The sequence below is a fragment of the Humulus lupulus genome, chromosome 2, assembly GCF_963169125.1.
Source record: "Humulus lupulus chromosome 2, drHumLupu1.1, whole genome shotgun sequence".
Classification (NCBI taxonomy): domain Eukaryota; kingdom Viridiplantae; phylum Streptophyta; class Magnoliopsida; order Rosales; family Cannabaceae; genus Humulus; species Humulus lupulus.
The window spans coordinates 289,910,996-289,983,084 of record NC_084794.1 but is presented as its reverse complement, the minus strand read 5'-3'; the positions used below and the strand labels follow the sequence as shown (position 1 = coordinate 289,983,084).

Below are 72,089 nucleotides of genomic sequence, written 5' to 3'. Positions count from 1 at the left end.
ACCCTTTTGACTCCTCCACAACCTTGGCCTTGCGACTACGTTTCATCTTTGTAGGTGTACGAACTTTGGGCTTCCCTAACTTGAACACAATTTTAGACATCTTCTCAAGTACTTGGATCCCATTCAATGGCTCAGGAGCCTCTTCAAACTCTTGTTTACCATTGAATGCCTTCTTCCAAGTCCGAAGTTTATGCGTATTAGGTAAGAACTTCCTATGTCCCATATAATATATTTTCCGAGAGTGTTTCAAGTATTCAGAACATGTTTTTTCTTGACAAACGGGGCAAGCTTTATATCCTTTCACACTAAACCCAGATAAATTTCCATAAGCAGGAAAGTCATTAATTGTCCACAATAAGACCGCTCTAAGATTAAATTCTTCCTGCCTATACGCATCATAAACCTTAACCCCTTCACCCCACAAAGTTTTCAAGTCATCTATAAGAGGAGCTAGATAGACGTCAATATCATTACCAGGTTGTTTAGGTCCTGATATCAACAAGGTCAAAATCGTAAACTTTCTCTTCATACACAACCATGGGGGTAGATTGTAAATAACAAGCATAACAGACCAACAACTATACTTACTGCTAAGGGATGCGTGTGGATTAAACCCGTCAGTCGAAAGACCTAGACGAATATTACGAGATTCATTTCCAAAAGAAGGCCACTTCAAATCAACTCTCTTCCAAGCAAGGGTGTCAGCTGGATGTCTTAATTTACCATCCTTTATTCTTTCATTAGCATGCCACGACAAACTTTTAGCATGTTCGACATTTCTAAACAATCGGATGAAACGAGGAATGGGCGGAAGGTACCACAAAACTTTGGCAGGTACTCCTTCCTTGACATCGTCACCATTTCTTTTCTTTTGCCATCGTGACTCACCACAAGTAGGACACGATTTTGCGTCTGCAAAACTATTTCGATATAATATGCAACCATTAGGACATGCATGAATTTTTTCGTACTGCATGCCTAATGAGCATAACGTCTTCTTTGCCTCATCAAATGAAATTGGAATTTCATTAACTTCAGGCAATAACTCCTTCAAGAAACCAAATAACTCATTAATGCTTTTATCACTCCAGCCATGTTTAGCTTTTAGATTGTACAACCTATGAAGCGCAGATAATTTTGTAAATCTTGTACAACTAGGGTAAATTGGTTTCTCGGCATCATTAAGGAGTGTCTCGAACTTATTTGGGTCTACTCCTGATCCATAATGTGCGTCGTCAATCATTTCATCTAATGGATCCCAGTTCTCCTCCACTATATTCCTCCTCACTCCTTTTGGTCTACTTGGCAGAGTTGGAGCAATCGGAGCTATCTCCCCATGGTAATACCAAATTGTGTAACTCTTGTCGATCCCATTGAAATATAAGTGTTCTTTAATCTTTTTAAGATCCATCTTTTTAACATTTCCACAATTAAGACATGGACAATAAGTAAAATTTGGGTCTTTCACATTTTCCGAACAAAACCTTAAGAACAAATCGACCCCGTTCCTATATTCCGCAGATAACCTATTCGCTGACATCCATTGTTTATCCATATATTCTCCTATGTCTATGGAAAAGAAAAGAAACAACACTAAATAAGCACGTGATAAAGTTGTATGTCTATATAAAACTAATTTTTTATTATCCTAGATAAAATCGGGCAGCATTTCCCCTATAATAGTGACCTAACCATCTGCATGTGAATATCAAAACAAACAATTCAAACAACATACAATAAGTTTCTTCCTTATAGAATGTCTATATAAAACTAATTGTTTATTATCCTAGATAAAATCGGGCAGCATTTCCCCTATAATAGTGACCTAACCATCTGCATGTGAATAGCAAAACAAACAATTCAAACAACATACAATAAGTTTCTTCCTTATAGCTCCGCAGCACACAATCAAATTTATCAGAACCTACTTCACTAATACACACAAGTTCTCAACCTTCCGTTATCACCGCAGCACACAATTTTAATCTCAGAACCTACTTCACTACGGATGAATATTTAAGATATTCAAACTCCTCTAACATTTGTTTAATAATATTAAAAGTAGAAGTAAGAGAATATATATGTACCTCTTGCAATCTTTAATCCAAAAGCTAGCAAAGTTACTTCACTTAGTAATCAAATTCGCTATTAAATCCACAAACCAATAAAATTAAATTAATAAATAATAAATAAAACATCACTAAATATCTAGCAATATATAACGTATTATTGTAATTTTAGAAACTTAATTACCTCAAATGTGTAATTGATATTGGAATTTTGATGCAAAATACTCTCTAAAATTTCACCACAAAAATCACAACCTATGAAATTAAATTAATTAATATGTTAAACATTACTAAACAAATATCACTAAATATCTAATAATAGTAAATGATATTGGTAAACAAATAAAAAAAATCTCAATGTGCCGCTAATTATAACCTCAACAAAAAATCAATATAAAATTTCATAACCTAAAAACTTAATAATAAACAAAAACATAAAAATTTTCATATATTTATATTTTATAAATTTATTTTAACATAACTATATATATAACAAAATAGTTACAATTTAAAAAAAAAAATTCAAATATACAAAAATATATCTAAATTTCGAAATAAAAAATGATAAAAATTTAAAAGAATCATGAACATATATACTCTAATGAAATCTATACAATGTGGTAGGTTAAATTAAAAAAAAACTAAAAAATCATAAATCCCTAAAAACCTCCATGGAAAAACCACAAAAACATACAATGTATATAAAAAAATGCATAAAAATGTAAAACTAACACAAAATCATGTATATTACTCATCCTAATGCAAACCTATGATTTATTTGCAAAATAATTAACTAAAAATCAATAAAATAAAATAAAAACATACCTTAGAACCCTAAAAAAACGCAGCCCCAATTCTCTCCTCTGGTTTGCATGCTCTCGGGTTGGTGATATGTGAGGAAGACAAAGCAATTTGGTCATATATGAAGGGAGCACATCCAACGTCTCCCATTGGGAGACGTGGGACACGTGGCACGTCTCGGATGTGCATGGGAGCACATCCAACGTCTCCCACTGGGAGACGTGCCACGTGTCCCACGTCTCCCAATGGGAGACGTTGGATGTACCCATAAACACTACCCCAGCCTCTTTCCAACGTCTTCCACCATTTTCAATGTCTTCCAATTTTAGCCATTAATATACACTTTCAATGTCTTACCCCATCAGACATTTAAAACCCCTGATAAGTTTTAATGTCTTACACCAATGGTGTAAGACATTGGTAGGGAGTCATTGTATATCAAATTTGTTGTAGTGACTAGTTCCAAAACGAGCGCCTAAGGAGTCATTGTCACAAGAGGTGCAACAACCATCTCCATTGTCGCCTAAGTTAAGACAAGTAAATGAAATCGTCAATGATTGGCCTAAACATGATTATGTCATTGAAGTTTCCATTGACTTTGATGTGTTTGGCCATGCTTGTGAATACTTTTCTATATTTCAGGATGAAATACTTGAATTTTGTAGAAATGAGATGATTGGACAAGCATGTATTGTATTTTACATGGGTATGCTCTATATGAAGTTAATAATATTTATTGTAAGGATTTTCTTTCATCGACTATTTAGATTTCTTTTTAATTAATTATATTTGTTGGTAGAATTTTGTACCAGACACTATTATTAGACGAGGAAAAGAAAGGATCATTGTTGTTTATGAATCCGAATAAGGTTTCTACTTTCCTGACTCATGCAGATAGTCGTGCTCAAGCTTAATGTGATAGGATGTTATATTGAACGTCTAAAAAGCATGATTGGATAGTTATGCCTTATAACCATGGGTAAGTTTAATTATTATGCGTTTTATTGATACAAACAAATAGAATTTAAAGTTAACAACTTTGTAATACTTGTTCTTTCAACAGGGAGCATTGGATTTTTTTTTATTATATCCCAATTGGCATTATTGTTGTTTTCTCGATCCTCTCAATGCACCATTAGATAACAGGACAGCCATCAAGGAGACCATCCATGATGCATTTGAGATGTATTTCACAGAAAGAATGAAAGCACGTCGAAAGATCAACAAACGCTCATCGGGAGTAATGTATTTCCAACCTACGGTATGTTTCTATTTGTATAGTTTATGTATACGTAAAGATGTTTAATATATTTAATACTAAGAATTGTACATGTATTACCAATCTTTATATAGTGTCATAAACAACCAAACAATATCGACTGTGGATATTACGTTATGAGGATGATGAAGAATGTACTTATCAATGCCCTTCATATCAAACATTTCTTGTCGAAACAGGTAATAAACAATATACAACTACATAGTATTAATCTAGTATAATTTTTATATATGCTTTGAATTTATTACCACTAATATAATTCTAATTAAAGTTTTGTTTCCTTTTTTTTTTCAGTTCACCTCTGACAAACCATATACTACTCAAGAAATTGACGAAGTTTGAGAAGATGGCAATGTCATTTTTATAATTGGTCAGAGCAAAATGAATGATGTTATAGCTAGCCAACACTACAAGAAAAAATGCTTTTAATAACACCAAAAAAGTGTTGTCAAAACATACCATAACACTTTTTGATGTATTAAGACTGACTATGTTATCATAGGTCAAGGTACTTTACATAACACTTTATCATTGTTATACAGATGTGTTATTATACTGTCAACGATAACACACTTTCTGTGTTATTTTAATAAATAGATAAGTGTTTAATTATATTATTTATAGTCGATTATATAACACATTTCAATACTTATAAATTAGTGTTATACTACACTTTAGTATAACACAGTTTTTGTGTTATACTACACTTTAGTATAACACATTATTTGTGTTATATAATGAAGTCTGCATAACAAAATTCTTTACTTATAAAAAGTGTTATTGTAATAGATATTATAACACATTTTTCGTATTATTTAAATATTTAGATAAGTTTAAATTCTCATTATATATTCATTTATATAACAATAATTTATTCTATTATATTTTAATTTTTTTATATAATTAAAATTAGCTTTCTAATATATACTAGCATCATCAAATGAACATGATTTTCAAATAACAAATAGTAAAAACATTCAATATTATATTAACAATCCACAAATTAGTTTAAAACATTCAACACTGTCATCAACAACAAAATGTTCTTAAAGTATTCAAGTAGTCTTAAATATTCAACATATAAGCCTTGAATGATGATTTCGGTAAGTCCAGCACAGGGTAGTAAAGGAATGTAATGTGAGGATTATAGCAAGGACAAAACAAGATACTGAGAAGTAAAAGAATTCAGTGTAGACAACCAAGTGAGGAACCCCATCTTTCAATGTATGTCATTGATCATTTGTTGCCAAGTTGAATGCTGGTGAGAATAGAGAAAAGCAAACACCAGTAAAGAAACATATGGACAGTCCAATGAGAGTGCTTTTTCCAAACACCTGTAGCAAGAGTTATAATTATTAAATGTGATAGAGAATCTGAGATGTTTGGATTTGAATGTCAGGTGATGAACGTCCAAATATTGTTGTGTAGTATTTTTGCAACACAAGATTATCACTTTTCATCTAAATGTGAGAATTTTAATTGATTTTCCATACTAAAAATTATTGTCTTTTACAGTGCCATCTATAATGGTGCAACTAGTTTTCTGTTCATTCTCATTATCCTTAAGTGCACTATCAAACAAAACAATTAAGTAAAAATTGCATCACTCAACAAGCTCGATGATTTTATTTTTAAAAATGAATAAAGACAAGATAATTCTTTGATAACCTTAACATTTAATGAATGAAACATACCCCTCTTTAGATGAAAAACCTTCAAGTTTTTCTTTATTATCAGCTACATTAGATGAGTGGACAGTAGAAGCAAGGCAAACTGCAACCAAGAAGCAGCCAACGCCAGGGAAAAAGATCTCGGCTATATTAATTCTATTGTCTAAAAAGTAATTCGAGGTTGTTCCTGTCGCCATTAAAGATCGCAACAGAAGCAAAAAATTCAGTATCTATAAGAGCAACCCAGACAAACATCAACATTTAGAAATGGTCAGAGAGAGAGAGAGAGAGAGAGAGAGAATGAAAGAAAGGACCTATAATAACTGTTATGCTTGCAGTGATCACTTCTATGACTGATAAGCAAACAAAAGCCCAAGCATACTGAGTTGAGAGATTTCCAAGGCTAAGTACCACCCCTCCTGCCATTGCAAACATCACAGAAGGCCAATTATCCTGCACCAATCACCCTAACATGAATCGAAACCAAATACATACAATACAATACAACTCCATTATGGCAAACAAATGAAATTTTCATTATGTTGTTTTCCTTATCACTGGTCTCTCCAAATAGCACCACATTCATCAAAGAGAATAGAGAATGAATGAACTAAACTTTATCTAAATATATGCAAATGTTGAATATTTGTGATTCAACACTTGTAATGAGCTAAAAAATATAATCAATACTGAATTAATCATGAGAAGGAGCAGCCAAAATAATTATATAAAAAAAGAAGAGGAAAAACAAAAAAGAATGGATTCTAGACATGTCTCATAATAATTGGACCTTTTTATTAAACTTCATGGAGACAAGACTGTCACAATAAAATTGTCTAGCAATATTTTTATGGCAAACAGATGAAATTTTCATTATGCTGTGTTCCTGCAGAAGGTTGATGAGTGATGAGGCTATATTATCCCATATATTTTTTTTTCTTTCATTGTTATAGTTTAATCCCTCAAATGCTACCAACTTTTTTCATTATGTACTTGTATGTAATGACCCACTACTCTAGACTTTTGGACCATTAACGAAACTATACATACAAATCCTTAATAAAACTTACATTTTGCGAAAATACCATAACTTTATTAGAAACTTGTAGAAATAGGAGTTGCTTTCATAAAATATCAAGTAGGATATGTGATCCCATTGTCTTTAAAAACAAAACATAATTTAAAATAAAAGGAGTTACATAGCAAGTGCGGAAAAATACATGTAAAACCATAAAACAAGACTACATCCTCGAAAATCGAACTCTCGACTCCTTGACTCCATTCTCCACCGATACACATTCCCCAAGCATCCACGAATCTTACCGCCACTATAGCTATTTTCCTGCACATATAAACAAAAAGGAATGAGCCTAATGCCCAGCAAGGAAAATCTACCACATAGTTCATATACATAAATTTCATAAGAAACATAAAAACTTAACATAACACTTATATCATGCACATACTATAATGGCCATTATTACTTGGGGTCCCATAGACTAATCAAGTCATATGCCCATTAGATTAGTGGGGTCCTACTAGCTAAGTAGGTCATATGCCCATAATCTATTTGGGGCTTGTTAGTCAAATGGGTCATATGCCCAAGCCTACAAACATACATATTTCATAACATATTTTATAACATATTTCATAGCATAAAACATAAGATAACATAAGCATATAACATATAGATTCTATCCTATTTTCCTTACCAAAGTTACCGGGATGTGAGGACAGAGTTGGGACTTTTGGAACACTCCTAAAACCATATATAACAGGGTGAGTAGATTTGAAGAAAAAGAAATGAAAGGAATGGAAGGACTAAACCTTTGAGAAACATACTTACCAAAACCGTTTTGCTTAAGAACTTAGATTTCCTAACCAAAATAAAAATTAAGGTTAGAGGCTGAGTAGAAGACTATGAGAACTTAAAATAAAATAATACCAATGAACTAAGGTGTAGAAATGCCTTGAAGACTTGTAGACCAATCTAAACCTCGAACCGAAATACTATGAAACCTTACTTCCCCAAGTGTTTGATAAGCTTATGATGATCAAGCTTATGATTTCCCCACCCAAGTGTTTACACTATCACACTCACCTAGCAACTTGCAGCCTCTGAACTTAGAGTAAAAGGTGAATAATGGCTGGGTACTAGGTCCTATTTATAGAGTTTAGGAATGAAAGGATCTTAATTTAACTTGAATAAAAAATAATGGCTTTTTAGGTGAAAATAATTTGAATTGTTGTTCAGCAGAGGCCGAAGACTCGTTCAAAAAGGTGCTGGACTTATCAAGAGGTTGAATGGCTGAATGGAAAATGATTTCAAAACTTTTCAAAATATACTGAAGGAGGCGATATATCGCCCCCTGTAGGAGATATATCGCCTGGGCCAGTATGCCCGAGGCAGTCATGCATCGCTTCGTGTTTTCTGTATCTACGTGCTGCGATATATCGCCCCTATAGCTGCGATATATCGGCACACACTGATTATTTAAACACGAAATTACACATTTTTAGCTAAGTTTGAATGGAGTAAACAACCTTGACTAAACCCTTAAACATATTCAAAGCTGCTGACTGACCTTAGAGCATTCAAACTTTACCCTTATTAAATTTAATCCTCAAAATACTTAATCCTTAATCACCCATACATAACATGTGCTTAAAATCCTGTTGGTCCTTATCTAAACCTTATAGTATAATAAATATTATCCTTAATATCAGTCATATCAATCAAACCTTAGGTTAAAATTAATATTCTTAAACTATAGGTTAAAATTAGAAAATCTACAAGTACTACTATGAGTGTCCAAATAATTCCCGGTCTAAACCAAAAATCCACAGTCATAAAGATAATACTATAAATACTATAATACTACTATCTAACTAGCTAAGTAAAGTTCTTAGACTCTACATTGTACTAATCATATTTCTTGGAAGTATTTTGCTGAACATAAGCATCTTAATCTTTTAATTCATGATCAAAATCCTAATCAAATTATATTCCCATTTATAACACAGTCACAAGAAGAATATAAGAAAAGCACACCCACAAGTCAATGTGGAGCAAAGAAGTCAAAGGAACACAGTCACAAACACTTGATACTATATTGAGGATTAACACACAGACAAAAAGATTTGAATGCTTAGTTAATCATTTAATTGTAAACAAAGAAAAAAAAAAGACTTATTCCACAAACTATCATGTGTATAAGGAAAATTATTCAAGTGAAATCGAGAAACTCACCCAAATCATGAGATCATACATAAGCATACAAACAACAAAAATAAAACATAGAAAGATTTTTGAAACTAATTCATATTACTCCATACTACTACATTCCCTATAAATTACAAAATTATACAGTATAACCTTGCATAAATTTCCCACTGTCTCCTTTAGGATGGAGATCTTCTTGCAATGGTAGTGGATGGAGAGTTTCTAGCAGGTATTGCTGCAGAACCCAATGACTCTATAAAAAAAATCAGTGTATAAAAAGATTAGCGTATTTGATATTAGAAATAGAGTAAATGATAAACACCCATAAGGTCCTTGGACTAGGCCAAGTGAGCCTGTAGAGTCCAAGAACTTTACTTAGCTAATTGTTTAGTAGTATTATAGTATGTTTAGTGTTATCTTTGTTACTATGGATTTTTGGTTCAGACCGGGAATTATTTGAACACTCATAGTAGTACTTATAAATTTTCTAAGTTTAACCTATCGTTTAAGAATATTAAGTATAACCTAAGGTTTGATTAATGTGACTGATATTAAGGATTATATTTACTATATTATAAGGTTTAGACATCAACCAATAGGATTTTAAGCACATGTTATGAATGGTGATTAAGGATTAAAGATTTTTGAGGATTAAATATAATAAGGAGTAAAGTTTGAATGTTATAGGGTCAGTCAGCAGCTTTGAGTACGTTGAGGGCTTAGTCAAGGCTGTTTACTCCATTCAAACTTAGCTAAAAATGTGTAATTTCGTGTTTAAATATTCAGCGTGTGCCGATATATCGCAGCTATAGGGGCGATATATCGCAGCACGTAGATACGGAAAACACGAAGCGATGCATGACTGCCTCGGGCATACTGGCCCAGGCGATATATCTCCTACAGGGGGCGATATATCGCCTCCTTCAGCATGGATTCAAACTCTTTTGAATTCATTTCCTTTCAGCCATTCAAACTCCTTCAACAGTCCAGCATCTTTTGAACGAGTCTTCAGCCTCTGCTGAACGATTATTCAAATGATTTTCACCTAAAAAGCCATTATTTTTATTCAAGTAAAATCAAGATATTTTCATTCCCAAACTCTATAAATAGGACCTAGTACCCAGCCATTATTCACCATTTGCTCTAAGTTCAGAAGCTGCTAGTGTTAAGTGAGTGTGAGAGTGTAAACATCATAAGCTTATCAAACACTTTGGGAAGTGAGTTCTATAGTATTTTGGTGGAGGTTAGATTGATCTTGCAAATCTTTGAGGTAAACCCGAAACTCTACTTCATTCATTTCATGTTATTTCCTTTCTCAAAACCTTCTACTCAGTCCCCTAACCTCATTCTTATTTTGGTTAGGGAATCCAAGTTCTTAAGCATATAAGTCGGTAAGTATGTTTTTATGGTTTAGTCTTTCCATCCTTTTCATTTCTTCTTCTTCTTTCAACTCACTCTTGTTCATTATGGTTTTAGGAGTGTTCCAAAAAGTCCCAACTCAGTCCATTTTATCCCGGTAACTTTGGTAAGGAAAATAGGCTAGAATCTATATGTTTATGTTTATGTTATCTTATGTGTTATGTTGTGATATGATATGAGTATGTTATGAATATGTTGTGCATGTGTTTGTTGTAGGCTTGGGCTTATGCCCTATTTGACTAACAAGACCCCAAAAAGATTGTGGGCATATGCCTATTTAGCTGGTAGGACCCCACTAATCTCATGGGCATAAGCTTGTTTAGTCTATGGGACCCCAAGTAATAATGGCCATTATAATAAGTGAATTATGTGTTATGATATGTCTTTACGTTATTATGAAATTATGTTTATGTTTATGACTATGTGTTAGATTTTCCTTGCTGGGCATTAGGCTCATTCCTTTCTATTTATGTGCAGGAAATAAGCTTTAGAGGTGGTAAGATTCGTGACGCTTGGAGGATGTGTATCGATGGTGAATGGAGTCAAGGGGCCGAGCGTTGTTCGATTCGAGGATGTACTCTCATTTTATGTGTATTTTCCGCACCAAATATGTAATGTCTTTTATTTTTAAATCATCTTTTGTTTTAAAAACAATGGGATCCCATAATCCTTCTTAGTATTCTGTTTATTTGTAAATAACTCTTATTTTGCAAGTTACTCAATAAATTATGGTATTTTCGTAAAAATGTAAGATTTATGTATAGTTTCGTTAATGGTCCAAATAGTCTAGATTAGTGGGTCATTACAGAGCCAAACCTCCGACTCTAGATTATCCAGTAGCACTTTATTATGCATTGTTGTTGCTGCTGCGCTGCCTTTTCCAACATGGATGTTCCCTTGAAAATTGTAAACTGCACCTCTCTCATATACTTTGACAGCTGAAAAAATTTACAACCAAACCACATTACTCATTTTTTATTTGTAAGACCTAAAAACCAAACAAAATCTTTTAATGGTGTCATGAAATATATATACACTTAATCGATCATCACTCATCTTTGTGAATCCAAACTTGTTTGTCCAGATTGACTCTGCTTCCTCAGTAGCAGGAAGCACAATGTTTTCCACATTCAGGGAAACCAACAACTTCTCTATACATGAAAATAATACTTGGAAATAGCCCTATTATAACAAACCAAAATATACCAACTTAGTAGTTATTCTTCTTCTGCTTCTTAACATTAATGAAAAGAAAACTAAAATACTAAGAAGAAGAAAAAAAATCAAAGTTTCATTTGTTCCTACTTTCCCTTGGTGTTCTCTAGCTGTCACCACTATGGGAAGCTCGGCTACCTCACGACCAAATATCCTAAGAAGACCAGCTGATACAACAATTGAAAAGAGAATTAAGGAAAATCATACCTAAGAGAAAGAGAATCATGTACATTTGAAAAGAAACAAAAAAAAATCATTAATATAGAAAAAATAAATTGAAAAAAAGAAGTTAAGAAATATATAAAGGAAGATGGCTACTCATTGTTGGGTTTTCAAAGAAATAGATAGAAAGAACCACCACTCACTAGTCTTCTATTCGATCCAATAGAAAATGCAATTGATCCACCAAGTAACCCAGTTAAATAAATTAGACAGTTGGAGTGCAATACCAAAATGGAGTAATATATGCAAGGAACACTTATCAAAACAAAACAAGAGAGCCATGTTATGCACACCCCTAATTATATTAATGCACACTAATCAAGTTATAAATATTTAAATAACTCCTTACTGCCACTGGTACAAAAACAATACCACCACCACAACCATAACTAGGAACACATATAAGATCAAAAATTCATCTATACTTAAGCACCACAACTAATTAACAACTCTGTCGAGACCAACAACTTAAAAAACTATTTTGGTACAACTAACTTCTAGATTGAATTACTATTGGTTTGGATCAGAAGATCATATCCTACTTGCATAGAGTAAACAAATAAGGTTCTAACTTCAAAGATTTGGAAGTCTAATAACATAAAAGAGAGCATGCTATATCCAAAATGAGCAAAAGAATAATTTAGTTTTTATGTTTTCTTCACAATCAATGGACCATTAAGCTAATCAAACAGAGTATAAAAAGAGCATAGATTATTCAAATGGCAGAACATGACACACTAGACAATGTAAACATTCATCGATGAAGAATCAAGCTTTGCACTCTCTCTTCTTTCACTACTACAAAAAAGGCTTTTCTCTGCGGTTTTTTTACTCAATACACTGCGATTTTCGAGAGTATTGAAAAGCGCAGTGTATTCGACCGCATAGAAAAGTGTTACACAAACCGCAGAGAAAATAGCTTCTCATTAAAATAAAAAATTCAATTTCAGTTGATAACCCATCATTTTTAATCGAAAATTTTAATTTTCAATTTTAATTATATATAATTATTTTCAATAGTATAACTAATTTGTTAAATTGTTATATATACATTTCATATCTAATACAAAATAATTGGCTAGTAATGAATCAAAGATTTTAATCATTCTAACCAATATAAGTTAGCACTTTAATCTTACATACATACAAAAATTTAGATTTCATAAACAAATGGCATTAATCTAGCTAACCAATCACTTTTTAGTGGTAGTAGATCCTCTTTGACATTGAATTGCTTTTTGTCAAACCACTGAAAAATTGAAAAGTTAATATAGATTAGATAATTAAATACTATATCTAGTTTTTCTTAAGCAAAAAAGAGTTTAAAATATAACATACTTTCTTCTTGATAACTTCTGCTGGATTCGGTGCATTTACAAGATCATAATTGTATCTTAGTACATAATAAACACATTCATGACTTTCAGGGTGTTTTGGACAAGAACCTCTCACCAATTTTGTAAATGTGCCGATGTATTCATTTTCCAAACATTGTGCGTATGCTCTACAAAAATTAAAATTAATTAAATTCATATTATGCTCTCAACTTTTAAAAATTAATAATGCATACATTACAATTGAAGAACATACTTTTCCCATAACCTCTGTAATTATTGGTGGAGATTTATGATTTTTTAAAGGGTCCAAAATTATGGTCATCCCCCGCATCATCACGAGCACCAACATCTAATGTCGACTAAAATAATAATAAAATATGATTATTATAAAATTAAAATTCAACCATAGTAGTGATAGTGTTTAAGTATTTCGTTCTTACTCAACAATCCAAGGAATGAAATATATTTGGCCTCGTCTATCCATAGTCATCATCCATTTCGCTATAAGATCCACCGTATAGTTTTTACTTTCATCATTGCCAATAGAAAGATGTTCGGTGTCAAAAAATTTATATAATTGTCGTGAATTTTGGTGCATGCTTTCCCAAATGCATCTGTAGAGAATCAATCATTCATATTACATTTTCAATTAATAAATTAATATCGTCAAAAAAAAATTGCGCAGAGTTTCCTCTGTTTCTATAGCATATCCAAAATTATTAGAACCTATAAATGCAATTCAGTTAAAACATATAACAAACAACATGCATGTTCTCAACCATAAGCCACCACAGCACAAAAAATTCACAGAACCTACTTCACTAAGACACACATGTTCTCAACCTTTTGTTATCTCCGCAGTACACAATTTCATCTCAGAACTTACTTCACTACGGATGAATATCTAATATATTCAAACTCCTCTAATAGTTTGTAATGACATAACGGATTGATACATACCTCGTACCAAATAGCATAGCTGAGGATCCAATATTATCCATGGAGGCTGCTTGATAAATGTCTTCCGAAGTGATGAAGATAGCCTCCCATTCTCCTATAAACTCTGGGTCAACGGGAACTTGTACAACCCCATCTATTCCTTTATTGGAATAATACTCCTTCACTATAAATTTTAGACTCAGATCAATTTTGTCCCATTGGTTATCTGTTAACCAATTTGAAGGTTCTGGTTGAGTTATTTCAGTGGGGATGACTACGTGAGATCCAACTGATGATAAATGTGGGCTTGGTGATAGGGATTTGTGTTTAGATGAAGATGGACTCTACATAATAGCATTAAACATATCAATATAGTGTACCCATTTAAAAATAAAATTTAAATATCTAAGCAAATAATTTTATACCTGACAAGCCACAATTAAATTTTTTGGCCAAGGCAGGAATGTGTCTCATGCGTCCCCAACATATCGTACGTTACCAAAGGGAATAGGGATCTCAGCTTCTTCTTGTAAGACATCTATAAGCAAAACCCTCGCAACTGAATCATTAAGTACATTTCCATGGACGGTAATTTGGCTACCCATGTTTGGTACAATGATTACACCCTTAGCCACCACATTGTCAATATTATCAGAACACAAATAAACTTCATAGCTTAGTGGTGGCGGAGACTCATAAATTGATGATCCATCATCTTCATCAAAAGGATAGTCTTCGGTTTGATGAAAATGATCATCTGTGTTGGGGGCAGGTCGATAAACTTCATCACTTGTATTCTCATAATATTGTCCCTCATCAAATTGCCCTTCATCGTAGTATCCACACTCATCGTTTTCCTCCTTATATTCTTCATTTTGAGCTAATTCCTCTTCTGTCCTAAATTTATGTCTTTTTAGCTCTTCAATCTCAGCTTTTAGTCGAGCAATCTCCTCTCTTGCAGTCATTGTTTTATGTTTTTTCCAAACATTTTGGAAACGGTCGCAGTGAACCTACAAAAAAAATCAATAAAGTCCATCAATAAACCAATCTAAATAATTCTTAAAAGAAAAAACTATTATAAATTATCATACCCGCCAACTCGAACACGACCTGGGTGTTCTGGTGTCCCTAGTGCTTGAGTCAAGATGTCATCTCGACCCTGAGATGTAATTTCACCACGACTCAATTTTTCTTTGACGTCCTCCTACTCAAGATATTATTTGGTTAAATTAGTTTATATAAATAAAAATAATATATTGATTCTAAAACCTTAGAAAACTTACTATCTTTTTGGCAATCTGTCGGTCTAGCTCTGTCACAAGAACTTTATTTTTTTCACGTGATCTAAGCCAAACTTAATACCTCTCTGGATTTTGAATATTTTGTTCTTTTTTCTGCATTGTACAAGATAATTATAGTTATATGTTGCGATAATATCAACCATTATGTAAACTATAATATCAAATATACTTACCAAATCTTCTCTTATATTAGCCATTCCTCTACGAGAGGTTCAATGCCTTGACTTCATTAGTAATGCACGTTTTTTTTGTTCTTGATGCACTATTTGAAACTCTGGACTTAGACGACTAGTTACAAATTGTAACCATTCTCTCTCATCAATTATATCGCTATACCTCTTTGGGGGAAATTTGAGTTCTTCCATCATACCCATTTCAGCCAAAGGTTTGATGTACTCAGTAGTGAGTTCACTTTTAAAATCTCTCATTATTTGACCAGCTTTTTTCAAAATCTCACGTTTGAAGGTTTTAGGAATGTTGTGACCACCTTGAGAATATAATTAAGAAAAGTAATTATTAAATTTAGATATCACACATAAATAAATAAATATCATAATGATAATTTCTTACAATGATATCCTCCCATAGACCATCTTTCAAATCTTGTGGGACTTCCTCCAATCACCTGAGTTGATAGAAATCGTGGCTCGTACTCTAGATCCAAGATATGATATCATGTTTGTATACACATCACCTATTGGTTGTCCCAAATCGTTCCATTGAAGATTTTTCTTGATTCCTTTGGCTTTTTGTTGGGTCATGTAACTCATTCTTGTTTTACCATGACCTTGTTGTTTCTCTTTGTCATCTCTTTCATCCGCCATCTGCATCACACAAATTAATAATCACAAGTGTTAATGCATTATAAAAATAAATAATCACAAGTGTTAATGCATTATACAAATAAATAATCACAAGTATTAATGAATTATATAACTTACTAAACATGTTTTCTTCTTTTTCTTATTTTATTTCTGGTCGATTCACAATTGACCCATATTCCTTCTTTGATGTCGGTTCTAAGATAATCACGATCATCGCTATCGATATATAACATTCAACCATACTAGCTTCAGGACGATAATGATTACACACATAACTTTTCAACACCTTCATACTTCTTTCAAATGGATACATACATCTCGCCCAAACTGGTCTACACAACTTGGCTTCCCTTACTAGATGAACCATTAAATGAATCATAATGTCAAAGAAGGATGGTGGAAAAAACATTTCAAGGTTGCATAGAGTTTCCACTATCTTACAATGCAATGCATCCAATTTTTTCATTTCTAATTCTTTTCCGCATAAATGATTGAAGAATATGCAAACATTCGTTAAACAATCTCGAACTTTTTTTCGGTAATACTGACCGAATAGCAATCAGAAGTAATTGTTGCATCAACATATGACAGTCATGTGATTTCATACCCATCAGCCTCAAATCTCCCATGGATACCAAGTTTCGAATGTTGGATGAATAGCCATCAGGCACTTTCATCTCTGCAAATGATTTACATACAACTTTTTTCTCTTCTCTGGACAACGTGAAACAAGCAGGAGGTAAATATGTGCATTTACCTTTCTGTTCAGGTGCTAAATCAGTTCATATACCCATTTCAACAAGATCTAAACGACTAGTTAGACCATCCTTAGTTTTACCGGGAATATCAAGTAATGTACCTATAATACTTTCACACACATTTTTTTCTATATCCATGACATCCAAACAATGTCGAACAAGTAAATCTTTCCAGTAAGGGAGACGAAAATAAATTGATTTCCTTTGGAAACATCCACTTACTTTCTTATTTTTCTACATTTTTCCATACTTGAAATCAATTTTCTCTACTTCTTTAAGAATTTGTTGCCCTAAAAGTGGCAAAGGGGCAACACCTTGTTCTTTATCACCATCAAATGCTTTTTTTTTTGTCCCTATAATGATGATTTAGGGGCAAATATCGTCTATGACCCATATAACAAATTTTGTGCCCATTAGACAGACGAATAGCCTTTGTGTTAATGCAACATATTGGACATCCCTGGTAACCTTTTGTGCTTAACCCTGATAGATTACCATAAGGTGGGAAATAATTAATAGTCCACAAACAAAACAGCTTTTAAGTTAAAGACTTCTTTCTTAAAACCGTCATATGCCTTAGCACCATTTTCATACAAATCTTTCAAATCATCAATTAATGGTGCCAAATAAACATCTATATCGTGTCCCGGTTGTTTTGGACCTGAAATCATTAACGTGAGTATCAAAAACTTTCTTCTCATCACTAACCACGGAGGAAGATTGTACATAACAAGGAAGACAGGCCACGAACTATGCCTACTACTTAGAGATTTATGTGGATTTACACCATCAGTAGCTAGACCTAGACGAAGATGTCTTGCTTCAGTTTTAAATTCTGGATTTAAGTTATTAACTTTTTTTCCAAGCCTGCGAATCTGTAGGATGTCGAAGTTTACCATCTTTCACTCGCCTAGTCTCATGCCATATTAAGTTTTCAGAGTGTTCTGCACTTCGATATAATCGCTTAAGCCGCGGAATCAAAGGCAAGTACCACATCACTTTATGAGGAATAAGTTTCCTAATCTCCTTACTCTTGTTAGGTTTGTAGCGGGGTGAATCACATTCTGGGCAAGTGTCCATGTCTGTATACTCTTTACGATATAACACACAATCGTTCGGACATGCATGGATCTTCTCATACTTCAAGCCTATGCAATTTAAAGTTTTCTTCACTTCATACGTAGACTCAGGGAAGCAATTATCTGATGGAAAAATCTCTTTAAAAGCAGCTAAAAATTGACTAAAACATTTATCACTAATTCCATTTTCTGCTTTTATGTTGTAAAATTTTATCATCGTTAGTAATCTTTGTTTCAGACAACCATTGAATAATGGTTTATCTGCATCTCTAACCAATTTATCAAATTTTGAAGGATCATCAACAAACTCTTCTTGTGCTTCATCAAGCAATTCCATAGGATGATCGTCAAAATCACTATAACCCAAATCATCAACCCCTCGCCTCCCGAATGGATATGGATTATTATTTTTCAATGATTCCCCATGCCAATACCATGTACGATAACTTGTATCAAATCCCCGACAAAATACATGATTTTTTATCATGGTAATATTTCCTTTTGTTCCATTACCACAATCTATACATGGACAATGAATTCTTTCCGGATCACTACAATTTGTTTGGCAAAATTCTAAAAATTGGTTGAATCCGTCTTGAAATTGTTGTGTTTCTCTATCCTCAAGAATCCATGACTTATCCATAATGATAATATCTACCTAATTCCTAAGTTGATTAAGAAAAGAAAATTAGTATAGTAATACTCTAAAATTATGTTCAATTATTAAATTATAAAATGAAATGGACAGAGTTCCATTTATTTCTATAACATATCCAAAATTCATATGTATTTGAAATTTCAACAAAAACAAAAACATTATTATTATATATAGTAACTTATAAAACATGTTCAACTAATATCATAAAAAAAAAAAAATGGGCTGAGTTTCCTCTGCATTTATAGCATATCCCAAGTTATCTACCTATAAATTCACATCAAACAAAACATATAACAAACAACATGCATGTTCTCAACCATAAGTCACCGCAGCACACAGAAAATTCACAGATCCTACTTCACTAAGACACACATGTTCTCAACCTTCTGTTATCTCCGCAGCACACAATTTTATCTCAGAACCTACTTCACTATGGATGAATATCTAATATATTCAAAATCCTCTAACAATAGTTTGTAAATATAAAAAATAAAAATAAAAAATTAAGTAGTAATTACTACTTACCTTAAAAATTAATATTCAACAATTTCAACCTCACACTCAAACAAATATTTTCTACAATAAAAAGTTAAACATTAGTAAATATATGGTAATTGAATTGATCCTAAAATAATATAATTAACAAAAAGATACTTTTAAAAAATCATTACCTAAATAATATACAAAATTGTGCAAGCACTAATTTTTAATATAAAAAATTATGTAAACAACATTATTATAATTAAAATAATACAAAAATACCCTAAAACAGAAATATACATTAAAGAAATCAAGTTTTAGTGATCAATACACGTTTTAAACAATGAAAATGTCTTCCAATTCTATATAAAATTTCAAAAATATTAAAAAAAATAACCATATAAACATACATAGAAACCACCATTAAACCCACACAAAATTTCTTCATTTTTACCCTAAAACTTCAAAATAACTCAAGATTAAGTGTATATACATGATTTCAAGCTTTAATATGCAAGGAAATGGAAAAAAAAAAACAAAACAAAAAAATGGACAATGTGGGGCTTACCCGTGGATAGGGACGGTGGTGGGAGAGCTTCGACCGTGTCTCTGTGAAGGGGAAGGAGATGTGCAAATGAGAGGGAAAAATAGGTTTTTGTGCTTTAGTGGGTGGAGACCACTTTTCTCCGCGGTTATATACCCAAAACCGCAGAGAAAAGTGGACTTTTCTCTGTGGTTTTGGGTATAGAACCGCGGAGAAAAGTGGGGAAAAGTTCTACACTTTTCTCTGCGGTTTTAGACCCAAAACCGCGGAGAAAAGTGAGTCATTCAAAAATTTCACTGCGTTTTTTTTAAAAACCGCAATAAAATAGGGCGCGGACATTAAATATAATTTTTTGACTCTTCCAAACCTTTTCTCTGCGCTTTTTATTTATTGTTTAAAAAAAACCGCAGAGAAAGCCTATATTTGTTGTAGTGTTTATAGAGGCTACAAGCATAAACACGAACCAAGACATACCTACTCATAATGATCAACCCAAACCTTCAATTATATTGAAACATACTATACATGGCATTAATCAGTATTATTCATCGACAATTAAAATGACAACAATAACATATTAATTCTTATGAATGCTTTGAGCAACCTGTAGTGATCTAATCTCATCTAGTTGGAGAGCATTGATAATAAACAAATGTTGATAATTAAAGAATATCTAAAACTAAAGAATCAAAAACTTAAAAGTAAATAATAACACTAATCAATATACTTATAAGAATGTGAAATAGAATCTCACCTATAATGGTAGAACCTTTAAGGTGTCCCACACTCTAAAATTGCAACACCGTTTCTTTTACAAATTTAATCCAGCCCTGAAACCACATCAATTTGTCATAAAACAATAATAAATAAACTGAGAACTTTTGATTTTTAAAAAGACAAATAAAATTTTACAGCTTTACAAGACTTTCTGATCATTTCATGACAATCTGTTTTAATACTTATCTATATATATACGCATGTAAGACATGAATTATACTATGGGAAAAATAAAGATAAAGGTAATATTTAATTTTCTTTGAACACTCAGACAAGTATTTTTAATCCAACACAACAGAGAGTAGAAATATTCATTGGAAAGAGAAAGGGAATATACATGAGCATATGTGCTAATATGATATATTAGCATGTGTGACATGGGAATATGTAGGCCAAGACTTTTGGTGATGAGAACATACAACAAACATACCATTATGTTAACAAGCATTTATATTTAGACACATGATATATTACACACCTCACATCTCATCTCCTATACACATAAATGATTGTCTTTCTAATCTCCTCTGTTAATAATAATGAGTCCAATATGACACAATTAGCAATCTGTTTTTAATGCTTGTGTTTGGAGCATATATTAGCAAAACAAAAACAAGTATAATGTTTGCAATTTCAATAACTACAGTAATACAATTATAACAATAAAAAAAACCCTGAATCTATGCCATTGTGTTCGAAGTTGCAGTCCTTTGCTTACATATATACAAAGACATATTGATATATGTTAGGAACTGTGCAGTTGAAGTTCATAGCTATATACCTGTACAATAAAGCATAGATCCACTACAACAAAATAGAGGTTTTATGACTTTAATTGGGAGACATTGGAAGTCTACAATGTCTCCCACTTAGTGAGATGTTGTTGCTAGGGTCATTGTAGGTATATATCCCACGTCTCCCATTGGGAGACGTGGGAAGTGACTCACCTCTTCCAATGGGAGACGTGTGAAGTCCCTAGGAGACATCTCACGTCTCCCATTGGGAGAGGTGAGTCACTTCCTACGTCTCCCAATGGGAGAGGTGGGAAGTCTCCCACCTCTCCCAATGGGAGACATTGAAAGTCTCCCACATTTAAAAAAAAAAAATTAAATAAATTTATAATTAATATTATTTTAATTTTATTTAATAATTAATTAAATTGAAATAATATTAATTTAAATTGAAATTATTTTAATTTAAATTGAAATTATTTTAATCTAAATTTAAATTAATTTAATAATCAATTAAATTGAAATAATATTAATTTCGCAGATAATATTCCGCAGATAACCTATTCGCTGACATCCACTGTTTATCCATATATTCTCCTATGTCTATGGAAAAGAAAAGAAACAACACTAAATAAGCACGTGATAAAGTTGTATGTCTATATAAAACTAATTTTTTATTATCCTAGATATAATCGGGCAGTATTTCCCCTATAATAGTGACCTAACCATCTGCATGTGAATATCAAAACAAATAATTCAAACAACATACAATAAGTTTCTTCCTTATAGAATGTCTATATAAAACTAATTGTTTATTATCCTAGATAAAATCGGGCAGCATTTCCCCTATAATAGTGACCTAACCATCTGAATGTGAATAGCAAAACAAACAATTCAAACAACATACAATAAGTTTCTTCCTTATAGCTCCGCAGCACACAGTCAAATTTATCATAACCTACTTCACTAATACACACAAGTTCTCAACCTTCCGTTATCACCGCAGCACACAATTTTAATCTCAGAACCTACTTCACTATGGATGAATATTTAAGATATTCAAACTCCTCTAACATTTGTTTAATAATATTAAAAGTAGAAGTAAGAGAATATATATGTACCTCTTGCAATCTTTAATCCAAAAGCTAGCAAAGTTACTTCACTTAGTAATCAAATTCGCTATTAAATCCACAAACCAATAAAATTAAATTAATAAATAATATATAAAACATCACTAAATATCTAGCAATATATAACGTATTATTGTAATTTTAGAAACTTAATTACCTCAAATGTGTGATTGATATTGGAATTTTGATGCAAAATACTCTCTAAAATCTCACCACAAAAATCACAACCTATGAAATTAAATTAATTAATATGTTAAACATTACTAAAAAAAATATCACTAAATATCTAATAATAGTAAATGATATTGGTAAACAAATAAAAAAAATCCCAATGTGCCGCTAATTATAACCTCAACAAAAAATCAATATAAAATTTCATAACCTAAAAACTTAATAATAAACAAAAACATAAAAATTTTCATATATTTATATTTTATAAATGATTTAATAAATTTATTTTAACATAACTATATATATATAACAAAATAGTTACAATTTAAAAAAAAAATTCAAATATACAAAAATATATTTAAATTTCGAAATAAAAAATGATAAAATTTTTAAAAAATCATGAACATATATACTCTAATGAAATTTATACAATGTGATAGGTTAAATTAAAAAAAAACTAAAAAATCATAAATCCCTAAAAATTTCCATGGAAAAATCACAAAAACATACAATGTATATAAAAAAATGCATAAAAATGTAAAACTAACACAAAATCATGTATATTACTCATCCTAATGCAAAACCTATGATTTATTTACAAAATAATTAACTAAAAATCAATAAAATAAAATAAAAAAACATACCTTAGAACCCTAAAAAAACGCAGCCCCAATTCTCTCCTCTGGTTTGCATGCTCCCGGGTTGGTGATGATATGTGAGGAAGACAAGTATATTTGGTCATATATGAAGGGAGCACATCCAACGTCTCCCACTGGGAGACGTGGGAGACATGGCACGTCTCCCAGTGGGAGACATTGGATGTGCTCCCATGCACATCCAACATCTCCCATTGGGAGACATGGGACACGTGGCACGTCTCCCAATGGGAGACGTTGGATGTACCCATAAACACTACCCCAGCCTATTTCCAACGTCTTCCACCATTTTCAATGTCTTCCAATTGTAGCCATTAATATACACTTTCAATGTCTTACACCATTAGACATTTAAAACCCCTGATAAGTTTTAATGTCTTACACCAATGGTGTAAGACATTGTAGGGAGTCATTGTATATCAAATTTGTTGTAGTGATCAGATATAAATATATATGCCCATCTGATCTCCTCTATTTTTTATGACACAACCAGTTGTAATACTTATAATATGATTTATCTCTCTTTTAATATGATTTATTTATATACCATTGTGTATGTACGCAAAGTCAAATAATAGTAATTTTCTATACTTTGCTGTCTAATTATGCAAAAGCAGGTTTTCCTTTTTGACTTGATGAATAGTTTCTTAAAAGCAAAAACTTAACAGTAAAAAGGCTATTTTGATGTGGGAGTCAGTGCCTAAGACATACAAATACACACAAATTATGAGGAAGTATAAACCCATGAAACAGCAAGCAAAGTACGGAATTGGTAATGTACATAACACACTTTAGTTATAATACTCAACATACTACATATCTAATTTTGCATGGCACATCCCCACGTACTGATTTGCTGAATAATTTACAATGATAAAGCCTAGCTCGAAAACTTGGCTAGAAGATATCAGAGTGTGTTCATGAGTTAATGCTTGGGATGAAGTTATGTTATAAATTTCATAGCAATATCGAGAAGGAAGCATGCAGAGACAGAGTAATGTCAATATACTGATGATAAAGAACCCACAATCTCTTTCTATTGAACCCATTTACTTTCAAAGAGGAATAACTAAACAAGACATCTAAAGCTAATATGGAGTTAAAAATAAAGAAGTGCATTTAATTTATTTTATATAAATTACTTGTAAAATAATGTAAAAGCTTGGCAATTTATTATATAATAAGTATGAACTATGGTCAGAAATTTTTTCAGAACATCATAAATTAATTATATAAAAGTGATACTATGATGCTTCCTTGAAATCATTTAACTCACTGGTCCAATTTGAATCTGTAACTATTTCTTCAGAAATATTAGAAAAATTATGGAACAGAGCACATCCCACTATATATAACTAAAACTTACCTCATTCACACTCATAAAGCCATTTATATATGATTATACCAAAAACAAAGCAAGTTATAGACAAAATTATGGACTGTCCAATACGCAAAAATAGAACTTATATATATACATGAGACTGAAGGGTATTTGAAAATCATAAAAGATTGTAGCATATTCAACAGTTATAAATATTACCCTTTTATTAACTAGGGAGAATATATATATATATATGATCATGAGTATACTCTTTTACTTTATTTATAATAACTGTCTACTACTGACTCTTAATTTCTATCTGTCAAATGGAAACTCTGAATCATTTTCAGTCACTTTAAATAGCTTAGGGTGCTGACCTGAGCAGTACAGATTCCACATCTTGAAATACGCTCTTTCAAAATTTCTCACCTGAGTTTGACCATATATGTCATATTAATAATTTGCACAGGTAATATTATGACCCTGATATTCTCAACAATATTTTTCATCATATCATATCGTATAGAAAAATAAGAATATAATGGCAAACTCAACTCACCCAGCGTGTTGTGTCAAATAGAGGACAAGTCATGCGAGCCGCTTTGAGTCTATTGGTAAGGTCTTGGAGTTTTGGATGATTTAGAGCCAGCGATACTGCTCTTTCTTCGTACTCTTTCAAACTTTTCGACATTTTGGAAAAGGATAAGTCAGAAGAGAGAAAGTAGAAAGCCAAGAGTATATGCTAATTATATCAATTAAAATTTGACGGAGATTAACCCAGCCGCACAACCAAAGAGACCTTTCAAGTGATAATCTAGTTCATTTGGGGCATATTGGTATTCAAATTGAGTGAGTTACCACAATTATTTTTTACCAAATTGAGTGAGCTTATTTTAACCAAATTGTAAGTTTGTTTTAAGTCATTACTTGTTAACTATCATTTCCTTTCCTACACCAGTGGCTAGACACAGTGAACCAGCTACTCGCGTAGTCATTTTCTCAAGTGGAAGGGTCACCGTTGGAAGACCAGCCCATAGAACATCAGTGCCTGTGGTGTGCGCATTGCATAATGGCCTACTCGGACAAAAGCCATAACATCAAATGTCAAAATAAAGTTACATATTGTATTGTACTAAGATAAATACACTTTAATAATAAAAAAAATAGAAAAAACTATTAAACATGCTTACGTGTCCAAGAATAAATCTGTTAAAGCACTGCACTTAATATGTTCACCCTTCATGGCAACATCTGTGAAAATAATCTAATCTGGTTGTACACCTCTTTGAAGAGCATCTAGAACACCAATAGTTTATCAGTAACTAATTTATCTTTCCTTTGTAAGATAAATACCCATTACTACATTATGAAATATAAATAACAAAAAAGAATTCAAATATTATGCATGTAAATGATTTATCTTGAGAAATGGTAAAATGGCAGTACAATTGCAGAGTCTCGACTCGCCAGCAGCAGGAAATCTGAGAAGCCATCAGATTCTGAAACAAACTAAACTGACGCATCAAGAAAAAAAGAGCAAATTCATACTAAATCTTAATAACTATGTTTCAAGGTTCTTTGACCCAATGTCACTCGCTAACTCAAGCGATACTATACCTTAGTATAACCATTAAGATTGACAAGGATCTGTATTTTATCCTCGTAAATCATCCTGGCAATCATATCAGATGACATGGATGAGACATCTATAAAATGCTCCACTTCTGATTGGATACGCAGCCTCCATTCAGATCCATCATTTGCACTTCAAGCATAGCAAAAGACCTGCCAACAGATTTGTTTAAGTGCATGGTAGTTGAAGGAAATGGGAAAATTCATTAATCGTTGGAACAATCAACCAACCTCAACATTCTCTCTATCATGCATACCAAAGACAGAACCCATCAGATGAGACAGAGGATGGTTACCAAAGTTGCTGCTAACATACCTGAATTCGAATCCAGTAACAGCGAATGAAAACGGGCATAGGCAGTATGTACATACAAAGGAAGAGAGAATATATATCTCAAACTTACCCGACCCTTAGCCTTTTACTTCCACCTTCGCTCTTTATGGGCAAGGCTGCTAGATAATTGAATGAAGGAAGAGAATAACAAGATGCAATGACAGACCAGTGTGCAGCATATTTACGACTACAAGACCAAAAAGACAGTAAATAAAGTGAACAAACTACTACAAGACCAAAAAAGATAGTAAATAAAGGGAACAGACTAATGCAATATATAGGCAATAGAATACTTACCTTATCTCCAGTGCAAGCATTGGATCAATTGGATAGGCTATTGCATGGAAAGGTTGCACACTAGGAATAAGAGACATCTAAAAGAAAAGATTGAGTGATTTAGAGTGGAACCTGACTGGTAAAGTGGTAATTAGCATCAAATTAAACAACACAAAACATTTACCTTTATCTGTCTTCTTAGAATTCCTTCAACTTCAATAAACTTATTTTCACGATCATCCCAATCACAAACACATTGGAGAGTGGCACAAATGCAAATATCAGATTAGATAAACCAACGGCGAATAGTAATAAAATCCAGACAAAGTTTCACATAGAAATATAAGAGTGCAGCATGAAAACTATAGGCTAAGTCAATAATGTGTAAAAATGTACACTATTGAATTAAAAGTGCATTTTCCAAACAGCAAAAAGGAATGGTCGTTTCACCACACATTGCTTCAGGGAGAAAATGAAAACTCCGGTAAGTAAAACTGAAATTCCCCAACAAAAACATATAAATAAATTGGGAAAAATTTATGGGTATTGGACAGACTAATGCAATATACGGATATTCCCCAACAAAATTTATGGATAAATTGGTCGTTTTTTAACCGGCTGGAGCTAGCTGGTCTCACGCAGGGAAGAAGAAGGCTTGGCCGCAGACAGGGAAGAGGAGAAGAAGAGCTGGCCTCCGGTGTCGTCGTTCGCCTCTGGTGTTGTGTGAGGGCTTGGGCCCGTGTGGTCGAAGCTTCGACAGCCTCTGAAGATCCCTAGCTGGCGCGTGTAGGGGAAGGTAGTGGTCGGTCTCCACAAAGACAAAGGTGAGAGAGAGAAAGAGTAAAGGAGAGAGTTCTGGTGGGAGAAAGAGATCCGAGAGAGAGGAGAGAGAATGATGAGGAAAAAGGAGAAGGAATTGAAGGAAAGGAATTGGGTCACGGGTCTCACAAATGAAAAAAAATGGTAAGTGGCAGGATGGTGTAATTATTACCGCCCTTTTTTCATAAAGTGGCCCCAACATATTACTCTAGCATAATACTTTTTTATTAATATTATATTCATGTGTTATGGAAAGGGGTATTTGGTGTAGTGTAATTACAATACATGTTCAGAAATTTTAAATTTCTTTCGTAAAATTTTTTTGCCATTTTTTTAGTATTTTCTTTTCAAATTTCTTTTAATACATTTTCGACACTCAAAGGGATATATATTTTAAAATCAAAATGAAAATTGTAGCTGCATTTTTTTTTTAAAAAAAATTACTTTTAAGGGCATGCAAAGCGAGTCCTAAAAAATTATTTGAAGACACTCAACGGGATTTTTTAGGACTCGCTAAAAAATTACTTAAAGGCACTCAACCCATTTTTTTAGGACTAGCGTTGCGAGTCCTAAAAAATTAATTAAAGGCACTCAACCAGATTTTTTAGGACTCACAATGACATTCTTTTAGCGAGTCCTAAAAACTTAATTAAAGGCACTCAACCAGATTTTTTAGGACTCCCCTTGCGAGTCCTAAAAAACCTCAGTTTTTAAGGCTCTCAAATAGAGGACTTGCAATGCTATTCCTAAAAAACCTTTTTTGTAGTAGTGAAAGAACATCAGACATATAAACACTTCAAAAATCATTGCACTGGACATGAAGATTGGGAGAATGTCCTCTCTAAGACACTTGACCATTGCACTAAGGAGACATGGAAGGATATTTGTGAGTTGTTTTTTAGCAAAAGATTTTTGGCTCGCTCTGCTAAAAACCAAGCAAACAGAAAACAAATGAAGTATGCAATAACACAAGGCACAAAATCGTTGGCAGCTAAGTGTCACGAATATGTAAGTGAAGATGTTAATTTAATTTTATAAAATAACACATTCTAAAACATTTTGTTTACATTTGTATAGGAGAACCCAGATGCGCATGTTGTTGATACTTGGAGGGATGTTCATATGAAAAAATCGACAAAAACTTTTGTCAACGAGGCAGCTCAACAAGATTATGTAAGTGAATATTATTATTTTCTTGTTTCTAATGTTTCTAATTTAGGTTTATAATGTTTTCTTTATACAAGAAAAAATGGCGGCGGAGCTTCAAAGGTCACAGCTTGATAGGCAGTCTCAACAACAGAGTGAGGGGTCTGGTAATGTATCTGGCATCGATTCATCCCCGGTCGATCAATATGAGATACTAAGTAAAGTACTCAGGGAGATATCTGACTACCAAAGAGGAGTGGGTTATAGGGTGAAAGGGAAAGCGAGAAAGACAACCTTCAGCTCTACAGATCAAAGTCAAGCCCAAGCACATACTGCTCCTATGCCTAATGAAGATATGACTACTATGGCTCTGATGATGAAGGCAATGCGTGAGACGATTCAGATGGTGGTACTTCAGCAACCCAGTATTCTGTATGACCCATAGTTTGATAGTTTTCTGCAGAGGTATTTTCCATCACAATCTGAAGGTGGTACGTCTTCTCAGAGTAACACCACCCATCCTGACCTTCATACACCGCCACAGCAGTAGTAACAACCTCCTCCATAATATACGCCACATGTGTCGTTACAAAAACCTCCGTAGTATCAAAATCAATACATGTTTGGACGCTTTTCCCAGTCTCCTCCACTATATTTTAACTTTACCGATTTTCAAGGAGAACCGATGCAGCATTCGCTACCTAATGTTAGGTATGGGGGGGGGGGGGGGGGGGGGGGTTGGAGGTTCGTCACAGCAGCCATATGTTAGATATGGTGAGTTTGGGGGTGGGTCGCAACAACCTTTTTTATCCACCCCGATACAGCCACAACCTCGGGATCAATTTGGGGACCTCACGCTTAGACGATCTTCACAGCAGCCTTATATTCCTTCACTGCCACAGACATAGCCGCCGCCCTCGCCGCCACAGCCACAACAAAATGTTGAAGATGAGGATAATAACAATATTAACCTTAATGATTTTACTTAGTTAATAGTTTATGTATTTTGATTAAATTAACAATGTATTTATTTTTAATAACAATATCGATATTAGCTATTTTGATACATATTAAAATTATATATTAATTTTAAGTAGTTATGTTTAAATTAATTAATCGGTTATTTTGTTAAAATTTGTTATGAGTTATTTTTAAAAATATTTAAATTTGATAAATATTAATTAAATAAAATTATTTATTAAAATATGAAATAAAAATATTATTAGCGGCGGAACCCGCAGCTAAATGTCGCTCTGACACAGGTATTAGCGGCGGGTTCCGCCCCTATTATCCGTCGGTAATAATATGTTATTAGTGGAGGGTGTGTCAGTCCGCTACTAATAATCCTTAATAGCGACCAATAATTCACGTCAGGGCATTAGCGGCGGACCTTCCCATCGCTAATAACATTTATTCTTGTTGTGTAAATAAATATAAATTAAATAAAAATAAGTAAATTATCATATTAATACATATAAAAATAATAAATTAATCAATAATAAAAAAACAAAAATAAATAAAGTATTAACAAAGATTAATTATGCGATAAAATATTAGTGACATAATATTTTAATTAACAAGAACAAATATCCTTGCTGTTGTCTCGTATTAGTGAGGATGTTAAAAATTCTTGCTAATGCTTTGCATTAGCGGCAAAGCATTAGCAAGAATATTTAGCGTCGAAAAAATTCTCACTAACAACAATCGTAGTGTATGTAACAATTAAAACACTTCCTTCTCGTGAATAATTATATGCAATTGTATCATTTGGGTCACTTAGTACCCAATCCATAAAATTAGCTTCATACCAGAACAATAGCATCAGCATTTTAAATTATGTTCGAAAAAAAAATCATTTTAATTCAAACCAATATATTGGGTCCTGGATTCTCTGTATATAATTATTAATTTTTTAAAAAACAAATCTAATAATTTAAAGCCATATATATGCAATACAATATCTTTATAATCCTATCACCATTTAACAGTTTCTATACATATATATATACTTAACATACATACTACATATATATATATATATATTAAAATTCGTAGAAAAAACTTCCCCATATTTCCATTATACCCATAAGGCAGCACATTGATTGAGCCATTCATTTTGTGATTAGCGTCTTATCCCAAACGACATGCAACTTTTAATTAAATTCACAGTATAATTGAAAATAGTGTCATCTACCGTATATACCGAATAAAACACCAAAATTCCATATTTTAATTGTTAATACATTTATGAAAGGTAATTGCATATGGATTTAGGCATTCATTTCGTGATTATCTTCTTATTTTTCTAAACCACCTCATCACGTCATAATACCAAGATATTGTGTATATATATATGTACAGAAGAGAGCTCACAAATCAAATGTAATTGTGTATATTTCAAAAAAATTGTTTGCTACCAAATAATATTACAGGAAAGATGAAGTTGTTTGAGAAAAAAGCTTTGTCATTGATTTACTTACTACTGATTATGATTTCATCATCATTGATAGAAGCAGCGAGAGTGAATCTTCAGTCTACAAATAATGGCAACAATGAGAATTCTAGCAATGATGAAAAAATCGGAGGCGTATTCGTATATAAAACGACGGTTCAAATTTTCAACAATTTGGACAATCAAAACCAACTTACAGTTCATTGCAAGTCCGCTGATGATGATTTAGGTGCTCATGTTGTGGCCAACAATCAAGATTACGAGTTTAAATTCCGAATCAATTTTACGGGTACTACTTTGTTTTTTTGTGGTCTTACCTGGGTTGGTGGAACAGGATCCTATGATATTTTTAAGGCAAGCAGAGATTCATTCAGATGCGCCTCAAAGTGTGTTTGGAGGGCTCATAATGATGGAATTTATGGCTTCAAAGAGGGTTCAAATCAAACAACTGCTGATATTATTTACAAATGGTCTTAACAACTTCATCTTATGTGATGGATTCTTGCATCTCCAATTCTACAGAATATATAAATATTTATGCTTTCAATAAAATAGATGCATTTGTTCCACTAAAGTATATTTCATTGTCTCTTGTAATGTAAAATTTTCTAGTAGAGTACGTATATTTCAATAAATATGTTTCTTTGAGTATGAAAATCGATTTTCACCCTTTTAGATTTATTCTAACTACATATATATATATATAAATATATGTATATATAAAACTACTATTATCCATACAAATACTACTATATATATATATTAATCTCCGAAAACATTAAAGAGAACTTGTCATAGATTGTAGTGCATGCATATATATATATATATATATAGTCTCACATGCAATAAATTTTTATCGATAATTAATATAATGTTTTTCATTTTATGAAAATTTCATCATTGCTTCATTCCTTCTTTCAACAAACAAGTTCCAGAAATCAGCATAAAAAAATTGGTTTGTTTCCATATATTATAGTATATATGACTATATATTATAGTATAATATATTTAATATAATACCTATTAAATTAGATATCGGCCTCTTTATATAAAAGCAGATTATCAATTTTAAAAAAAAAAAACAAAATTGTACAAAAATAAATTGAAGAGTACTAGTGTATGTTATTTATTGTTAATATAATTAATAAAATATATTTTTTTGTGGGAGATTTAAACTCTGTGTCTCCCTCCCTATATATACACACACACTCACTCACCCAATTACGTTGGATTAGCCTAATTTCTCTTGGACACCAGAAACTATTTCTCATTTCACTTTTAATTATTCATTAAATTTGAATTCGCCTTATTACAATAATAATAATAATAATAATAATATAAAAATCCATTTTATTCCGAGTCAAAATAAATGCATATATATATATAACTTATAAGGCTTCATTTTTCTAAAGACAGACAATTTTATCCAGTTCACTTATTAAATCATTAATTAATAATATAACCAAATACCATGTATAATAAAGGAATAACCATTTTAACCATTTTTCTTAATTACATACATACTAAATATATAAACATTTAGAAACCCAATCCGTCCACAAATCTATAACAACAGTAACGTGTATACTTTCATATATTGAATATTTCAATAAGGATAAATATAGCATATATAACACACTATATATCCATTACAATATTATATATATATAAATATACACAAACATTAGCCAAAAATAGTAACAAATTTACAAAACGAAAGGCACTACTTGTATTCCATTAAACCTTAGACAACACTGTTGATGCAACAATTTTGCCTTTCTATATCTGGAGGTACTTGCCGATGAATTCTGATTCTCCGGTCCTTCTCTGATGGTGAAGAAAACTTTGTCGATTGTTGATCTGTCGGGGGTACCTGCAAGAAAGACACTCTGATGCCTAAGTCAGATTTTCAATCGCTTCATCTGAGTAAAAGCTCAGTATTTTATAGAACAGAAATGTGAGGTGGCTAGTTGGTTAAGCTTATCCCCCGATTGGTGGGAGGAATAATTGAATTTCCCTCCAATATACATTTGGATCAATTAAATGTGCAGAGGTCAGAGGCACAGACCGCCTTTGACTCATGGCTTCTGACGTGGAGCTTCTGCAGGGTCAAAACAATCCGTTTCAATTTACCTAAAGTGGAAAAAAAATTTGGGCCCAACAGATGCCCCCCGGCCCAAGCTTAGAATGGATGAGGCACGCCTATTCAGTCGAACCTTGGGTCGCCTCTTCAACTCCAAAAATTTCGCCCAAAGCAGTCACTTCCCGTTAATTGAGGCAGGCCGCAGGCGCATGATCACATAGACCCCTGACATGCATCATTCAGAATTCAATGCACGCACATTTACTGAGTATTGCACTCGATTATGGCATTTCGTTTCCCATTTTTTTGGTTCAGTTCAAATAACTTCATTTCAAAATTTTCAAACTTCATTTCAGCCTTTCCAGAGAAAAACTCAGAAGAAAAAACCTTAAGATCGACCGTCCTTCCATTCTTGTAACCAATCTCCCAATTCTCCTAATCATGTCTTCACGTTCGTCTCCCGAGCCTGTGGACCGCGAAGGGTACAAAGCTGCATACAATCGCATACGCAAATCGTTTGACATTCCAGACAACGTCACAGTCCGAATGCTCACGGATTATGAGTTGAGAGAATGGTGATTTAAGGATGTGGTCAAGCCCAGGGACATGAGCTTGAGGCACATAGAATGGCTCTGATTTCCTCTTCCCACTCTGCTAGTGCAGATAATTTCAAATTCTGGAGCTCACATTTCTCAATTTCTCCCGAATGCTATTCAATCCATAGTTGGGGCTCAGATGATCGGAGCTCTCAGGAACGTTGCACTACAAGAAAAAATGCTTTTAATAACACCAAAAATGTGTTATCAAAACCTACGATAACACTTTCTGATGTGTTAAGGCAGACTGTGTTATCGTAGGTCAGGGTACTTTACATAACACTTTATCAGTGTTATACAGATGTGTTATTGTACTATCAACGATAACACAATTTCTGTGTTATTTTAATATATAGATAAGTTTTGAATTATGTTATTTATAGTCAATACTATAACACTTTTTTTGTGTTATACTACACTTTACTATAACACTTTTTTTGTGTTATACTATACTTTAGTATAACACTTTTTTTGTGTTATACTATACTTTAGTATAACACTTTTTTTGTGTTATACTACACTTTAGTTCACATGTGTTATATTAGCTCAGAGAAGCATAATCTTTTTTTACTTACACAAAACTAGAAAAACAAATATGAAAGTTGAAGCCAAATAAGGTAACATAAATAGATTTTTATTAATTACTATGTAATTACAATATTTAGTCTACTAGTCTAGGCTTAAGAAATCATATTACAACATAATTTATGTCTAATTCAGATTTCTTTATCACTAAATACAAAACAAAAAATGTATAAAAAAATTAGTGAAATACATTCTTCCATTCTAAAGGCCTCAACTACAAATATTGTCAAGAATTGCTCCAAAGAAATCATCTCAATATACCTGCACATTGTAAAAAAAAATCATTTTATTATTAAGAACATAAGACTTCTAGTTTCCACATGTAAGCATATAAAGTTTAAATTACTTATATGAACCAGTTTATATAACTAACTAAACTGCCATATAGCCAATTCACTTATGAGTGATTCATTTAGAATCATCACATACTTTAATTAACTTATGAAATATATGGAATGGATGCAACTTATTGTTAAGTCCCTTCATATAGTTTAGTCCCTTCACTTATCTATTTTATTCTCTCTTTTCAATCTGAATATGATTCAAACCACTTGTAAAAAAATGTGACTGATTAATTGTATATTTATATAAATAATTTTTACACAAACATAATTCATTATATGTATAATTTCATTGAATTTCCTGTAACACAAGTATAGGAGCCAAAAAAGGGAAACACCATAGTTTTCATGCCCAAAACATAAGAAACACAAGTATCAGATTAAAAGTAAACAAGGAATTGAAGAATCAAAATAAATTCAAAGAGAAAAGCAGAGGCTACAAAACTAAATGGGTCAGTTTCTGAGTTGAAAAAAATTCTGATATAGAGAGCTATGTCCCTTGACATGGGAAGACTATTCACATGATATGGCATTGGAATTTTCTCTTATGTGGTAACTTTTTTTACTACCACTTAATTGTTTATATTTCTAATGATAATATATTCATATTATTTATACTAATAAGATTACTAATGAATGAAAACATGAATAGGTCCCAATATATATAGCAGAGAACAAAATGAATAAGATTACTAGAGAAATCAAAATTGTTGTCCAAGCTCTGGGAAAGACCTGTAACCAGTTGAAAAATCATTCTGTTAACAAGACATGATTCACTTCTGAAAGCACTAGTTGTTAATATTATTTAGTTATGTTAGTTTGTCTGCTGAAGAGTTTGTTATATGGTAGTTAGTTTCATAACTACCCCCTCTATACTACTCATTATCTAGCAAGTTTAGACCAGATAATCTTTTCACCAATTAAATAGTCTAGTCTTGAACCATAAGTATAAATTTGTTGATAAATGAATTGTAATTAGAACAAGGCATTTACCAAATATCATAAATTGCATTAGGACATGATGAAAATTAATAATACACATAGACCAAAATAAATTGAGAATGATCAACCTACATAATGCACAACCACAGGCATATAAGCTCATAAATATATTAAAGAATAAATTCAGCACTAACACAACTGATAACTAATTTAAGTTTTAGGTGACAACAATAACTGCTAATTAAAATGAAAGAAATGACAACACTATTAAATAAAGTGTGGAAACAAAAGGAAATTCATTTGAAATATAAACTCAGTACCTGATCCTCCAGCTTATTGATATTGTGAACCCTTTCTGTCTTAGCTCCATCTATTTTCTTAAGATCCTTGTTCTGCTTGAAGTTGGCCCAGGAAAGAAGACTATCCAAAATGCCAGACTTCGCCACTGCAAGTTTAAAAGGTAAAACATAAACAAAGATACAGAAAGTAATGATTAGTGATTTGACTTGTGACGTGATCTACATGAGTTCCACCCTTGATTGTGGCAATCGAATTTACAAAGCTAAACTGGTTTAACAAGAGAAAACAATCAGAATAAAACACCCTTAAAAGTGCAGAACAGCATCAAAGTACTCTCATTAAACATAAAAATTCAAATACCTGTTGAAATTGCCCATCACTAAGGCTCACACAAACCTCCCACTTATCATTCACTTTCTCTGTGATCCTGCAGGATGACTTTTAAGCTGCAAATGGAATTAAAAAAAACAGAGATATTATGCTACCTAAAATTTATGAAAAACTGAAAGAAAGTGAACAAGTTCCAGTTAAGATTTTAGTTAAAATGAGCCCTCAAAGAGGTCAATACTTCCCAATTAATTTAGGACAACATGCCTGAACTATTTATGTAAACTAACTATACCAATCTTAAAAGGGAAGTAGCAAACCGTATATTAATAAAAAGATGATAAGCCTGTTTAAAAAAAAGAAAGATGACAAGGTGTCAATTATATTTTACAGCCTAAGAATCCAATCATATACCAACAAAAAAGGGTATCCACTAAATCTTATCAATCATGATTATCTAGCATCAGAAACACAAACCCAAAATCACCACCCATTTATACATGCAAGGACCTCTATCAAATTTCAATAACAGTTTTACAAATTATTCCAAAGGGGTTTGCGCATTCAAATAGTTGTTTTTTTATAACAAAACTTGCATCAATGAGTTAAGTCCAGTCAAAATAACTTAGAATTACAAATTTGGCATGGCAAGGTACTTTTCCAAATAATAACCCGCCAAAAGCCCAATTCATAGCACATTAAGAATAGTAACAAAAAATTACTGCAAAAAAAAAATAATAATAAGAAAAAAGAACATGTGTATTATTATCAAATATTAATTTTTTTTTCCAATTGACTTTGTGTACAACCTATGGGTATCATCAAATGACCTCTGTAGATATAGTAACGCAAACAAGATATTCCATGATAAGTCCCATGTAAGAGATTATCTTCTCTCACCCCTGAACTATCAAAAATCATAAGCTTGTTTACTTTACCAATATGTCCACCTTTACCACGTTGTTTACTTTTTGATTTCCTTGCATAATAAGAATTGTCTTCATCAGACATATCCAGCTCATTATCACTGTCATCTTCTTCTTCAGATTCTGCACCTCTCCAATTTTTATCCTGGTATCACTAAAAATACATCATCAACATGCAGAAAGAACCAATTTTCACAGTAGCACACCCAAAGAATAGTTCAGTAAATCTAATCTATCACTGGACATCTACCAAAAGATAAATGGAAATGAAGAGCAAAGAACAAAATAAACTCATTACAATACCACATCTAACATACAAAATATATAGACACAAAAATAAGTGTTCATTGGCACCATATTTTTCAGGGCCAATCTCTAGAAATTGGCATTGGAACAATAATAACTGTAAGATTTATCACAAGCACAACCATAAACACAGTACAGTCCAGTGTTTGTATTTTATTTTTCCAACTCTAAATTAAGTCACAAAAGTTATATCTTTTTTCTATAAAAAAAACAACAGAACTTGTATTTTTTATTTAAGAGAAATAATGCAAGGCAAAGAATGAGAATCACCCTGACAAAACAATAAAAAAGAAATTACATAAAAGTTATATCAAAGACAACAGTATACCTCAAAATCAAGATTAATTCATCAATTATTCAAAAAAGAAAAAAAGTCCATAGAAAATCAAACTATAGAGTGAGAGAAACATGGAGATTGTTACCCAACAAACTAGCTAAAGTATACTACAACTACATGAAAGGTTTTACAAGGGCTGAATAATAGCACAATAAAAAGGAAATCTGGACCTTCCATTAGAGAATATACTGTGGCGAGACTAATACAAATATAAGAAACCAAAACTACATTGAGATTAATTCACCAATTATTCAACAAAACAAAAATATCAAAGGAAAATCAGGCCTCATTCAGATAAAGGAAAATCAGACCTCAACTTAGAGTACAAGCAGGTATAGGCATGGGCATGTTGTCTTTGAAGAATAAATCACCCGTTATAAAATCAGTGTGAAGATTTCCAAACAAACCAAATACTCTGTGGCACAAATTTATCAAGAACTAGATAGTTTTGAGTATAATTGGGATGTTGGTTTGGCTGGTGAGGCTATATAAGATTGAGATAATAGTAGTTTTGGGAGATTCGAGGTGAGGGATTACACACACATGGCTGGTAAGACTGTATATCATAACCCAGAGACAGATAGACAGTTCTAACCATTATCTTTTTTGGGTTGGAGTGTTCTTTGTAAAAACAAAAGATGAAAGTGTGAATCATATTTTTGTTCATTGCACATTTACACTATCTTTATGGTCAAAGTTCAGGTTGGACAGGCTGCTCCAAGAAGCTGCCGTGGTTTTTAAGATGAAGACTATGGTGGGGATTGGGTTGTTGTAATGACCTCATACACGTTCCTTTAATTTGTAATGTTTCATTTTTATTAATATCTTAGTTTAATTTCATACCAAACAATAATAATAACAACAATAATTTGGGAACCCTCAATACCCATTCATAAACTAATGACAGTATCTGAAGAATAATTTGTTGTTTGCTTGCATCTAGTATTAGCTTCCAACATAGAAGTAAAGCAATCCTCTCTATTGGTTTTGATATCATGAAAACTGGTCAAGAATCGGACAAAAAGATAAAGAAATTGCATCAAAAACATAATGCAATTTACATGAATGATTACATAAGTTTCATTGATACTTTAAACTTAATTGAGGCCCACAAATTCAAAGATATAATCTCTTGACAATAAGAATGATTACAAAATTACATGAATAGTTGCTAACCTGATCAAGAACTGTACCAATATCCCTGTTTTTTTCTACTGTGTCACGCCTTATCCTCCTTGCTAAACGAACATCAGCATCTGCACTGAAAATTTTTCAATGTGAAGTGCCTCAACTTAGTAACACTATAAAGTGACATATCACGGCATCCCATAGTTAATACAGAAACTATAAAAGAAATCATTATATTAATTGAATCTTAAATGTAATGGTATAATACTGAATGAATTAGAAAAAAAAAATAGTCAGATAAGCATCTCAAGACCACATATTTGTAGTAGTAACTAATGAAAAGCATCAGAAATATAGAGTAAGAACATCAAGTAGCCTAAATGATAAAAAAGAAAATAAATGACCTGTATCAACAAATATCTTCATATTCATCAACTCTCGAACACGGGGATCATGAAAAATGAGAATGCCTTCCAAAATTATCACATCTGAAGGGTTTACCTGCACAGCATATGCCGCCATATTATTGAAGTAAGGGTCCTCTAATTCAGAATTCTAATAGAGATAAGAAACATACTGATAATTGCATGCATGCACATACTATAAGTACTGAATAACTTTAATTCTCCTATAACTTCTCTTTGGTCAGACAAGTATAAGAAAACAAGAGGAAATTCATTAGACCAGCATGTTAAGAAAACAAAAGTTACCCTTCTAGGCGGGAAGACATTGTTTTTGTAACTCTTGAAGTCACAGTTTGGAATATCTACTGCTTGCCCATTCCTCAACTTATCCATAGAAGCTAAAAGTTTCTCATTATCAAATGCATCTGACAATAAAAGTAATTTTACATCAAAAGACATGAAAGAGACAGCATGCACCATATAGGAGAAATACATACCATAGTTAGGCTAGTTATGGCTACAAAGCAAACGAATTCTAATGTACCCCACTAAATGGCTAAAAATATACTATATTTTTGTGAATTTTTAGCAAGATATAGGTATTAGAAACTGTGTACAAATGGGCACTAAATTACATAAAGTTTAATAGCACAAACCTCATTGCTTGGTTTAAATGCTTGGTTTAATAGCACAGGAACTCGTTTTCCATTAAGTTCCACTTTCACATTATTCCCAAGGCATCTAGCCATATCAAAAACTCTCTTTTTCATCAGCGCAACAACATCATCTTCTAAATGTGTCATGTTAAACTTAGCCAAATCTGGCTTAAAAGTCACCTTGGTCCAGTTGTCACTCTCCTTGCACTTTGTGATCACTGGATCAGTTTTCTTCCCCATGTTATTGGAGAAAACTTTCAAACAATCAACAAAAAATCCAATCAAATCAATATGTATGCTGAACCCAATTTCAAATTAACCACAGTAGAGAGCTTGTCTTAAATCAAAATTAAGAAATGAAATTTATAAACAAATTAGTCCCAATTTATGGAAAAACTTCAAATCGTCAACACACAAACCCAATCAAATCACCATGTCTACCAAACTATGCTGACCAAAATTTCAAATTAACTAAAAAAGAGAGCTTGTCCGAAACCCAAATCAAGAAATGATCTTTAACTAAAAAAGAGAGCTTGTCCGAAACACAAATCAAGAAATGATCTTTAACTTAAAAAGAGAGCTTGTTCGAAACCCTAATCAATAAAACACATGAATAAACAAATTATTTCCAAATTAGGGAAAACCTTCAAATATTCAACACGAAACACCCAGTCCACTCAACAAGTATACTAAGCTCAAAATTCAAATTAACTAAAAAGATAACTTGTCCGACATCCTAATCAAGAAATGAACTTCTATACCTGCTTGTACTTCTTCAGACGCTTTCCATCAACGGTCTCGATGATAAACTCAGTGATCGGAGCATAAAAATACCCCATAAATACAAAAATGGATATTAAAAAAAAAAGCTTACTGTAATTGAGAGAGGGACACAAATTGGAGAAACATACCAGATCTTGCTTCCACCATGCGTCGAGGTGATGAAGACACACACAATGTCGTCGTCCTCCTGGGCAGATTGTATAAGTGGCGGGCAAGCTTAATCGTCCACCTCCTGGGCAGCTCGGTTGAGAAACGAAGAGAGAGAGAGATGGGGTAAAAGAAGAGAGAGAGAGTTAACGGGGAACGAAGAGAGAGAGAGAGAGGGTAAATAGGGAACGTAGAGAGAGAAGAGAGAAGAGAGAGAGAGGGGAAATGGGAACCGACTGGGACCGACTGTGAAATGGGGAAATGGTTTTTTACTTTTCTTTTTTTTTTTGGTCAATTGACCGTGTGAAAATTTTGGGGGATACTGGGGGAAAATTAGGCGTCAATTAAGTCCCGCCTATATACATATATACTTATATATATTATAACAATTTTTGAAAATAGTTATATATTTGTGTTATGGAAATGGGTTTTTGTTGTAGTGTTGACATTCAGTCAGATGACATCTATGCATGTTTCACTAAATCGACGAACAAAGCGATAGAAGGCAAGCCATGGAAAACCTTCTACCTGTAGTGCACCAAAATTTTGTTTTAGATTATTAAAATTTTTGTCATTTATTTGATTTTAATGTTAAGTGTGATGAATTGTTTTATTTAAGTGTTGTTATTTTTATTTGGATAATAATTTGTTTTATTTGATTGGTTATTATTTTATTTAATTGTTAGAATTGTTTGGTTAATTAATTTAATAAGTGAATAATTGTGTAACATGTTTGTTTTACTATTAGTGTTACATTTTAATTAAGTGTGACAATTGAGGTAATTATGTGAGCTATGGTGGAATGCACTAAGGTGCATGATAGATAGTAATGCACCCTAGTGATTTAGTGTGTGCTAGTGCATGGTAGCATGGTGCACATGTGTAGATTTCCTACACATTTTATATTTCCTTATTTTTAGATTTTATTTGAGTTAATTTATTTATTTATAAAAAAAAAAGGGAAAAGAAAGGGAAGAAGAGTGTTTGGGCGTGTGACCTAGTGGGAAAGGAATGATTTCTTTTAAGTAATAAAAAATCAAAAATTGAAGACAATAGTTATTTTGGGGATAGGCATGATCATTTTTATTCCTTTATATCTATTTAAATAAAGAGAAAATAAGAGAAAATAAATGGAAAAAGGAAACTTAGCTTATTGTGTTGGGGAGGCTTTATGAGAGGATTATGATAAAGGGGAAATGAAAGAGGAGAAGAGCCATTTGCTCTTGTGTGGCTGCCATGACCTAGAGAGAGAGAGGAAGAAAAGAAAGAAAGAAAGAAGGAAGGAGAAGGTGAAGAGGAACCCCTCTTAGAGTATGTCCTCTTGTTTTTCTTATTTGTATAATCTCTTTTATTGATAATATGTTATTGACTTGTGTTATTGTTGTGTGTTTGGGTTCTTTCTTCTCCTCATGGTGGTTTTCCAATAAAAACCCTAGGCTTGAACAAGGGTGTGGAGTTTGGGTATTGATCTTATTGTGTTCTTGATTTTACAATCAAGAGAGGTAATGGACTTTTCTTAGCCTTTATATTGTTTTTGGTAGGTTGACTATGAGGTTTTGATGATGACGCTAATGGTTGATTTTTGGTAGGATTGGTGTATATGATTTGTATATTGTGAGAGTATGATTTGTGTTAAAAGGGTTGTGATGTTGATTTTTCTATGCATAAAAAAATTGTGATAATCTATGAATGCATGCATGGAGATTTCGGCCTAGGCATACCTAAGTATGTTCTTGATATTTTTGTGATGTTGAGTGAACATCAATATAGTAGATCCATGTTTTAGGACCTATGTGATATGAGTAAGATAATAATTGGCAATCTTGATATTTTGATCCATGAAATTTTGATAGATGCATGTTATATTGTGAATGATTAAATCATAAGATGCATGAAAATCATGATAGAAACATGTTAGGATAATATAAGGTATATGTGAATATGGTGCTTATGAGTTATTATATGTTATTGTCATTGTTAGTGTTTTGTTGGTTTTCAATGGAATAGAAAAAAATGGTTTTAAAATAATTCATGTGAATATGTTAGTGATATTAGAATCATGCATATTATAAGAGTATGATGAGATTTTAAACATGTATGATTTTATGTAATTTTTGGGACAAAAGTTGAGTTTTATGAGGAATTAAGCTTGCTGTTTTTTTTTAAAATAATTGGGTAAAAGTTGATAAAAAGATGAGTTGCATGCATAAGTAATGTTCTTGATGTTATGTTAATTTTTATGAAATTAAAAAGGGGATTTTAAGTCTCATGTTATGATATTTTACTCAATTAATTACCTACATAATTTTTATTGATTCTTTTAGAAAATATGAGCTTTTAAATTGATTATGGTGATTTTTAATGACAAAAACAATTGCTGGAATTTTTGTAATAAAATATGAAGTAAATGTCACTAAAATGAATTTGATGAGTTTTTGGAATAAATTATTTTTCCTAAGTTATGATAATATTGAAAAATGATATTTTAATGGTATGAATACATATTTTGATAAGTAATGATTTTTCCTTTATTTTTATTGAGAAAAATATTTAGATTCTATTTATTTGTGATTTTTAAAGAAAATATATGGTGGCTGAAAGTTTGTTTTAAAAGGGTTAAAAAAATTTATTTAAATTGTCACATATGGATTTTTGTTACATAAAACTAAGTCTTAAATAATTTAAATAAAAATATATTTTCCACACTTAAAAATATATTTTTCTCACCTCATTTATGTAACACAATGATAAAATTTATTTTTCTAAAGAAACATATTAAAAATAGGTATTTTAATTAAATCCAAGCTTTTTGGTAAATTCTTTGTAATTTGAGATTAATGAATGAAATTTGTCACATATTTTATTTTTGAGCTAAAATAAAATAATTTTATAAAATAAAATAAAGTTTTGGGAAGTTTAATCAACTTATAAATTTATAAGAAAAATAAAGCATGTAATATGTCTATTGATTTTCAAACAATAAAAGCAAGAAATGTAGAATTATCGTTTTTGAAAACGTCTTTATTACGCAATGTTCCCACGTATGCATGTTACATGCAAATCAACTTTTACGTCCAAAATCATTATTATTATTCAACTATGTGATTTTTATAAAACAATCATGTTAGTAAAATGGGTAGAACGAGCATTATTCTTTTCGGCGATAATTGCATGTTTAGTGTAACTGTTATCATGAGTGCATGGCCCATGCACACATGAGTTGTATGGAAGGGCAAAATAGTAATTTTATGAACCTAAGAAATGTTATTTTGATTATGATATAGGCTCGTTGAAAGATTGTGAAATTCTTAGCTTGGACCTGAGGTAAGGAAGTTAGATAGATTCTATGATTTTATGCTATGAATGGTAAGGTTGTTATATGAATGAACTGTTATGAAATTATGAATGCCATAATGTGATGATATGTTGAATGTGATATGTGTATGGATGTTAGATACATCAAACAGAATACGATGTTAGATACATCAAACAGATTTCGATGTCAGATACATCGAACGAGTTACTAAGGATATTGAGACGTGACTCCTAGGGCGGACGCGTCGAGGTTATTCAAGGACCAGAGATCTCCTGTTTACCTCATAGGGTGACATGGACAACTAGTGTTCCATGCTCATCATGTATGCTATATGTTTGTGATATGATGATATGTACGATTATGTTATGATATGATGATATGTATGATTATGTTATGATATGATGATATGTTACGATTACGTTATGACGTACCATGATGTCTTAGATGAATGTTAGTGTTTGGTTTTTGTTGTTTTCTTACTTGCTTATTTGTTTGTACTTCCTTACTGGGCTTTTAGCTCACCCCCCCCCCCCCCCCCTTTACTTTCCTTCCAGGTAGCAAATAGGATTTCTCTATGGCAAGCATGGTGACGTGAGGAGTTCTTTCATCATGGGGTGTATGGCGTGGGGTAATCCTATGGACGATAAAACAATCAACGTAGAACGCCATTTAAACTATGTTTTGTTTTTAAGGGACTTTCCTAAATTATCAGTGGGACTTTGTTATTTAATTTATTTGGTTTCTTTGAACTTTGCATAAAAACCTATGTTTTATTTTAAACTTGTGGTGCCAACTTGCATGGTTTTAAATAAGTCCCCCTGAGACTTTAATAATGGATGGTATTCTTTTATAAACTATGTTATGCGAATGTTTTGTAAGTATTAGTCTAGGGCGTTCTTTACACTACCTTTCCCCGAAAAAATATTGAACAATCTTTACTAATTTCGATAGCTCCCATAGGAATTGGGACAAATATTTCTTTGCAATTGGTGGTGCGTGGTACCCTGAATTTCTGCCTCAAGAAATTTTCCCCCTGGCCAAGGTTTTTTAAATAAAAGGTGAGTTCTGTTTTTACTTTGTTCTTTCTCTTCCTTTGTGTAAGCATATTGCGTTTAAATGATTGTCCATTGATCTGGTCCTATGTGTTGCCATTTTATTTTATGTTCCATATTTCGCGTGGCCTCAGGTCAGCATGAGTCTTGAGAGACAAAACCTGCTGGCAGATAAAGGACTCCTTTATGAGTCCAAGGAAAATGCCATTAGGATCAAAAAGGTAATGAACCCTTACTGTATGAAAATCATGACTCGGATTTGTTTCATGGATTGAACTGATCTTGGTGCTATGCGAGTCAGAACACAGAAGAGCGACATGTCCCTTGCCAAGATCACGACAACGTGTGCGAAGCAGTTGGGAGTGTTCTTAAAAAGGTATCCCCCTGCTTATTTGACTCTGCCATTATCAAAGACTAAGTATGAGAGGACGTGCTCCGAGACCTTTGCCGATTGTGCCAAGCGACAAGGGATTCCTGAGAGCAAGAAGAGAGATGGCTCTGACTTAGCTCCTACCGCAGAATCGTCTCTTGAAAAATATGCTTTGGCACGCAGGTCTTCTCGTATACACGGGCGGTCCTCCACACCCTTTGAAGCTCTGTAGGTCCAACCTCTCCAATAGGTGCATCATCCAAAGGACGCCCTGGGAAAGGGGAAGTCCCGAGATGAATCCTCTGACGAAGACTCGAAAGATGGAAAATGCATTTCATCCAAGCTTCGGATTTTGAGAGGTTCTGCTTCTGCCGCTAGAGGCTCTTCTCTGACAATCCCCAAGCTTACACCAGGGAAGTTACCAATTGGGCAAGCTCTATCCTTACCCAAGATGCCTCTAGGGTTTGCCCCCGTTGATTCTCTACCTTCGTCGTCCTCTTCTTCCTCTGCATTGAGGTCCTCCCTGGGGGATGGCCCGAAAAGCGTTGTGCCCTCTGCGGCTCTGCCTTCTGAAATGGTCAAGACGTCACGGCGGTAACATGGTGACTTTCCAGTAGAGGCAAGATATCCTAGCACATGTGTGAGATCAGCAAAGGCATTGTCCTCTGGCTCTGCCTTGGCCTTGGTTGGGGGGTCTGACATTGGCCATAGGCAAGGATCAGAGGGGAGACGCCCTTCTTCTACCTCTCGCAAGAATTGTCTCTTAGAAGATTCCTTCGGGGGTGGCTTTGGGTCTATGAGCAGTCCTTCTCAGCCAGTCGATGCAGGACAAAACATTACTTCGGAGACTCTCCCTGTACGTCCAAAATCAGGAGCTACCGAGCCCACAGGTGGCCATAACTTAGGTGTTGATGTTCGTGTGACATCTCCTACAACTTCTAGGACTCCTTTGGGGGAGGTCATCATTGTATCCCCGGAGGGTACAAGTAATTTTGAGTCGCCTAGTGCCTTTTTAGAGCAACTGATGTCTTCTGCAGTACAAACGCCACTGTATTTTCCAAGTGACTTGGGTGACGATGTTGGAGAAGGGCCGCTTGTTCGTCCCTCCATGCCACATCTTTCTGGAATAAGAACCGCTACTTTGACATTTGATAGCATTATGGTGTCATCGCTAGCGAGAGGCGGGGAACAATTTGCCCTCGTTGCTTTTGTTGCTGTGCTAGTAGGGAGAGAAGAAAATGATAGAGTAGTGGGTTTGCCATAATATGTGTCTTATGCGCCAACGGAGGTGATGGAGGAGATGTTGCGCATCAGTAGATCTCATCTTCCTACGAAAGTTGTTGGGTCGTTAAGTGGTCAAGTTGACTTGCTTCAACAAGTATCTGACCACATATGGATGGTAAGTTTGTGTAATATGAGCATGAGTACCATGCATGTACTAGAGTGAGTATCGTGTGGTGTCTGTCCTGTTTGATGTGTAACAAGTGTAGTTAAAGTTTTGTAGAGCTATGTATGCGCTTCTGCTGCTAGAAAGGAGTATGCAGCGGCTATTCAGAACAGCGCTAAGATGGCTGAGCAGGTGGCCATGCTTGAGGAAGAGCGTGCAAGGAGAAGGATGTCTGAAGTGAACCGTGATGTGCGTCTGGAGGCCATAAAGAAGTTAGAAGCATAGCTAGCAGAGGTAAAAGAGAAAGTGGTGGCCACGGAGGAAAAGCTAGTTGGGTTGGTTGGGCTAGAGCTAGAGCGTGACAAACTGAAAGCTGACCTAGTGGCCATGATGAACAAATGGATGGAGAAGAGCCAGTTCTGCGCGTAGCATGAAGCTCGGATGGAGAAATTAGATAACATGATAAATGATCTGCAGGAAGATGTAGTGTCCTTGCAAACAGATAAAGAGATATTAGAGAAGGAGAAAAAAGAGCTGCAGCGAAAAGTGGGGGGGTTGGAAATGTGCGTTGCAGATGCGCAGAAGCAGAAGTTGGAGGTAGAACTCCAATTAAAAAATAAGTTGAAGGAGAAAGACGAGGCCATCACTAAAACCGAGAGACAGTTAAAGGAAATGGATGAGGTATGTGTTTTATATATTGGTATGACGATATTATGGTTGAGTGTTGGGTTGCATGTTTTGATTAGTTGACTAGTTTGTATTGCAGAAAGCAGAGGATGTTGCAGTAGAAGCCACGAGGCAACGCATCCGGGATCGTGAGATTACTAAACGCAAGTTTGTGAGGAATGTCGAAGTGGACACTGCAAAATACCTAGACCTTGCACTGCGAAATAAGAAGCAGACTCCAGAGGAGAAATGGGCTCAACTGGAGATGTACTGTAAAAGCATCGATGTGAAAGTTGGAGAATATAATGTCGATCAGTATCTTAATGAACTCGGGCAACATCTGAAAATCACCTACCTAGCACAACATCTTGAAAAATTGAAGCTGAAGGGCAACACCTTGGGCTCAATTTATAATGTAAGTGGGGAGCCTGTTGAGGAAGGTGATATAACAAGGCAGGTGTCCTCTGTTGCCGTGGCAGAGGTTGCTGGATAGATGGTGGTGGAGCCTGCTCCAGTGACAGAGGCAAGGCCAGTTGGTGAAAGAGGTGCCATAGAATGATTGACGCAATTTTTTTATGCTTGTATATGCATGCTTAGCATTCTTTGTTTATTACTACTTGGGCAATTGTAGATGTAATGTGCAAATTATTAATACAACTTACAAAAATTCTTTCATGTTCGTTGCCAGGTTGTTAGTGAATGTGTTTTTCTTGATAATATAATAATTAAAATATTGTAGCAGGTGAGAGTCAGTTGACATACTTAGATAAGAGGCTTCCTGGACCCTTTAGGTCGTTGCGTGTGAGATACAGTAAGAGCCTGTACAGATGATGGGAGAGAATGCTGAGTTAAGTGTTGCGTGAGTGATTTGGCTTAATGTTGAGGTGATTGGTTGGTGCTGATGACATTTTTGTTTCAGGTGAACATCGTGATTGGGTAAATGTGCCATTTTTTAGGCGGATCTTTGATAAGCCGCAGTGGTTTTACTCGACGTGGGCATTGAATGAGTTAGTGAGAAGTGGAATCCCATATTACATATCGTGCGAGCATTATGGATTAGGTCATCCGAAGCTAGAGATTGTGATGGCAGAGTATACGCGTCGTATTGAATAGGATTAGATACTCCCAAGATGTGTATTTTGTAGATTACGTTATTTGTATCTCAAGGGGGAATGCAGTAAATAAAGTCATATTTTGTAAACCACTGTTAATTAATATTTTATATAGCATATTTTGTAAATAAAGCTAATTTTCTGATTTACAAAATTGACACTGATTACTCGTGTTTATTGCTGTGAGAGTCGAGTGCGTAGACAGTTTCTTACTTAGCATCTATTGAAGATCACAATCATGACAATTTTGTGCTCTATGAAGTCTGTTATTTTGTTTTGCGTTGAACCTTCTTTCCTTGAGAGAGTCGTATTGTTCTCTTATTAGAACTAAGTCATCCCCTTGGGTGCCTGAAAAAGCAAGGTGGATACTTTACCATTTCCCAAAGGGAGTGGCGTGGTTCAGCTTGGACACAGAACGCAGCATGGGAGGCTTGGCGTCGAGGCAGAGCTGAGGGAGGCAAAACATGGGATCAGACATCTTTCCAGAGCCCCCATACCGAGGCGTATTTGGCACGGCTTGCTTGGGTAGGCTCCCAAACCCACCAGAAGCAGTCGTCATGTAAGATGTGGGTGCAACTGCGGGAAAAGTTCCTCCCAGCCTTGGATTGCCAAACCAGTTACTATGTAATAGAGGCAGAACCGCAGTGGGGTGTCTGACGGTCATGTTGCAGTAGTCATGGAAAATTAAACTGAATGGCGGGGTTTCTCTATTTGCTTGGCCCGATGGAGCTCCTCCGTTGGCACAACAAAGTAAAAGGGCGGGGTAAATGGAGAAGTGTACCATGGATGGTTAGCCAAATTCGCATAGTCAGGCCAGATTAGACTGCGAAATGGCTGGCCTTAGTTCCCCATTAGTTTAGTTAAGTCAGATTGGAATCCCTTTAGGTGAAACCCTAAATGTCGTTGGCAAGAGATTGAGTGGAGTGGCAGAGGAAACATGCCTCTGTATGTATCTTGCGTAATTTGTTTTGAGATGGAACCTCATGCTTCTTACCATGCACAAATTTCCACATTCTAACAAACATTCTCTTAACACTAAGGGACTCTCAATGTTCAGGAAATAGCTACATGGAATTATCAAATCTTGCTGTGTTTCAGCCAAATTTTAAATGGATGAAAAACTTATATTCACAAGTGACCCAATGGTCGCTATTTATAGCGGAAGTGGTAGGTAGAGCTTAGTGCACGTGAATAATGTTGTTTCTCATATGAGTAGGTAAGGGTATATTAAAATATGTATTTACTAGTAGCTCTTAGTGTAGAGCAAGTAAATTGATAGTTGTCACATGCGTGTTCTGTTTATGGTACGACAGGAAAGATTCCTCATGCATAATTGTGTTAGCAAAAGTTGACTATATAAAATATCTTAGAGTAATGTAAGAAAGGAAAGTTGTTTTATTACTTTCGAATTATAGAGTACAACTATCAACAATAATATTGTTTCAAAGACATTAAATTCCAAGTACGAGGTACATTTTTGCCACTACGTACGTTTTTAAGAGTATAAGACCCTTGCCCTAGTGCTTCTGTTCGGCTCCAGCTTCTTTGGGTTGCTAGTGACTTTACACAGAACCCAGTCTCCCTTCTTAAACGTGCGTGAGAGGACTCTCTTATTGTAATAGCGTTCTGCTGCCTTTTAGTATTTTTCGTGTCTTATTTGTGTTGTCGTGTGTAACTCATCCAAGAGGTCGAGGTTGTGTGTTAACTGCTCACTATTTGAGGTCGAATCAGAAGCTATTTTGGTTTGAAGCGTTGGCAGACCCACTTCTGTTGGGATGATGGCTTCTGTTCCATACACCATGACGTAAGGAGACTCACCTAAAGAGGACCTTTTTATCATTCTGTATACCTATAACACCTTTGGTAACTGTTCTACCCACGCGCCTTTTTTATCTTCCAAGTTTTTCTTGATGTCGGCAAAAATGACTTTGTTGGAGGCCTTTGCTTGGCCGTTGCCTTGGAGGTAGGTGATAGAATCAAATCTCAATTTTATCTTTTATGTGTCACAAAACTCCTGTACTTTGGCAGATGATGCGTTTCCATATGAAGCTCATGGTGTCTATTTTGCTGACCGTAGCGTAGGCCTCTGCTACGACCCATTCAGTAAAGTAATCGGTGGCTAACAAAGCGTACCGCTTTCCTCCAGCAACTCTAGGCAGTTCTCCTACTACGTGCATCCCCCACTTTGCAAAAGTCCAAGGCACGATAGTGGAATGTTGAACCTGAGCGGGTTGATGGATGGTGAGTGCAAATCGCTGGCATTTGTCACATTTCTTTGCATAGGCGTGCGCTTCTGTCATTATGTATGGCTAGTAATACCCTACTGTGAGTGCTTTGTGTGCCAAGCTTTGTCCCACTGTGTGGTTCCTACATGCCCCTTCGTGGATCTCCTCTAATAGTTTTTTAGCTTCTAAAGGATGTAAGCACCAAAGATAGGGGTCGTTAAAGGATCTGCGGTACAGTGTTCCATGGATGATGGAGTAGCATTGAGCTTTAAGGCGCAGGAGCTTCACATCTTGTGCACTGGCTGGCAATTCAGACTTGGTCAAGTAGAGAATGATTGGATCCATCCAGCACTCTGGTTCTGACGAGATTGAGAAAAATTTCAAAGCTCCTGGTGAGTGGCCTGTGGAAATTGCAGAGTGCCGAGAACACTCTCCCGCAGAGGCTAGCTTGGCGAGGGCATCGACCTTCTGATTATGTTCCCTTGGTACTTGTACGAGCTTAAATTGATGGAATTGTGACTTCAATTCAGATACTTTTTCCAATAGGCTGGTCAGGTGGGGTGCCTTAGTGTCGAAATTGCCAACCACTTGCTCTATCATTAGCTTCGAATCTCCTCTGACCCTCAGCCATCTGATGCCCATGTCTCATGCTAATTCTAGACCATAAATCAGAGCCTCGTACTCGGCTTCGTTATTTATGGCAAATTGCTCCAACCGCATGGCTTCCTCAACTTTCAGTCCAAAGGGTGCCTCCAATACTACGCTGATCCTAGCTCCTTGAGAATTGGAGGCTCCGTCTGTGTGCATCGTCCATATCCACTCAGTTTCTGAATCCAGCAATTCAGGTAAAGTTTCTAGTGTAAAAGATTGTATTTCAACTAGGAAATCAGCTAGAACTTGGCATTTCTTTGTGTTGACCCTCGTTTTGGTCAATGACACGGAGTCAAGAAAACAACAGAAAAATAGTACAAAGCTTGAGAAAACAATCTAATGGGAAATGAAGAACACAAATAATTATAGTGGTTCGGCCCCAGTGATTGGTAATGACCTACGTCCACTTGATACTATTATTAATATTGAGCTTCAAAGGTGTGATCAAAGAACTAGGGTTCCTAAGTTTCACATACCTTAGAAGGAGAAAACAATACAAATGATGGATAATAGTAATGCAATTTGGAAAAAGATCAAAAGATCCCTCCTTAAGCTATTTCTTGTATATTTATAGGCTCAAGGAGGGTTACATGAGTCAATTAGTCATATCTTTCTTTAATAAACGGATCTTTAGGTCATAATGAAGAGATATTCTCATATATCATTACAATTGTATAGATTTATTCATAAATAAACAGAGTAAGCGACCAGTCTGGTCGTATATAAAACTTGAATTTCTCATATGGAGATATCTCTGGTCGATAGGCGAACAACATCTCTGCCACATGTCGAAAATTCTTGCCACGTCATCAACAATTGTTTTTTGGATAAATACTTTGCTTTTCGTGGTAAGAACCATATATCATATGTCCCGAGTTCAATTTCCCATTTGGATAATCTACTAGAGAGATCGGGTTTGTTCAAGACATGCTTTAGTGGGTAATCCGTGTATACAATAATGGTATGGCCGTAAAATACTTTCGCAGCTTCTTCTTTGATGTAATTAGCGCGATGACCAATTTTTCCATCATGTTGTAGCGTTTCAGCATCTTACTGCAGTAGAACACTGGAATCTATCAGCCTTCGTCTTCTCGAAAGAGCACAGAACTCACGAAGAAGTGTGAAACAGACAGGTACAAGAAGAGATCTTCATTGGGGATGGGAGATCTTAATATGGGAGGAGTGTTCAGATAGGCTTTCAATTCCTCGAATGCTTTATTTTGTTCTGCCCCCCAAGTGGTGTTGGTAGATTTCCTGATGCATTGGAGGAAAGGCTGGCAACGATCAAACATGCGGGATATAAATTTGCTTAGTGCTACGATTTTTCCTGTCAGAGCTTGGATATCTCGGATGGTTCTAGGTTCCTTGACCTCTGAGAGCGAGGCAATCTGGGTTGGATTAGCCTCGATGCCTCTTTGGCTGACCACATACCCTAAGAACTAGCCAGAGGACACCCCAAAAGCACACTTGGTTGGATTTAATTTCATTTTATAGGCGTCGAGGATGTCGAAGCATTTCGTTAGATCTTCCACATATGAAACACCTTGTCAAGATTTGATGACCATGTCATCAATATATACTTCCATGTTCCTCCCAAGCAATGAGGAAAAGAGTTTGTGCATCAGCCTCTGTTATGTTGCTCCTGCATTTTTTAGTCCGAAGGGCATAACTTTGTAACAGTATAGGCCGCATTATGTTATGAAGGCCATGTGGATTCGGTCTTCTGCCTTCATTGGGATCTGATTGTATCCTGAGTAGGCATCTAGGAAGCTCATTCTTTCGAATCCTGCCGTGGCATCAATCATTTTATCAGTTTTTGGGAGAGGGTAGCTATCTTTAGGACATGCTTTGTTCAAGTTGGTGTAGTCTATGCACACTCGTTTTTCTCGTTTTTCTTTAGGACCACTACAGGGTTGGCTAGCCAACTGGGATACAGGCATTCTTCGATTGCTCCTATGCTCAGAAGCCATTGTACCTCTTCTTGTATGGCCTGGTTGACTTCGGCAGCAAACCTCTTCTGCCTCTGCTTGACGGGCGGGAAGCTGTTTGATATGTTGAGGCTATGACTCATGAAAAAAGGGTCTATTCCTGGTATATCATGCGGAGACCAAGCTAAAGTCCCAATTCCGGCTTTCAGGAACTGGACTAGGGTCTGCTTCTCTACCTCAAGAAGCTTGGCACTTACCAGCAGTATTTTGGATGGGTCATCATCATCTATACAGATTTCTTCCAGAACATCAAGGGTGGTCTGGGACTTTTCGCGATCTTCCTCTTCATTGACGCCTTTGAGACATGCTGGTAAGTTGTCTTGTGATTGCTATTTGGTGGGGTTGTTGTCAGGAGAGGAGGGGCCAGAATAATTTATTTCTTTTAAGGTGAAGCATTTCTTTGGCTACTTCTAACACCCTTTTATGTCGATTGTGTAACGGTCGTTGGGTGATTGGCACCACATAACTTGGTGCAAAGTGGAGACCACTCCCTGCATTCTGTGGATCTAGTTTCTTCCCATGATAGTGTTGTAGCTCGTGACGGAGTCCAGTGGAAAAGTGTGTTCTACGGCGACTACATTCAACTTAACTACGCCTTTTGGGTACACCCTTTGGCTATTGAACCCCAGGATTGGTACAACAGATGGCCTGATTTGAGTTTCTTCGAGCCCCATCTTCTAAAGGCTTCCCAGAAGAGGATGCCAACTCAATTGCCCCCATCGACTAAGACTCTCCTTAACTGGCAATGGTCGAATTGCAATGAAATGACTAAAGGATTGTCATGGGATAGGTGTAAGCCCCGCAAGTCATCTTCTGTGAAAGTAATTGCAAAGGATGGATAGCATTTGTCTTCTAAAGCGACAAGGTTGACGGTGTGGCCTAATGATCTGTATCGCTTCACCCTTTCCTCCATTCTTTTACGATTTTTGGTTGCCCGCTCTTGTTCTGTGGTGATCTCCATGATCCCATGTATCATGGGGATTTGTTTGAGAGGCTCTTGTGAGCTCGTGGAAGCCACATTCAGGGAATCTGCCATGGGCGGTGTCGGGGCAGAAGTGGTGTTGGGTTGCGAGACACCGAATCTGCTTGATCCATTAATGTACTGGGTTAATCGTCCGCTTCTAATGAGGGCCTGGATCTGATTGTGGAGGTTGTGGCACTCGGAGATTGTGTGGGCATGTTCCTTGTGGAAGAGGCAAAACCTATTTTTATCTCTTCTTTCAGGGGGAGTGGTAATTTTGTATGGTTCACGCAAGATGGGTCTGTCTTTGTTTTCTTCGCAGATGACCTCCTGAGGGACAGTGTATTCAAAAGACGGGTATCATGGTGGATCTTGATTTGATTTTGGTCTTTTTCCTCTTTTCATGTGATCTGTTTCTTGATTTTTCCTTTTGTCGTCCCTTGTAGATGGGGGAGGAGGGTTATTTGTTGGTGGCGTAGAAATAAGGGCGAACTTTTTATGCGCATGCTCTCGAAATTCTAGGACCCTAAAGACACCCTCAGCGCAAGTCTAGATTTCGGCCATGTCATACGGTGGTGTCATGGTGAGGTTTTTGTGTAAGAGGGATCCCACCTGTAGGCTTTTGACGAAGAGATTAGCCGCAAGTACTGGCTCCATATCGTGGATCTGATGCACTAGGTCGATGAAACGTTGCAGGTATGACTTTGGGTGTTCATTTTCACCTTGTTCAATTCAGTAGAGATCTTCCATCGTTCTTGGTGCTTCGCGGTTAGCATTATACTGTTGGAGGAAGGCTTCGTGAAGATCACCAAAACCGTTGACAGAATTGGGTTTCAACTGCCTGAACCATAGCAGGGCTGGTCCAGAAAACGTTGTGGAGAAAACTTTTCATTGTATGGCTTCATTGTTGGCTTCCAAGTCCATCATTTGCTAGAATTGGAATGGGTAATTGAGTGGATATCCTTTCCCATTAAACGCGGGCAGTGGAGGAATTATGAATTCCCACAGTTCGGGCTCGTTCTGTATCCAATCTGCAAAAGGTGATCTCTCGGTGGTCCTTGAAACCAAATCCATGTGATCAGTTGCATAGGCAGACCTTCCGTCCGAGAACTTCTGCATTACTTCTCGCAGCATCTCCTCTTTCCAGCTTTCCAAGAACCGGACAAAGCGGGTACGCTCCTCGGATGGTGTATCTTGTGTGGTCCATGTTTGGGTCTGCTGTGGCCTCTTCTCAACGACTGGTTGGGTTGTTCTTGTGAGCTCTGCACCGGCTCGCATATCTTCTTCATAGCGAACCGCCCGTTGTTCCTCAGCCCCTTGGTGAAATTGAGTTGGAGAGGGTGGTAGAGGACCCTGGGGTGACCTGGGTGACGGTACCTAGTGCTCCATTATTCTTCGGTGGCATGGCTTTTGTGTCCGAGTGAATCTGGATTGCAAGGAAAGATATCTTGATTTGTCGATGTTGTTAAAGAGGGAACTGTGTTCCCACAGACTGTGCCAATTTGTTGATGCAACAATTTTGCCTTTCTATATTTGGAGGAACTTTCCGACGAATTCTGATTCTTCGGTCCTTCTCTGATGGTGAAGATAACTTTGCTTATTATTGATCCGTCGGGGGTACCTGCAAGAAAGACACTCCAATGCCTGAGTCAGATTTTTGATCGCTTCATCTGAGTAAAAGCTCAGTATTTATAGAACAAAAATGTGAGATGGTTAGTTAATTAAGTTGATCCCCTGATTGCTGGGAGGAATAATTGAATTTCCCTCCAAAATACATTTGGATCAATTAAATGTGCAAAGGTCAGAGGTGCAGACCGCCCTCTGACTCATGGCTTCTAATGTTGGAGTTTTTGCAGGGTCAAAACAATCCGTTTCAATTTACCTAAAGTGGAAAAACATTCTGGGCCCAACAAACACAAAGCACAAGGACTCCAACTAGTGCTGGTAGTATGCCTTTTGTTTTTATCATTCACAGCCACACAAGTAAGAGGCAATTGGGCTATTCGTGAAAAGACGTACGTTTCAATCACCAACAATCTGCCGGATCGAAGCCATCTGACCGTCCATTACAAGTCGAAGGACGACGATCTTAGGACCCATGTGATACCTTTCAATAGGTCCTATGTGATAGTATTCAAACCAAGTTTCTTGTGCAACACTCTCTTCTTCTGTAACTTTAGATGGCCCAGCAGTAATCGCAACCATTTTTTCAACATATATGAAACTGAAAGGGATGAAGCCGAATGCTTCTTCAAATACCATCATTACTACTAGAAAATAATGTTCCAGCATCCTTGTATGCAAAGTGATGTCACCAAAAAGTTTAATATTTGTTTTGGATGGAAATGAATATATATGAGAAAACACTATATTATATATGTATTCCTCTAAAGTATTAAGGGATCAAGTGTATTATATTTTTTTGCAGTAAGGAATCAAGTGTATTGATTATTGGAATATTAATTAACAATATTATTTGGTTATTCTTGATGATATAATCATGATCAATTTAATTATTATGAAGCATAATTAATGTTGAAAAATAATACTCCCAATTATTATCAATTATTTTTGCTGTTCTCTCTCTCTCAATTTTCTATATGCCCAACAATGCATTCTTGTTGTTCCTTATTGACTAGTCACTTAGGGTGCCTAGACATGGCATCACTATTGGTGAGATTTAGTAGCATGCCACACATATTTCAATTTAAATAAAAATACGTGAGATCTAATATTTATTTTACATCCACTAAAAGAAAAGGGGCCTTTGTCAATGCAATTTTGAAGCGCGTTGGCAAAAGACGAATTTCACTGGCAAAAATGTGTCGGTATTAGTGTCTTTGGCCGGTGACATTCACAAACACGCCACCAAAGATTTGGACCCTTTTCACAGTTGCATTTTTGCCGATGCATTATGTTATACTGCGTCAGCAAAAGTGGTTTTTTTGAATTGATTTTTTACAGTGCTATTTTTGCTGGTGCATTATGTAATGGCGCCGACAAAAGCGATACATAACAAAAATAAACAATTTTTTTTAGATTTTTTTGAAAAGATTTAAGTTTTAACATCTAATCAACAATACAATTTCATATAGATTGTTATAATATTAACAACAATACTAATCAACTTCATAATTATCAACTACACATTAGGGTTAAAGTATTGTGATAATTATCGATTATGCTTATTTAACAATACGGTTATTGTTTTTTAAAATTATTTGTTATCATAGGTCTAATAAACAGTTTAATTACACATAAAGTTTATGAATATTAAGAATCTTGCTCTTAGTGAGCATTATTATTGTTACTCATGAGTATTGTTATTATGATATATATGCACGTTTCAATGTTAATATATAAAACCATATTGATAGTTTGTTGAAACCTTAAATAATTATTAATTTTTTGACAAATACAAAAATATGCTCGATCATACCACCACTACAACAAAATAGGAATTTTATGACTACATGTGGAAAACATTGTAGACATTTAATGTCTCGCCTAGTGGGAGACGTTGTTCTTGGAGTCATCTTATGTGAGTCAATAAACTAATAAATTTCAAGTTACACTAATTTAACTATAAATTTATAAACACTATTGTACCTCATATATAATGTCCGCTCAGTCTGTCCAATCATCTCGTAGTTGCAAAAGTGGAGGATATCCTCTTTCAATAACGAAGCATCATTTGAGAATTCAAATACCCTTTCTACAATTGGAATTTCTACCACGTGGTCACTTTTCCACCGATCAATAATTTCAACAAACATTTCAACATTTTTGTCATAGGCACTTCTATAGGTTCCTGTGTCAATGCCTCTATTCTTTGTCTTGATTGTCTTGGTAGTTGAGTAAAGGGCGCCAGTGACTCTTTAATTTGTTGATTAGTAAGGACCCAATGTTGTGGCAATCCAACATCGTACCCGACTGCTTGACCAACCAAGGTATAGCTTTCCATTGTAAGTGGATGCGGTAAACTAGCGCTCTCTTGAATGGCTACCTATACTTTCACATGATAATTTCCCGAAGGCAGTTGAATGCTATGTATTTCTGTGCAATGAATACTTAAAAGTTTCCCCTCTGCACCTATATTTTGTGTCGAACCAAGACACAACTTGAAATTCATCTATCACATTATAAAACAATCAAAGTCAGCCTTTTAGATTAACTAATTTATTTTTACCTTATCCAATATATATGCCATAATGAGTTGATAAGAAAATATTACCTCATCAGGAAATTTTGACTGTAGTGGTGGCAGGGCATATGGTGCCTGTGGGGGTGGTTGGTGAGCATATTGTGCCTATGTCGGTGGTGGAAGGGCATATGGTGCATGTGTTGGCGGTGGAGGAGCATATGGTGCTTGTGGTGTGTTTGAGGCTCCTCCAACACCTGAACCAGATGCATTTGATGATCCAAATGCACCACTTTTTTGAGATTGAATATATTCCATCGATTGGTTTAACTTTTCCTCATGTTGACGTGGTCTTTCTTTAGATTGACGTCATCTCTCTTCAAGGTCTTTATACGAGCATCTTCCACACCTTTTTGTTTGTGGTTAAATCTTCTTGGCGGTGGGCTGTGAAAAACTGCATGGGGAACAACGTGCCAATCGACCCCCCTAACACGTCCCCATGCTCTAGAGTGCCTAATTCCATAGTTAATATATCATTTGAACCTTCCTCCACCAACTCGCCATCTGCTACTTTTTTCCTATATTCTGCCTATATACAAAAAAAAAGAAACAATTTAATTAGTTAGAATTTAACACATAAGTTAATCATTGAAATCAGTAAAAAAAGAAGTCAAAGAACACTTACAATTCTTTTCACCACCACTTGAGCTTCTTCACCAACAACTTCTCTTTTCGTGTTCATCCGTGCCCATTTGCACATCTTAGATCTATCATATTCAATCAACCCATGACCCAATTCTTGCTCCATTTTTTTTGCTCTACTAGTGCATAACCACAACGTCTTGAGTGATGTGGATACTTGTTATAAGCTTGAGTTTCTTGTTTTATGTTCCTCATCTCTTCCCACTCTGGGGTTAGTCTTTTTGCAAGAAAAATTTCCAATCTTCAGGATCGTAATATTCAATGAAGTCTGATGGCGGTTTGTCAAGAAGCTCAGGAGCTACCTTCTTATATACATAAACAATATCTTTTGTTAGTCTTGTTTTCCCATTTCTCCATGCCTTTCTTGCTTATTTGAGAACGTCTGTTTTAGCAGAATTAGGTAGTTTGAACGTACCCTACACAAAATTAACAATAATTTTTTTAAAAAAAATTTAGTACATGTTAGGATAAATTTAATAGTTAATATTAAAGCTTACCTGGATTTGACCCCATATCGTTTCTTTTTCATCCTTTTGTATTTCTTTCCAATTGTCAATATTTAAAGGAAGGGGTTGTGTGTGATAGAAGACCAATAGTGTTGTTCATCTTGGACCCCCCTTTTCCCATCGCTCGACCAAAGTGATTGTACTCGACCTCATAATTATGACCCTCACTTCTTGCGTTGATTACATCACTACTAGTTGTTTTGCCCCTATACTTCTTGTTGCACCTAGATTTCGATATAAGAAGTTATGACCCCGAAAACTGGGCTCATCAATTGTGAGCTCAAAACTTATGCGGTCATCATATGATCAACCCGTCAGACCTCTCTAAAGTAAACAACGACCTCGAGGGTGTGTAGCCTCGAATATTCTCTGAGCTCGCGATGGACATGGTATGACACATGAATATATTTTTCCCTGATTGCCTTCACGCGAGACAGCTCGGGAAGTGCAAGCTCGGATGTGACATCATCGTCAGCATCTACTTGTTCCGAGCATAAGAGAAGCTGGGCAGCAAGCTCGTGATCGATTGATAGTCTCGGAAAGTTCAATGACAATTACGTGTGAACATGTTTATTGTTGTACAATCCCAATATTTAAGGGAAATCATTTAATCTGTTATCCGTTCCCGATATTCATGGGACGTTTTCGTGTGTGTAGGAAATAATGCATTAAATAGCATTATATCAATTAATTTGCCGAATATCTTCCCGAGATATGTGGGAATGAATTCTACAGCCTTCTCTATAAATAGAGAAGAAAGCATCATTTGTAGAGGACTGATTTTCTGATTTCTTGAGAGAAAACTCTGGGCAACTCTTCTTAGAAAAGTTTCCAGAAAACTCCCAAGTCTTAATAACACAGACTCATGGATGTAACGACCCAACTATTCTAGACTTTGGACCATTAATGACTACTATACTAATCTTAAGAAAACGTACATATGAAATAACCATAACTTTATTTAAAAACTGTAAAGTAAAGGTTAAATACATAAAAATTCATTTAGGATATGGGATCCCATTGTTTTGAAAACAAAACATAACCTAAATAAATTGGTTACAAAAGTAAGTGCGGAAAAATAATACATAGAAATTATAACTAAAAGACTTAAAAACTTCATCCTCGAATCGAACACGCAATCCACCGATTCCATCCTGCCTCAATACACATCCTCAAGCTGCCAAGAATCTTTCCGTCGCCATAACTATTTTCCTGCACATATAAACATAAAGGAATGAGCCTAATGCCCAACAAGGAAAAACTACTAACCACATAAACATACACATAAAATCATATCATAACATATGCTAAAAACATATCATAACATATACTATATAAGACTATACTAATAATGGCCATTATGACATGTGATAAACCATCTACATCCCCTGTCTAATATTTGAGGTAGGTTAGATCACATGTAGTGTATGATAACCCATCTACGTCCCCTGTCTAATATTTGAGGTAGGGTAACTCATAACATAACATATAAAAACATAAACTTATCATAACATATTAAACATAACATAACATAAAAACATAACATATCATACAAACATACAAGATCTAGCCTATTTTCCTTACCAAAAATACCGAGATGATGAGAACAAGGTCAGGATTTTGGAACACTCCTAAAAACCATTAATAGAGATGTGAGTTTTCTAAAAGAAAGAGATGAAGAGGAATGAACTAAACCATCGAGAAGATACTTACCAACAAGAAATCTCAAGTTCGAAGAACTTAGATTCCTAACCAAGAATAGAGAAGATTGGGTTAGGAATTGAGTAGAGAAAAACTATAAGAACTAAGGAAACAATACAGAAAAGGAACTAAGAATAGGAATACCTTTGAAATTGCTATGACCGAACTACACCTCGAAACCGAAATACACTCTATGAACCTTACTTCCCAAGTGTTTAATAAGCTTAGAATGACAAAGCTTATAACCCCAACCCAAGTGTTTATCACTCTATAGTCTCACTAGCACCTAGAAGGCTCTGATCAATCCTTGAAGAATGAATGAAAATGCTTGGTGCTGGGTCCTATTTATAGAGTTCTAGGAATAAAAATCTTCTGATTTTAATCCAAATTTAAATTTAAATTTAAAATAGAATCCTAAGGAATAAAAATCTTCTAATTATAATCCAAATTTAAATTTAAATTTAAAATAGAATCCTAACTTCTAACTTTCTAAATCTCGTAACTCTAAACTAACCTACAGTAAAATCAACATATCTGGAGCTATAGAACTCCGATTTAGAATATCTTTATTTAGTTAGAAAGATAATTAAATTATCTACAACTTTTTAGAAATACTATTTTTCGAAATTCATAACATAACTGGGTCAAAAATAGGTTAGAAGTTACAGTACCCTAAAGTTACGAAAAAAAATCTATTTAATTATCTAAATAACAACCTAATCGACAAATAAATAAAATTGTGAGTCTAAATATCTAAATAAATATCATGCTCCTAACAGTGAAGACTAAGTCTTATATTTCCTTTATTAAAATAATGATTCCTTAATAATCATGCATATGACAAGTGTCATAATCCTATTGGCTCTATCTACACCTTAGGTTATAATAATCATCATATTAATAACCAGCAATATTAATCAAACCTTATGTTATAATTAATATTCTTAAACTATAGGTTAAACTTATAAAATCCATAACTATTGCTAGGAGTTTCCAACTAAATCCCGGCTTGAACCAAAATCCACAGTAATAAACATACTATAACTACTACTAGCTATTACTATTACTACTATTATCTAACTAGCTAGGTAAAGTTCTTGGACTCTACAATTCTCCCCTACTAAAAAGAATTTCATCCTCGAAATTTACTTACCAAATAATTCCGGATACCGCCCTTGCATGTCCTCCTCCAACTCCCACGTTGCCTGCTGTTCAGAACTATTACTCCATAGGACTTTGACTATTGGAATACTATAGGACCGTAACTATTTCATCCCTCTATTTAGGATGCTAATCGTCCGTTCCTCGCAACTCAAGTCTTTCTGGAGTGCTATCGTATCGTACTTGAGGATGTGAGATGGGTCTAACACATGTCTATGCAGCATCGAGATGTGAAATACATTATGACTATCTGCTAAAGCTGGCTGTAGGGCTAATCTATATGCAACTGCTCCCACTTTGTCCAATATCTCAAAAGGACCTATAAATTAGGGACTAAGTTTTCCTTTCTTCCCAAACCGCTTCACACCTTTCATAGGAGATATTCTTAAGAAAACTTGATCTCCGACTTTGAATTCCACATCACACTGCTTAGCATCCGCATAACTTTTCTAACGGCTTTGAGCAGCGAGCATACGCTTTCTAATCAGTGCTACTACATCCTGAGCTCCTCTAACAGCTTCAGGTCCAAGTAGTTGCCTTTCTCCTACCTCGTCCTAATGCAACGACGATCGACCCTTCTTCCATAAAGTAGCTTGTAGGGTGCCATCCCGATTGTTGACTGGTAGCTATTGTTGTAGGAGAATTCTATCAACATCAAATACTCACTCCAAGATCTCGATGTAAACACTGATCCTCCATCGAATACTATTGTCTTAGAGATTCTATGTAGTCGTACTATTTCTTGGACTTAAACGTTTGTGTATTGATCCACTGTGTATGAAGTCTTAACAGGAAGGAAATGAGCTGACTTGGTTAATCTATCTATTACTATCCAAGACAAATCATGATGCTTACTTGTTCGTGGCAAACCCCTCACGAAATCTATGGCTATATCATCCCATTTCCATTTTGGAATGCTAAGTGGTTGCAATAAGCCTGTAGGCCACTGATATTTTGCTTTCACTTGCTGGCATACTAGACACTTAGACACAAATTCTACTATGTGCTTCTTCATCCTTGGCCAGCAATACATTGCCTTGATGTCGTGTTCCATCTTAGTCGACCCTGGGTGAACTGAGTACGAGGTACTCTGCGCTTATTCTAGAATCATCATCTTAATCCTTTGGTCATTTGGCACGCATACCCGATCCTTACATCTCAATAGTCCTTGACTTGATATTGAGAAATTTGTGGCCTTGCCTTCTCTGACTGCATCCATTTGTGCCACTAGTGTGTCATCATGCCCTTGCCCAATCCGTATATCTTCTAGCAGATTTGAGTGGACAGACAAATTAGCCAGCTTACCGACAACTATTTCTATTCTAGCATTGATCAGCTCCTGCTATAGCGACTTTTCTATTCCTGCTAGCGCTGCTAAAATTCCATAACTTTTCCTACTTAGCGCATCGACAACTACGTTTGCCTTTCTTGGGTGGTATATGATTTCACAGTCGTAATCCTGCACTAGCTCTAACCACCTGCTCTTCCTCATGTTGACCTCCTTCTGTGTGAAGAAGTACTTTAAACTTTTGTGGTCCGTATAAATCTCGCACCGTTCTAAGAAAAAATAATGGCGCTGAATTTTCAACGCAAAGACCACCGCTGCCAACTCCATATCATGCATTGGATAGCATTGCTTGTACTCCTTTAGCTGCCGTGAGGCGTAGGCTATCACCTTATCATTCTGCATCGGCATGCAACCCAACCCTTGCTTCGATGCATCGCAGTAGTCTACGAACTTATCATTGGGTGTCGGTACACAGAGTACTGGTGCTGAGCACAACTTGTCCTTAAGCAACGGGAATCTTTCTTCACATCTATCATTCCAGTTGAATCTTTGTTGTTTCTGGGTCAGGTTGGTGAATGGAGTGGCTATCTTAGAAAAGCCCTCTACGAACCTCCTATAATAACCTGCTAATCCCAGAAAGCTCCTTACTTCGGATGCGTTCTTTGGTCTTGGCCAATCCTTCACGGCCTCTACTTTAGATGAGTCTACAACAATCCCTTCCTTGGATACTATATGGCCAAGAAATGCTACTTGTGAAAGACAAAATTCGCACTTCTTGAACTTGGTATAAAGCTGATGCTCCTTCAGTCGTAGCAAGATTAACCTTAAATGTTTCTCGTGCTCGACTTTATCCTTTGAGTACACCAAGATGTCGTCGATGAAAACTACGATGAATTTATCCAAGTAGTCCTTAAAGACCCTATTCATTAAATCCATAAACGCGGCTGGAGCGTTTGTAGAGTCCAAGAACTTTACATAGCTAGTTAGATAGTAGTATTATATTATTTATAGTATTATCTTTGTAACTGTGGATTTTTGGTTCAGACCGGGAATTATTTGGACACTCATAGTAGTACTTATAGATTTTCTAAGTTTAACCTATAGTTTAAGAATATTAATTTTAACCTAAGGTTTGATTATATGACTGATGTTAAGGATAATATTTATTATACTATAAGGTTTAGAAAAGGACCAATAGGATTTTAAGCACATGTTATGAATGGGTGATTAAGGATTAAGTATTTTTTAGGAATAAATTTAATAAGAGGTAAAGTTTGAATGCTATAAGGTCAGTCAGCATCTTTGAATACATTGAGGGCTTAGTCAAGGTTGTTTACTTCATTTAAACTTAGCTAAAAATGTGTAATTTCGTGTCTAATTAATCAGCGTGTGCCGATATATCGCAGCTATAGGGGGCGATATATCGCAGCACGCAGATACGGAAAACACGAGACGATGCACAACAGCCTCGGGCATACTGGCCCAGGCGATATATCGCCTCCTTCAGTATATTTCAAAAGTTTTTGAATTCTTTTTCCTTTCAGCCATTCAACCTCTTGATAAGTCCAGCACCTTTTTGAACGAGTCTTCAGCCTCTGCTGAACGATTATTCAAATTATTTTCACCTAAAAAGCTATTATTTTTATTCAAGTAAAATTAAGATCCTTTCATTCCTAAACTCTATAAATAGGACCTAGTACCCAGCCATTATTCATCTTTTGCTCTAAGTTCAGAGGTTGCAAGTGCTAAGTGATTGTGAGAGTGTAAACACCTGGGTTGGGGAATCATAAGCTTGATCACTATAAGCTTATCAAACACTTGGAGAAGTAAGGTTTCATAGTACTTCGGTTCGAGGTTTAGATTGGTCTACAAGTCTTCAAGGTATTTATATACCCTAGTTCATTGGTATTATGTTATTTCTTTCTCATAGTCTTCTACTCAGTCTTCTAACCTTATTCTTATTTTGGTTAGGAAATCTAAGAACTTACACATAAGTTTTTGGTAAGTATGTTTCTCAAAGGTTTAGTCATTCCATTCCTTCCATTCTTTTCATTTTTTCTTCAATCTACTCACCCTGTTATATATGGTTTTAGGAGTGTTCCAAAAGTCCCAACGTTTTCCTCTTATCCCGGTAACTTTGGTAAGGAAAATAGGATAGAAATGCATATATTATATGTCTTATATGTTATCTTATGTTTCTTATGTTATGATAAGTATTATGAAATGTATGTTTTTAGGCTTAGGTATATGACCTACTTAGCTAGTAGGACCCCACTAATCTCATGGGCATATGACTTGTTTAGTCTATGGGACCCCAAGTAATAATGGCCATTATAGTATGTGTATGTAATAAGTGTTATGTTATGTCTTTATGTTTATTATGAAATTTATGTATATGAAGTATGTGTTAGATTTTCCTTGTTGGGCATTAGGCTCATTCCTTTTTGTTTAAATGTGCAGGAAAATAGCTATTAGTGGCGGTAAGGTTCGTGGATGCTTGGAGATTGTGTATCGATGGTGAATGGATTCAAGGAGTCGAGAGTTCGATTTCGAGGATGTAGTCTTTTATTTATAGGTTTATGTGTAATTTTTCCGCACTTTCTATGTAACTCCTTTATTTTAAATTATGATTTGTTTTTAAGACAATGGGATCCCATATACTTCTTGATATTTTTGTAAGTAACTCTTATTTTTACAAGTTACCTAATAAAATTATGGTATTTTCGCAATGTAAGCTTTATTAAGGATTTGTATGTATAGTTTCATTAATGGTCCAAAAGTCTAGAGTAGTTGGGTCATTACAGTTGGTATCAAAGCCAAGTTCCTTTGCATGAAGTTCTCCTCAATACATACGCTCAAAGCTCCGAATCTGACCGCCAAGTAAGTATTTAATTTATAGTTATTTTGCTTATGTGTATAGCTAACAACTTTAGTGTTTATGTTTTCAGTTAAGAATGAACGGAGCCTTAACCTACCAAGATATCCGAGCCATTAAGGCTTTAAAAAGAATAAGGGAGCCAAGAAACACCGTAGGAGCACTAGAAAGGATCACTCGAAGATTGCTCTTGTTCCACCAAGAGATAGGTCACCTTCAAGAGGCTAAGCAAATAAGGTTAAGATCAACGGAACAATATGTACTAATAATTAGGCTATTTAAAGATTTCCATCCTGTAATAGCAGCCTTAGAAGAAATATGGGAAAACATTAATGATGAGGATGAATTACCATTAGCGATGAGATATTACTTCCTCTTAGTTAGGTTCACTGCAAAATTCGAGTTTCAATTCACAAATGAGCAAAAACATAGGATTCTCACAAACCTTCCTAGAGGACACTTTGATGCTCATGACAATGATGATTATGAGGAGATAGATGACAATATGCTAGATGAGGGATCGGATGTAGAAGATCCCGATTTTTTGTTTTTTTTGTTTTTTTTATGATTGTAATAAGTGAAAAAAAAATTCAAAATGAATAACATGCTATTTTTATTATCATGTATGAGTTTGATTTTATTTTTGCAATCATAATAAAAAATAAATAAAATGAATAATGACTAAGTTCGGTGAGGGTGGATACAAATCAATGAACCAAGTTTCCTTATTGAGAGTTAGGGGGCCATAATAGTGGGAACGATTTTACTGATCCTAGCCCTCCCTCAATATGGTTAACTTTGGAACAAAGATAAGTTTCGAGCCTGAGAATTAAGTCATATAGGATGATTAGAAACACACTTAGAAAATAAAGATGACTCGTTTTTCTAAGTATAGAAACCCACTTTAAATAATAAATAAAGACCTATATAATTTTTCATAAGAAGTCATAATAAATAGGTTCGAGATATGTTTGTTTTAGAATAAGTTTTTGCCTTAGAGCCTATTAGGTAAAGTTCTAACATGTTTCTTTCAACTGTTAGAACTCTGCTACGATGTCGCTCCGAAGATCTGCACGCACCAACGAAAATGCATCCAACGATGTTCCAGCAACGAATGAAGTCCCTCCAGTTCCCCGAAGGGGAGTGCGTGTTACTGCTCGCTGCAATGCGCCGGCACCGCCAGCTGACAACACTGCGGAGATCGCCAGACTGCGACAGCAAGTCAAGGAACTTTTGCAGCAACAACGCCAAAAGGCTCAATCTCAGCCTCAGCCTCCGCCACAGCCTCAGCCGCAGCCACAGCAAATGGCCCCAGCACCCCAACAAGTTGGTCCATATGGGGGATGGCCAATGACGAATTACGCGCCGTATCCAGTACAGTACATGGAGCCAGTATATGAGAGGTTCCGCAAGCAGCATGCTCCAAACTTCGAAGGGACTACAGACCCCTTTGAGGCAGAAGAGTGGCTAAGGAATGTGGAGCCGATTCTGACACACATGAACCTTAGTAATGCGGACCGCATATCCTGCGTCTCGTCTTTCCTCAAGAAGGATGCCAGGATATGGTGGGACTTGGTCTGGCAATCCCATGATACTGCCACCATGACATGGACCCGATTTATGGAGTTGTTCCATAAAAAGTACTACAACTCAGCTGTACTCGCGTCAAGAGTTGAGGAGTTTGCCAAACTGAAGCAAGGAAATTTAACAGTGGTAGAGTATGCTCGTCAGTTCGACCGCTTAGCAAAGTTTGCAGCAGAGATGGTTCCAACCGATTTTCTGAGGGTGAACAAGTTTGTTAGGGGACTTCGACTGAAAATCGAGATGGGGGTTAAGCTAGCAAACTCGGGAAACACTACATATGCCGATGTTCTTGAGACGGCAATCGAAGTAGAAAGGTTGCAGGCCAATGTAAGCAAAGAAGAAGCCAGTAAGCCTGAACCTAGACAGCAGAGCCAACCTCAGGCCAGTCGAAACAACAACAACCATAATGGTAGTAATCAGTCCAGCAACAATGGTAACGGCCAGAAAAGACGGCATCCGAATAACAAGAAGTTCGACAGTGATAAGAAGGCATGTAAGAATAACGGAGGGAATAGGCCAGGCTACGTGGAATACCCGCCATGTGCTAAGTGTTAGAAGAAGCATCCTGGAGAATGCCGCGCCAACACCAAGGAGTGTTTCAACTGTGGTCAAGAAGGGCATCGTAAAAGAGATTGTCCTCAGCAAAAGCCAGAAGGGAAGAAGGACGAAAAGATGGTTCCTGCTAGGCTTTTTGCTTTAACCCAAGGAGAGGCCGATGCTAGCAACAAGGTGGTCACAGGTCAGGTTTCTATCCTCAATAACTTATGTCATGTATTATTTGATTCGGGAGCCACTCATTCATATATCTCGTTAGGAATGATAGAAAAACTAGACAAACCTAGTGAAAGATTTAGAACTAGGTTTGTAACCGAGTTGCCTTCGGGCAAAGTAGTTCTATCATCACGAATAGTACGAGGCGTACCAATCAAGATTGAGGACATAGAACTAGAAGGAGACCTGATAGAGCTAGTGATCAAGGACTTCGACGTAATACTAGGCATGGATTGGCTAGCACGGCATGGCGCAACGATCGACTGCAAACGCAAGAAGGTGATGTTCGAGACTCCTGACGGCCAGAAACTATGCTTCATGGGAGAAGCTTCAGGATTGCGCACCTCGTTAGTGTCATCTCTCAAAGCTCAGAGAATGATGGAGAAAGGATGTCAAGCGTTCTTAGCTAGCATCACAAACGTGGAAAGGGAGACCCCACTTAAGGTTGGAGATGTCCGAGTTATACAAGAATTTCCAGAACTATTTCCCGATGACTTGCCAGGATTGCCACCAAATCGAGAAATAGACTTCACGATAGAATTAGTACCAGGCACCGAGCTTATCTCTAAGGCACCATACCGGATGGCACCTATGGAACTCAAGGAGTTAAAGACGCAGCTACAAGAACTCTTAGACTTGGGTTTTATTAGGCCAAGCCATTCACCATGGGGAGCTCTGGTACTATTCGTGAAGAAGAAGGGCGGGAGTATGCAGATGTGCATAGACTATCGTGAGCTGAACAAAGTAACGATTAAGAACAAGTACCCGCTACCTCGTATCGAAGATTTGTTTGATCAACTCCGAGGCGCGACGGTATTTTCAAAGATCGATTTACGGTCAGGATATCATCAGCTCAAGGTAAAGGGAGAAGATATTCCTAAGACAGCCTTTAGGACTCGTTATGGACATTACGAGTTCTTGGTGATGTATTTTGGTCTTACTAACGCACCAGCCTTGTTTATGGACTTAATGAATAGGGTCTTCAAAGACTACTTGGATAAATTCGTCGTTATGTTTATCGACGAAATTTTAATATACTCCAAGGATGAAGTAGAGCACGAGGAACATTTGAGGCTGATTTTGACGCGATTAAAGGAGCATCAACTCTACGTAAAGTTCACGAAATGCGAGTTTTGTCTTTCGCAAGTGGCGTTCCTCGGGCACATTATATCGAAAGATGGAGTTGCAGTAGACCCATCGAAGGTAGAATCCGTGAAGGATTGGCCCAGACCAAAGAACGCATCTGCAGTAAGAAGCTTCCTAGGGCTAGCAGGTTATTATAGGAAGTTTGTAGAGGGCTTTTCTAAGATAGCCACTCCACTCACTAACCTGACCCGGAAGCAACAAAATTTTAACTGGAATGATAAGTGTGAGGAAAGCTTCCAATTGCTTAAGGATAAGCATTGCTCAACACCAGTACTCAGTGTAACGACACCCAACGATAAGTTCGTTGTCTACTGCGATGCATCAAAGCTAGGATTAGGATGCGTGCTGATGCAAAATGACAAGGTGATAGCCTATGCCTCACGTCAGTTAAAGGAGTATGAGCAACGCGATCCAACTCACGATAAGGATTTGGCAGTTGGGGTCTTTGCGTTAAAAATCTGGCGCCATTATCTTTACGAAGAACGGTACGAGATTTATACCGACCACAAGAGTTTAAAATACTTCTTTACGCAGAAGGAGCTTAACATGAGGCAACGCAGGTGGTTAGAGTTAGTCAAGGATTACGACTGCGAAATCCTATACTGTAATGACCCACTAATCTAGACTCTTGGACCATTATCAAACTATACATACAAATTCTTACTAAAACATACATTTGCGAAAATACCATAATTTATTATAAATTTGTAGAAACAAAGGTTACTTTCATAAAAATAAGTAGGATATGGGTACCCATTGTCTTTAAAACAAAAATAACTTAAAGTGAAAAGAGTTACATAGAAAATGCGGAAAATACATATAAAACCATAAAAGATAAAATGAGACTACATCCTTGAATCGAATAACGCTCGGCCCCTTGACTCCATTCACCATCGATACACATCCTCTAAGCCTCACGAATCTTACCGCCTCTAAGGCTATTTTCCTGCACATAAAACAAAAAGGAATGAGCCTAATGCCCAGCAAGGAAAATCTAACACATAGTCATAAACATAAATTTCATAAAAAACGTAAAGACATATCATAACACTTAATACATACACTTATTATAATGGCCATTATTACTTGGGGTCCCATAGACTAAACAAGCTTATGCCCATGAGATTAGTGGGGTCCTACTAGCTAAGTAGGCATATGCCCATAATCTTTTTGGGGTCTTGTTAGTCAAATAGGGCATAAGCCCAAGCCTACAAACATACACATTCATAACATATTCATAACATAATACATAAGATAACATAAGCAATACACATATAGATTCTATCCTATTTTCCTTACCAAAGTTACCGGGATATGTGGACTGAGTTGGGACTTTTTGGAACACTCCTAAAACCATATGAG

General features: G+C 35.2%; 3 protein-coding genes, 1 long non-coding RNA gene and 2 pseudogenes across 9 annotated transcripts; 1 reads left to right on the top strand and 5 right to left on the bottom strand.

Annotated features, from left to right (window-relative positions):
* Positions 1-5,114: 5,114 nt before the first annotated feature.
* LOC133816784 (ureide permease 1-like) lies at positions 5,115-9,302 on the bottom strand (annotated as a pseudogene).
* Positions 9,303-24,966: 15,664 nt separating this feature from the next.
* On the bottom strand, positions 24,967-25,340 carry LOC133816783 (uncharacterized). Its single transcript, XR_009885462.1, has 2 exons — positions 25,164-25,340; positions 24,967-25,033 (listed from the first exon to the last, which is right to left on the bottom strand). It is a non-coding gene; the product is annotated as an uncharacterized LOC133816783 (long non-coding RNA).
* Positions 25,341-26,186: 846 nt separating this feature from the next.
* On the bottom strand, positions 26,187-29,377 carry LOC133815664 (probable UDP-N-acetylglucosamine--peptide N-acetylglucosaminyltransferase SEC; annotated as a pseudogene).
* A 1,871-nt stretch (positions 29,378-31,248) lies between these two features.
* Positions 31,249-31,740, top strand: LOC133815663 (S-protein homolog 6-like). The gene has a single exon (XM_062248476.1). The coding sequence runs from the start codon at positions 31,249-31,251 to the stop codon at positions 31,738-31,740; it is 492 nt and encodes a 163-aa protein (XP_062104460.1).
* A 4,572-nt stretch (positions 31,741-36,312) lies between these two features.
* On the bottom strand, positions 36,313-40,542 carry LOC133819742 (uridine kinase-like protein 3). 6 transcript variants are annotated; one of them, XR_009886442.1, is made up of 7 exons: positions 40,195-40,542; positions 39,845-39,963; positions 39,539-39,635; positions 39,183-39,262; positions 37,376-37,508; positions 36,471-36,537; positions 36,326-36,377 (listed from the first exon to the last, which is right to left on the bottom strand). XR_009886442.1 is itself a non-coding variant. In XM_062253066.1 (6 exons), exons 2-6 carry the CDS (start codon positions 39,929-39,931, stop codon positions 36,521-36,523), a joined length of 414 nt encoding a protein of 137 aa, XP_062109050.1. In that variant the 5' UTR covers positions 39,932-39,963; positions 40,195-40,542; the 3' UTR covers positions 36,384-36,520. The 6 variants fall into 6 exon arrangements, 3 of the variants coding, with proteins under 3 accessions (XP_062109050.1, XP_062109051.1, XP_062109049.1); XR_009886441.1 differs by having other exon boundaries at positions 36,313-36,377; positions 36,471-37,508; positions 40,195-40,539; XM_062253066.1 differs by lacking the exon at positions 36,326-36,377 and having other exon boundaries at positions 36,384-36,537.
* A 14,055-nt stretch (positions 40,543-54,597) lies between these two features.
* Positions 54,598-55,509, bottom strand: LOC133815662 (uncharacterized). Its single transcript, XM_062248475.1, has 2 exons — positions 55,465-55,509; positions 54,598-55,182 (listed from the first exon to the last, which is right to left on the bottom strand). The coding sequence occupies exons 1-2, from the start codon at positions 55,507-55,509 to the stop codon at positions 54,598-54,600; spliced, it is 630 nt and encodes a 209-aa protein (XP_062104459.1).
* Between the last annotated feature and the right edge of the window lie 16,580 nt (positions 55,510-72,089).

Excerpts from the sequence above, each read along its gene's own strand:
- LOC133815663 (XM_062248476.1), top strand. The coding sequence starts at position 31,249 with ATGAAGTTGTTTGAGAAAAAAGCTTTGTCATTGATTTACTTACTACTG.
- LOC133819742 (XM_062253065.1), bottom strand. The coding sequence starts at position 39,931 with ATGGATAAGTTGAGGAATGGGCAAGCAGTAGATATTCCAAACTGTGAC. Across the intron at positions 39,636-39,844 it reads ATGTCTTCCCGCCTAGAAGG|GTAAACCCTTCAGATGTGAT; the intron begins GTAACTTTTGTT and ends TATGCTGTGCAG. Across the intron at positions 37,509-39,182 it reads TTGGTACAGTTCTTGATCAG|GATAAAAATTGGAGAGGTGC; the intron begins GTTAGCAACTAT and ends TAGTGATACCAG.
- LOC133815662 (XM_062248475.1), bottom strand. The coding sequence starts at position 55,509 with ATGGAGCCAGTACTTGCGGCTAATCTCTTCGTCAAAAGCCTACAG. Across the intron at positions 55,183-55,464 it reads TCTTCGTCAAAAGCCTACAG|GAGGTCATCTGCGAAGAAAA; the intron begins GTGGGATCCCTC and ends ACTGTCCCTCAG.